Genomic DNA, 57539 nt, shown 5'->3' with positions numbered 1-57539 from the left:
TCTGTTTGACTCCAAAATTCATATTTCCACCAAAAGGCAGGTCTGCTCTCAGAGCAAATCTGGTAGTAGGGCGCCTGAGCCTATGGACTACCCGAGGAATATAAGCTGCAAATCCACATAAAGGATTCTTGGAAGGGGCTGTGTTAAGGAGGGAGGACAGGGAAGCTTGTTTTGTGGCTCCCCAGTCAGTGAACCTCTTTCCAGTTTTTGTACAACTTAGATTTCATAAGCTGCACCAAGTTTTTGAGGCAGTTGGTGGCCTCATCCCTGGGGCTATGGCTTCCCGGGACCTCTGCATCGGACTCCATCCCAACCCCCTATGGTACCGAGTGAGGCATCTATGTCCTGCCTCCAGCTTCACCCATTTCACCTACACCAGGCTCCTCAGAGGACCCCAAGCCCTTAGTCAGTGCCACATTCTCCACACAGATTCATGCCCTGTGGTGTCACCGTCCCCAGGCCTCCACTTGCACGAGGCAGCTGTCTACTGTTGGGTGCCGATCAGCTGCTGTCAGCATTGCCGGTGCTGGAAAGGACCCTGCAGCCCCACAGCAGGTCAAGAGCATTGCTCAGTGAGTGAAGGCAGGAAAGGAGAGGCTACAGAGGAGGCCAGTGTGGGGAGTGCCCAAGATGTGAATTTTACCTGGACCAGTAGAGCTGAAGTGGGGAGAAGCCCAGCTGTGAAGCACCTTGTTGCTGAGCCAGGGGACCTCATCTATTGCCTGTGATGAGAGTCCAAGGTTAGTGGCACAGTCCTCAGATCCCAAGGTGTGGGAAAGCACTGGGGTGGACTTGAGAGAGCACTGGGCGTTATGTGAGAGATGCTGTGACCTGAGGTACTGACTTCCTAAGGTGAGGAGCCATGGACTGGGCTGGATCTTGCTGACCCCACAGGCCAATTTCCCGGTTATGGAAGGTGAATGGCTTGGGCACTCTGCTTTGTCTCAGCCCAGCCCTTACCCTTGGGATTTATGATTTTGAAACATTCATGAATCAGCCAATGAGGTGGCCACCCAGATCTGCTCTCCACAGGTGGGCAGGCCCTAGACAGTGTCTCCTGGATGCCAGCCCAAGGTGGAGGCTGAGGTGACCCTGGGCACTCTCAGCCTGGGGAAGTTGGTGAGTGGAGGAGTGCATGATTGTGGGTCTCAATGTGGTAATGGAGTCCCAAAACTTTTTAGGGATCTCAAAGCTGCATTGTTCTCTGTGCTTGGCCCTCTGCCTTCTTGGCAGCCTACTCCTTAGCACTTGGGAAACGAGATTTCACTGAAACTTCTGCTTTGGGAAAAGGATTTGTACAATATATACCCTTGCGTGGGGATTCCCAAAGGTCTAGGGATAAGAGTTGTGATTGTCATAGTGTGTCATCTATTTGTGCCAATATATTCAGAGAGCCCATGATACTGTAGTAATGAGGTTGGATGGTGCATAGTTTGCAGCTGCAACTAAAATACCTGAGAAAAACAACTTAGAGAAGGAAAAACTTATTTGGGCTCACATTTTCAGAGGATCCAATTCATGGTCATCTGTTTCTGAAGCAGAAACAGGATAGCCATGGATTATGGCAGAGGCAAACTGCTAAACTACAGGCAGCCAGGAAGCAAAGGAGAGAAAGGAAGGGGCTGGAGGAAAGACAATTCCCTCTAGGGCACGCCCCCAGTGACCTACTTCCTACAACTAGGTCCCACCTCCCAGTAGTTCATTTAGCTCTTCATGGTTTAGTCCATTGATAAGGCCAGAGCCCTCATGAGCCTAAAAGTCCTGCTCCAAACCTTGCTGCATTGAGGACTATGCTTTCAATACATGAACTCTGGGGGAACATTCCAGATTCAAACCTTACTATGCCCCCCCACCCACACCCACACAAGCACTCAAAAAGTTCCCTTCAATGGAATAATCCATTGATAGTTGAATGGACTACTGGGAGGCGTGTCCTAGATGGAGGAAGTAGTCACTGGGGGCGTGCCCTGCAAGGGGTATTATCTCCCAGGTCCCTCTTCTCTCTCTCTTTCTTTCTCTCTTGCTGGTCCTCTATCAGTTTCCCGACTGCCTTGAATCCATCAGTTTTCCTCCACCACAAACTTCTGCCTTGATGTTTCTGCCCTGCAGCCAGCTGACAAAGGACTGAACCTTAAAACCGTGAGCAAAAATTAATCTTTCCTTCTCTCTTGTCAGGTATTTTGGTCACAAGATGAAAAGTTGACTCACACAGAGGGGTGGGGTCTGTATATGTCAGTGCTTATATAAGTCATTCTTTTAAATTTCAAAACAACTGTTGAAGGCTGCTGATATTTTACCCTCTCCTGCAGATGAAGACAACAGAGGCTCAGAGGTTAAGAGACATGCCCAAGGACACACTGCTAGAAATGGGAGGAACCAGGGTTTCATCAGGTGTTTCTTTTCCTGCACCTCCTCCCGGTGGTGCTGGCCTGTTTCTTTCTGGGTGATAGTAAAGACACATATTTGAACTGTCTAAGTTCCCGGGTGGCCGGGGACACTCACGTGACTTCCTCTCTCTCCTCCAGGGCTTCAAGGAAGGCGTGCATAAAGGTTTAACTGCCTCTTGTGGAAACTGAAGACACAGAAGTCTCCCCATGGCACCTCATCCCATCCGCAAATACCAGGAGAGTGACCGAAAAAGGGTCCTGGACTTGTTCTCCCAAGGGATGGTGGAGCACATCCCCGCCACCTTTCACCACACACTGAAGTTGCCACAAACAATCCTGCTCTTACTTGGGGTACCTGTCTCCCTACTCCTGGCCACTGGCTCCTGGCTCCTGGCTCTTGGATCCAATGTCACTCTCCTTGTGTTCCTATGGCTCCTGGCCAGATACCCTTGGAGGAAGTATGTGGTCACGTGTTTGCACACAGACCTTGCTGACATCACTAAATCCTACCTGAGGGCCTGTGGCTCCTGCTTCTGGGTCGCCGAGTCTGGGGGACAGGTGGCAGGCATAGTGGGTGCTCTGCCAGTGGAGGACGCCCCCTTGGGGAGGAAGCAACTGCAGCTGCTTCATCTCTCTGTGGCCTTGGAGCACCGAGGTGAGGGGCTAGGGAAAGCCCTGGTTATGACTGTCCTCCAGTTTGCACAGGCTCAGGGCTACAGTGAGGTTATCCTTGATACTAGCATAGTACAGCAGGCTGCTCTGACCCTCTACCTGCGGGGCTTCCAGAAGACAGGAGAGTACTTCTTTAACAAGAGCTTTAGACTAATGGACATTTCTACCATTCGTCTAATGTACTACCTCCCATCTGCACAGGAAGGAGACCCATGAGCTATTGTCTTGTGTATCAGTCAGGATCTGATTGACAGTCCTGTAGCACAAGAAACCTGGCATTTTGGTGTAACAAAGAATGCAAACTCATTGCTGGTGCACATCTGAGTCCACTCTGTTTGATTTCAAGGTGGTTCTCCATTCTGTGCTTCTAGGTGACAGTGACTCATTTGACTCCCACCACAATTATGTCATATAAATAAAAAGTCAAGACAATTATGCAGACACACATTGCTTATATGTCTGTGGGCCAGTAGATTCTCCTGGTCTCTGGTGGGTGGCTCTCTGGGTCTCAGGATACCTATGGAAATGTCCTGGATTGACTGCAGTGCCAGTGACACTGTACTTCATCTTGTCCCAGCAGGCCAACTGTGGCAGGTTTCAAAGTCGCTGCAGAGCAGCCAATGCAAAAGGAGAAAGGAGCAAAGATGTTTTTATGTCCATGCAAGTGTCACTTGTGGAAACATCCCAGACTCAGGGAGAAATGAAGCTGGCTCAGTAGTGAAGGAGCTGCAGAGTCACAGAGCAACGGGACAGGATGTGGGCCTATGAAAAGAAATGGTACAGTGATGTATTCAACCTAGTGTTCTGTCCCTCCACAGGAGTGGGACAGTGGCTGTCAATGGAAGGGGATGTTTTTATGGGAAAACCTGGCTATGGGGCAACCCTCATGGGCTGGCAGGACCCATTCTCAGGGGCCAACCTGACTGAAGGGAGGTTGTATGTGGAACCTTCCTGTGTGTCCTGGAGGAGGACGTGGGAGAGGGGAGTGTCCCAAAATTAACCCAGATTGGCACCCAGCCTGGTCCCATATGTTCACAGTCTCCATATCTTCATCGGTGCCTCAGGACAGATCCAGACGGGGGAGAGTTGGGACCTGGGTCAGTGCTGATGTGTGCAGGACTGTTGCCCTCTCCCAGCTGCTTAGGCTGTATCTCCGGCATGTTCATGTGTGCTTGGAGCCTAACCCAGAGGAGGAGTCCCGACCCAGATGGTCCATGTGATACTGATCCATAAACTTCTGACCCTTAGGCAGTGTTGGGAGATCTTTCTCACCTTATTTTCTATTTCTCAGCATTTAGGGGTCACTTGGGCTACAGCCTGTTCAGTATTGGCATCCAGCCTTGTCATATGCTCATTTCACCTACATGGAAACCCTTAACCTTGCTCATGGACTTGGTCCAAACTTGAGAGACTGGTTTTCTAGGACCATAGGCCTTAGTGTCCTGTCACAGTTTTCTCCTGCCCTTGGCCTTGAATACCAACCCTAACCCTTGAATAGTTCCTCCCTTTCCTTCATGTCTGTCTCATTTGTGCTTTTATGAAATCAATAATGTATATACCCATTCTTCTGACCCTCCCCACTCCCTCCACACTGCCATTCACATCAGGTGACTATTGTGTTCTCACCTTCTCACTTAAAGGTGGGCCCTCAAGACAGGCCCTGTGTGACAGGGAGGAGGCCCTGCAGGCTCTCCCTCCTCTGCTGCCACCAGCTCTCCTTTCTAACAAGGTCAGTGCCAAAAGGAGCAGTTCCTAGTGGCAAATGGCTGAGTAAGACAAAAGAGGTCCATAGTGGTCCCTGTGCTTTGAAAAGTTCATCCTATAGCAGGGAAACTGTTTTACTGTCCCAGGCAGAGATGGTCAGACCCTGTTAGGGCTCAAAGGCCAGAGGGACAGGAGACCCAGGAAGGTGCCAGGATGGAAATGTTGTCATGGTAAGATGATGGGGTAGTCCAGAGCACTGGGGAAGGCCATTCCAACAGTACTGAGAGCTCCCTCAGTGGCCAGGAAACTCAGAGCCTAGAGTGCAGATTGGCTTTCCTCTTTCCTGGATCCTGCCCTCATTTCCCAGAGTCAGCTGCTCTAGTTAGCTGCAAAAGAAGCTCTCGTTCTGCTGGAGGCCTTTGAGCACCATGTTCCCTTGGCCTGGAACATTCTTAACCCTTTACACACCCATAACTCTATTTGCTCAGTACTACTACTTTCAGGTAAGGTACAGGGGTGATTGGGTTGGAAAGATAACTTCTGACCAGGGAGGAAGCCCTTTTCCTGCTTGGGTTCTGGCCCTCATTACTCCTAATGGTGGCATCCCCAAAGCAGCCTCCACATTCCCTGGATGCCTGTAAAAACAAGGGTGGACAAAATTCTCTTATGTCCTCAGAACCTGTGTTTGTACATTGGAGAGGCTTTACTGGCTCAAGGGGTAGGCTAACAGGGAAAAGAGAGATACAGTAGAACCTCAGACTGTGGCACTCTACAAGATAAGCAGGAAATTCTGCCATGAGATCAGAGATAAATGTGCAAATTCAACAAAGGCTGTGCAGACAGTGTGTGGTGTTGCCAGCATTAGGGAGAAGCGACAACAGGAAGCAATGGTTCCTGGAGCACAGGGACTCTCTCGACAGATGGGAATGTTTGGGGATTTGGTAAAGATGTTGGTGGCAGATCGTGAATGTTAATAAATGTTGGAAACAATTACACTTTTACATGGGTTCATTTTAGTAGACTTCATCTAAAATATTAAAAGAGTTTAGACAAGTCAAAAACTCTCAAGGAGGATATAACAGTTAGAAGGAGCAATGGTGTCAAGGGGTTTTCTTAGGGAGAGAGTGGCTGTTGTGCCTAGTGGCAATGAGTATTGCCACTTTGATCCCAGATTTACAAGTCAGGAAAAGGGCTCGGAGAGGTGAAGACATAATAGACATGTAACTAGAATTTGATACCTGGTCTGTTTGACTCCTAAATCCATACTTCCATCCAGAGGCAGCCCTGCCCTCAGAGCCAATCTGGTTGTAGGGAACCCAAAGAATAGACATTTACAGCCTATCTGTAAGACAAGAAATTGCAAATTCAGAGAGGAATTCTTGGAAGGGGCTTTGCAAGGGGGGGACTTTGAACCTTAAGCCTAGTAGTTTACTCTATATATGTCTTCCCAGTACCTGTGCTACTTGGAATACACAAGCTGCCTGTCTGTTGTTGGATCATTCTGCACACATTCACTGAGTACTACTAGAGGCCAGGCTTGTTCTGGGAACTCAGGATACATCAGTGAACCAGAGAAAATAGCCCCTGCTTGGTAGCACTTACTAAATAGAAGAACAAATATGTGCCCATAGCCTATCTTCAGTGTGCTGGATGGTGATGAGCAAACTTGGAGTGTAGGAAGGGGACAGGAGTGGGCAGGTGGATAGCAGTGGATTGCAACTCTTAGTAGGGTGGTTTGAGTAGGAGTCGATGAAAAGGGGCCTGGCACACAACCAGTGCCCGCTTGTGAGTGTCAGCAGGGAAGGGATTCTGGGGAGTCTATGCAGGCAGGTGACCCACTACCTCAGCAGATTATCTAAAGACTCTAACAAGAAGATCTAGGGCAAAGGTGAGCCTCAGGATGAGCAACTGATGAGGAGATCTGGTCTCCCTCCACAGAAGGGCCACACTTCCGTGTGCCCAAAAGCCTTGACCCTGATGTGCAGCCACAGAAAGAGTTGTGCAGCCCAGGCTGGCTAAAGAGGGAAACTGCCCCAGGCAGGGTGTTCCCCAATGCTGTCTGGGTGGACACTGAGGGGTGGAGGAGATATGCTGTGGTTAAACGGGCAGAGGAGCTCAGGGGCCGGCAGGGGGCTTAGGAATGGACATCAGGGGAGGGATGTCTGGAGCTCACGGGCAGGTCAGCCCAGCCTGAGAGCCCAGACCCAGGGCCAGCTCCTCTCCAGGAGCCCACTGATGGCTCCACCTATGAGTAGTTACATGCACAAGAGCGTTGGCACAACTCAGGCCCCTCTTTCTTCAGGGGACTGAGTGGGTCCTTGGGGATGCCTGCCCAGCTGGATTTTGGAAGGGTGCATCTGGGGATCAGAGGCAGGCACAGATAGGCCAGCTGGTCTGAGTAGTGAGGCCTGACCAGTGCACGTTTTCTGGCATTACTCAGCAATGGCTTGACCCTTCTGCTATTGGTTCTTGGCCTGGCCAGTGTTCTGTCTTGTTCCTAAGCAGGGTTTAGCTGGTGAAGAGCCTGAGTGCAAGGAGAAGTGAAAAACATAACCCCAAGCATCAACCACAAGTACCTGAAGTAGTTCAGTGGCATTTACCCTGATGCAACCATTGCTTCATAGGGCCTTTCCAACCTATGACATACCTAGCCCTTCCAGTACCTAAAGGAGGACTTCATGTTTTATCTCTAGCTCTGTTCAGTTAAGACCCCACCAGGGGAAGACCCCAGGGCCAAAGTCCCACAACTCTGCAAGGGAACACAGCCCACTGGAGTTGCAGTCCCCAAGCCCACTCTCTTGGGACCCCAAACACCCAGGACTCTCTTCTGGAAAGCACCCCTGAGTAGCCTCTCCACACCTGCTATGGTTCCTTGGGTGCAGAAGGGAGCCAGCTGGTCATGAGCAAAGGGTACCTGGCACATTGCCCAGGAGAGTATGAAATGAAAGTGCTCTTTGCCTGGCGTGCACAAGGCACCTCAGGAAAAGAAAAAGAAGAAAGCAATGAAAGTGCTCTGAATTGCTCTTCCCAAATATTGTGGAGTGCCAGGAAGCCTCTAAGAGCTTCTGCTGTGGCTGAACTGGATGCCAGAGGAACAGAATGTTCCTGGCTATGGGAGCCCCCAGAGCAAGTCCTCTGGCTACAGAGAAATGGAATTGACAGTGAAATCTCCTCCCAGCACAGAGAGCCTCTCGGCAGGGGCAGGAGAGAGAGAAAACACTTTCATCACTGGAGAAGGCATTAGCCCTCCTGTGGCGCTCATTACACGGAAGACCTAGTAGGTCGCGAGAAAGAACAGCGGTCCTGTAGTACAATGAGCACACACCCACTCCACGATGACCTCACAAACACTGACCAGTCCTCCAGTAGAGGACTCCCCAGCACCACTGGTCACTCTGCATTCATCTGCATTCATCTAGGGCACCTGCTCATCTGTTCACCAAGTGGCTTTAGGCAAAGAAAAAGGGATTCCAATCTTCATGATTTGCCTCTTAGAGCCATGTTAGGCTCCTCCCTCCTCCAGAGACCAGGAGGCAGGGCCCTTTCTCCTCTGATGGTACCACTGTGAAGCAGGCACCCAGATCCCTGAGAGGAAGTCCTGTGGTTTAAAGCTGGCAAAGGCTTATTAGCTATTAAGGTTTGCACAGGTCTTAGAGGGACAGAGGAAGTTTTACAATGACATTTTCTAAAGACAATGCTCTAAGAAAAGGGAGAAAATGGAGGGATGTGTGTGTTTCTTGGGTCTTGAGGCTTGAACACATGCTCTCATGGCTGCTAAGCTGGAGCTCTAGTACTGAGCTCCCTCCAGCCTCCTTTTCTTTTCTTTTTTTTAAAAAACAAGTTAGCAGAATCCTTGTTTTCATTTTCCTTGGCTTTTACTCTGGCTCTGAGAGCAGTAGACCAAGACTCCGGGTCCAAAACCTGGTACCATGGAACCAAAGATAACAAGGGGAAGATGTCCACTCTTTATAGCACCTCCTGGGCACCAGCAACAACAGAATCCACTAGCTGAGCATTGTGTATGGTGGGTCATGTGTTCCTTTTCTAAAGGACTCTAACCTAGGTGGGAGGAAGGGAGGGGAGGCAAAGAGGAAACACTGGGGACTGAAAGGAGCAACTTACATTCCATGCATGTATGATTATGTAAAAATGAACCAGCTGATTTAGGAACTATAATGCACTAATGAAAAGATTTTTAAGGTTTTTCTCAATGGGTTTGCTGCCAGAACAAGTGTGTGAAAACCACCACTAAATCAAAGCCAAAATGGGAAAGGAAAAGACTCATATCAACATCATTGTCATTGGACACACAAGATTCATGCAAGTCTACCACTATTGGTTCATCTGATCTACAAATGTGGTGGGATCAACAAAAGAACCATTGAAAATTTTGAGAAGAAAGTGCTGAGAGGGAAAAGGGCTCATTCAAGTATGCTGGGTCTTGGATAACTGAAAGCTGAGCATGAGAAGTGGTATCACTGTTGACATCTCCCTGTGGAAATTTGAGACAGCAAGTATTATGTGCCATCACTGATTGCCCCAGGACATACAGACTTTATCAAAAACATGATTACAGGCACATCTCAGGCTGACTGTGCTGTCCTGATTGTTGCTGCTGGTGCTGGTGAATTTGAAGCTCGTATCTCCAAGAATAGGCAGATCCGTGAGCACACCCTTCTGGCTTACGCCCTGGGTGTGAAACAACTAATTGTTGGTGTTAATTGTAGGGTGGTGAGCCACCCTACAGTCAGAAGAGATACGAGGAAATCATTAAGGAAGTCAGTACCTACATTAAGAAAACTGGCTACAACCCTGACACAGTAGCATTTGTGCCAATTTCTGGTTGGAATGGTGAAACATGTTGGAGCCAAGTGCTAATATGCCTTGGTTCAAGGGATGGAAAGTCACCCGTAAAGATGGCAGTGCCAGTGGAGCCACACTGTTTGAAGCTTTAGATTGCATCCTGCACCAACTCATCCAACTGACAAGCCTTTGCATCTGCCCCTCCAGGATGTCTACAAAATTGGTGGTATTGGTACTGTCCCTGTGGGCCGAGTGGAGACTGGAGTTCTCAAGCCTGGCATGGTGGTCACCTTTGCTCCAGTTAATGTCACAACTGAAGTAAAGTCTGTTGAAATGCACCATGAAGCTCTGAGTGAAGCTCTTCCTGGAGATAATGTGGGCTCAATGTCAAGAACGTGTCTGTCAAAGATGTTCATTGTGGCAATGTTGCTGCTGACAGCAAAAACGACCCACCAATGGAAGCAGCTGGTTTCACTGCTCTGGTGATTATCCTGAACCATCCAGGTGAAATCAATGCTGGCTATGCCCCTGTACTGGATCGTCACACAGCTCACATTGCTTGCAAGTTTGCTGAGCTGAAAGAAAAGATTGATCGCCATTCTGGTAAGAAGCTGAAAGATGGTCCTAAATTCTTGAAGTCTGGTGATGCTGCCATCGTTGATATGGTTCCAGGAAAGCCCATGTGTGTTGAGAGCTTCTCTGACTCTCCTCCTCTGGGTCGTTTTGCTGTTCGTGATATGAGGCAGACAGTTGCTGTGGGTGTCATCAAAGCAGTGGACAAAGGCTGCTGGAGCTGGCAAGGTCACCAAGTCTGCCCAGAAAGCTCAGAAGGCTAAATGAATATTATCTGTAATGAATATTACACCTGCCACCCCAGTCTTAATCAGTGGGGAAGAACGGTCTCAGAACTCTTTGTCTCGATTGACCATTTAAGTTTAATAGTAAAAGACTGGTTAATGATAACAATACATTGTAAAATATTCAGGAGGAAAGGAGAATGTTTTGAGGACCATTTGTTTGTGTGAGTGTGTGTGTGTGTGTGTGTTGTGTGTGTGGGTGTGTGGTAGTTTTAAGTTATTAGATTTAAAACCATTACTTTTTAATGGAAAAAACTTGACCAAAAATCTGTCACAGAATTTGAGACCCATTAAAACAAAAGTTTAATAAGAAAAAAAAATGTTAAAAGATTCTAACTGAGGGAGTGAATATTATATTTTACAGCCCCTGGGGCTGGGTCGTTCATTTGCCCTACTTACTTACACAGGCCTCATTGGCAGCCAGTCTCTGCCACAGGCAAGTTCTGGATCATAAGAAACTTTTGTATCCAGGCCACACACATGCCCCTTATGTATTCATGCTGACATGATCTGAAGCAAATGCCCACTTCCCCAGTCAGCTTCCAAGAGGCTCTGGACTCCTCCCATAACTTAGTAATGACATGAACTGAATCATGAAGTCTTCCACTGGAAGACATTTCACAAAACATCTAGTTCAGAGTTTGGACCCTTTGACTCACAGACACATTCACAGAAGGAACATAGAAAATGGACCCACAAAGCTGGATCAGCCAAATCAGCATCTTCAGCAGAAGGGACTCTACCTTGAAGTTAGCTGGCCCTCAGCTTCCTTAAAGCATCAACCATGGAAGTCTGAGGACACAGGAGAATCTGCCCCCCTGTATTGTTCTCTGAGGCTGCCCTCTGTTTCAAGTGCAGGACCTTTGCAAAAACCTACTGCACAGGGGAACCCCCAACTGCTAATGGCTTCCCCACCTCCACCCCACACCTCTGCCTATCTTCATCTCCCATGTCTCCTCAACTAGATGAGAAAGGATTGTCTCCTTATGGCAGCAGGGAAGCAAGGTCAGCAAAGTCTGACCAGACATGCTGCTTGTGCCACTTTGGGGGCCCTAGGGAGCTCCCAATCCTGTAATTCGGTCCTGGAGTTTCCCTTGGATTTGGGCTGTAACCTCCCACCAGGAGCCCTGAGACTCAGGTTTGCACAGAAAGGAGGAAAGAAGGACAAACACTGTGATCCGTTTCTCCTTGCACAGCATGTGAATGCGCTTAATGTCTCTGAATTGGGCAATTAAAATGCCACCAATGGCAATGCTCTCTAAATTCTATACTGATGAACAAGGAATGATTCTCACAGGTTAATGTGACTCCCACATCTTACTGAGGCTGCTCTTGTCACAGTTTAAGCTCTGAACTGGAAATGACGATGATTGTGGGGGAGACCGGGGAACATGGACAGTGCATAAACCTGTTGCCTTTCACCTTGACTTAGGTTTCTGGCTGGTTACTATCACAGAATCTCACTAGAAGCACTCACCTGCATGCTCGACTGAGTTCACACTAGTCACAATCAAAGGCTATGTGATTTTGTGAGCAATATGCACACCTGTACCTGGGGGCCTCTTTCCACCTCAGAGGCTGCACTTGATTCTTGGGGAAATGGCTACCATTTCTACCTCCCTGGATATATTTTCCACATTACGACCCAAGAGAAGCACACACCATAACACACACAAGGTGCATGCGGACTGATCTTTTTGCTCCCAAGCTAAAAGCATACGTATGGCTCAATCCTCCTGCAGTAGAGTCCATGCTATATAACCTGGTTGTGACCTGCATGACCAGGCCCCTGTTGCCCTCAGCCACTCTCTCCCTGGGCAGGCATGTCTCCATGCTTCTCTAACACACGTGCTTTTGTTTGGCCTCAGGACTGCAGGCCTCTGGACCCTCAGTTTGAGAAGCTCCGATCTTGGCCTGTGGAGGCCCACTCACTTTGGGTCATGGACCAAGATTCTTCCTCAAGAAGCTGCATTTTCCTCTCCTCCCACTGGACCACCCATCTGTCTCCACTTCCCCAGCCCTTGTCACAGCTGTGAGGCCATTCACCTGTCCCCGAGACACCCATGCTCTTGAGGTGCTCCTTCAATGTAAGTGCCCTCAATGGCCACGTCTCTGCTCATCTCAGGTCCCCAGTGGCCCCTGGCCCACAATAAACATGAGTGAAATACCAGTAACCAATGCTGGCTTCTGGTGTCATCCTGCTCAGGCAAGCCATGAGAGGAGAAAGTCAGGGATGGGAAGTGGTCTGCAAGGATAGGGCGCATGGCACAGTTTGAGCTCAGTTTCGATATTTCCCTTCCAGAGAGGAGAGAGAAAGTTGCACAGAGAAAGAATTTTGTTCTTCTGATTTGCACTTGCATGTCTTAGTGAGGTACATCCTCGGCTAAAATATGCAGGAAGTCTGCTGACTCCAGCCTGAGCAATCACCAGAGTATTTGCCCATGGTCAGCGGCCTGTCAGCTGAATGTCACCTGTACTGCTGGCCGCTCTGCAGGGACACCTGAAGCCAGCAAGCTGCAGCAGGAGCTCTTGTGGAATGAAAGAAGGAAGAAGAGGAGAGACCGAGGAGGTGAGCGTGGGAACTGCCAAGGATGGATTTTACCTGGACTAGGAAAGCTTGGGTGGGGAGAAATCCAGCTGTGAAGCACCTTGTTGCTGAGCCAGAGGACCTCGACTGCTATGGGAGACCCCAGGGTGAGAGGCACAGAATCTAGGATATTAGCAGATATGAGCAAGGATCAGAATTAGCCTCAGAGTGGGTCAAGGATGCGGATGAGATGCAGTGTGGCTTTAAGCAAATAGGAAGTGGGTGGCAGGACTCCCACAAGAGGCAGATCACTCAGCCATTCCAGATCCTTCTTTCCTGGCAGATTTTTTACCTAGGGCTAACAAAGGTGTGTGGAACTGGACTCCCTTCTCCATCACAAGCCAGATCCAACACCCTGGAGTTTATGATTAACAAGTATCCCAAAAGCCAGGTGACGTGGGCAACCAGGTCTCTCCCCAGAAGTAGGGAGGGTGCTGGACAGTCTCTCCTGGATGCCAGTCCTAGGCTGAGGCCTGAGGCCAACCTGGACCCCCGTGTCTCTGTGGTAGTATGCGAAAGAAAATGGGTGCAAGGTCAGGGGTCTAAGCAGGCCTAGAGTCTCGTACTTGGTAGAAATCTCAAGGCCAGGATGATATGAGTGCTTAGTCGTTTGCCGTCTCCAGCAGTCAAACCTCTAATCAGGCAGGAGGCTTTGCTGAACCTTGTGCTTAGGAACACGGATTCCTCCAGTATGAATCCTGGATAGAATCCAAAGGGCTGGGGAAAATGTGGTTTGACTGCCACAGGGGACCATCCTCATGTACCACGAGTTTAGAGAGCCCACAATGGGTTAATGAGGGGGAAGGGGAAGGGACTGCATTCATCACAGCTTTATTGGAGTTATCTATGAAATCTTCAGAATAAATCTAGGATGGCAGCTATTATTTTTCCCTGTTCTGCTGATGAAGACACACAGGCTCAGAGAGCTTTAGCGGACATACCCGATTCCCCACAGCTAGAGAGGGAGAATCCACGGTTCAGATCAGGTGTTGTGAGGCACACCATTCAGCAGGGTCTCTGTGGTTTCCGGAGGCCTAGGTGACAGAGGGACATTCACATGGCTTCCATCTCTTTTCCAGGGTTGCCTGGAAGGTCTTCAGGCAGGCCTAGCTGCCTCTGCTGGACCTTGAGTCTGCACCACACAGAAGTCTCCCCATGGCTCCTGATCACATCTTGCAAGTACCAGGAGAGTGACCACAAAGTGTCCTGGCCCTCTTCTCCAGTGGGGAGACTGAGCACATCCCTGCCATGTTCTGCTACATGCTGATGCTGCCCCAAACCTTCCTGCTCTTACTTGGGATGCCTCTCACCCAACTCCTGGTCACTGGGCTCCTGGCTCCTGCCATCTTGTCTACTGTTGTCCTCCTCATTTTCCAGGGGCACCTTTCTATATACTCCTGGAAGTCTCACGTGGCCCTGTGTTTGCACACAGACCTGGCTGACATCACAAATCCCACATGAGTGTGTGTGGCTCTGCTACTGGGTGGCTGGAGTCAAAGGGGGCAGGTATGGGCACAGGTGAGTGCTCTCCTGGTGGCAGGAAGTAACTGCCAGCTGCTTCACCTCTCAGTGGTCATGGAACACTGAGATACAGGATCGCAAAAGGCCTATCAGGACTCTCTTCCACTTTGCCCAAGCCCAGAGCTACGATAAAATTGTTCTTTAGGCTACCATGGTATGATATAGTGCTGTGGTCATTACCAGAATATGGGCTTCCCGAAGACAGGCCAGTCTTCCTTTGGACGGGTTGGAATTATCAGCCATTACTAAGTTTCATTTAGGTACCGTCTCCATCTGTTCCAGAAGAGGGACTAGGACCTATTTTTTGTGTATCCAGTCAGGATCTGATCATCTCTACTCTAGTAACAAGCAAACCCTGACATTTCGGTGGTATAAACAATAAAAGCCCATTGCTCTTGCACAATTGAGTCCAATGTGTTGGATAGGTCTCTGCTTCAGTCTTTTTGGATTGTCCCCTTTTGAGTTATCTATTCACAAAACAATGTTGCATAAAACCAACAGAAACAATAATACACATACATTATGCTTTAGTGCCTGCGGGGGAAAGCAGGTTCTGCTAGGCTTGGCTGGGCAGCACATGGGCCTCAGGTGGCCTTTTCTAATGTCCTGGGTTGAATGAAGTGCCAAGGATACTGGGCTGCATCCAGTTCCACCTTAAGCAGGGTTCAAGGTCACTGCAGACCAGCAAAGCCTATAGCAGAATGGAGAAATAGCTTTTCTGAGTTCCTGAAAGTGTCACCTGTGAAAACTTCCAGGCTAGGAGGGAGAAATGGAGTTGGCTCTGTAGTAGAGCAGCTGCAGAGTCACAGAGCACAAGGGGTGGCATGAAGCCCCCTACTGTGTGGGTTGAACTGGGACAGTGACTTGCTCTACCTCCACTCCTTCCTGGTCCCTGGCTCGTGGGAAGAAGTTGGGTGAGAATGGAGGGAGGCAGGTTTTCATGGGAAGAACTGGATATGGAACAACCCTCAAGGTGCTGCCTGAACCCAGTCACAAGGGCCTACACAACTGAGGGGAGGTCAGTCATGACACTTCCTGTTTGTCTAGAAGACCACATGGGATTGGCAAGTAGACCAGATCTGCTATGCTTAGGAATCAGTCAGAACCAGACTCTCTAAATGCTGAGGGAGTTTAGAATTCCATAGGTGCCTCAGGCCTGATTTGTCATCCTAGAAGCTTCCGACACAGGGTGAGTTGTGTGGTGGTTCGGTGCTGATGTTAGCAGGGCTGTCCCTCTGAAGCTCTCACAGGTTTCCCTCGACCCAGAGGCTGAGCTCCTGCTGCTCCAGGGAGTCCAGGTACCCCTTCGTCAGGTCTTGTGACCCTGGAGCAGTTTGGAGGTCATTTCCCTCCGTGGTAGCGACTTCTGCTCATAGCCCATTTCCACTGAGACAGGCAGGTCATATCCTGCCCCATCCTGCCAACAGTCCCCATGTCACAGGCCCTTTTTCATGTAGGTGGAGATCTTTGCCATGCCATGGGATCGTACCAAACATAAATAACTGGTTATCCACAACCCATCTGAAATCTGCCCCCTCAATGCAACTCTAAGCGCTGCTGGCATTGATGGCCAGCTGCAACACTCTATGATAGCACACCCCCACCTTCAGGTCTGCCTCCCTTCGTGCTTCTCAAATCCTCAACTATCCACACAGGTGTTGGCCTCCCCTGCTATTCACATCAGGTGTCTTTTGTCCCCTGACCTGTGATGTAGCTTCTTAATGTTGGGCCCTCAGGACAGTCCCTGTGAGTTGGAGAGAAGGAGGCCATGTGGTCCCTCCCTTTCTCTGCTGCCAGCAACTCTCCTTGCCCAGCAAGAAGTGCCTCCAGGACAATTCCCAGTGGGCACAGAGCTGGCACAGACATGAAGAAAGTCCACAGTGGTGCCTGTGCTTTGAGAGTTCATTCAATAGCAGGGAATGAGTTTTACTCCTCCAGATGTACATGGTCAGAGGACAGGGGGACAAGGAGGTCAAGGAAGGGCCCAGAATGGAAAGGGTGTCATGGTAAAGGGACAGGGGAGTTCTGGGCCACTGGGGATGGCCATCCAAAGACACCACCCCAACAATGGTAAGGCTCCCTGCAGGGACCAGATTCTCTACCTCTGGAAACTCACAGAAAGAAACTTCATCTTGGCCTTATGCTCTAACTCCTGTCCTCACTCCCCAAACACAGTCATCTGCTCTAGTTGACTCAGTAAGGAAGCTCCATTCTGCTGGAGGCCTATGAACACCATGGAACAGTCTGTCTTTCTCACCATCCCTACCTTGGTGCGCTGAGTACCACTGCTTTCAGGGGAGGGATGACTCCTTTGGAAAGTTCACTTCTGACCATGGAGGAAGCCTTGACTTGCCTGCATTGTGACCTCCTTGGGATTTAGTCTGTTGCTCCTCACAGTTGGGTTCCCAAAACTGTTGCTGCATTCCCTGAATACCTGTTGAAAACATGGGTGGACAGAAAGCCTTTAATGTTCCCAAGACCTGTGTTTGTGCATTTGGGGGGGGGGGGTATTTCTGGGTCAAGGAGTGGGCTAAGGGGAAAAGGGAGATGCATGTTGTAGAGTACTGCAGTCTGAGGTACTCTACAAGATAAACAAGGCATTTTTCTGATAGGAAGTGTGCAAATCCAAAGGTGATTATGCAGACAGTTTGGGGCGTTGCTAGATTTGGGAGAGAAGTCAATGGGGAGGGATGGCCCCAGTAGTACAAGGTCCCTCTTCAGCTGAGGTGGATGTTTTGGGATTTGATGTAGGTGGTGGTGGCACAACAGTGTGAATATACCAATGTCACAGATTTTACACTTTGTCGGCTCACTTCATGTCACATTGTTATCATCTAAAAAATTAGAAGCAAAGTGTTTGAATGTCTCTGAATCCATAAGGAGCATCTAAAGATTAGAGAGAGCCATGATGTTGAAGTTTTCTAAGAGGTGACTGTTGTGCACAGAACCAGTGGACGCTGCCCTTTGGCCCCAGATTCCCAAATCAGGGACAGGAGTCAGACAGGAGAAGACACATATTGGAGTGGAGTTGTATTTGAACCCAAGTCTGTTTGACTCCAAAATTCATATTTCCACCAAAAGGCAGGTCTGCTCTCAGAGCAAATCTGGTAGTAGGGGCCTGAGCCTATGGACTACCGAGGAATATAAAGCTGCAAATCCACCTAAAGGATTCTTGGAAGGGGCTGTGTTAAGGAGGGAGGGGACAGGGAAGCTGTTTGTGGCTCCCCAGTCAGTGAACCTCTTCCAGTTTTTGTACAACTTAGATTTCATAAGCTGCACCAAGTTTTGAGGCAGTTTGGTGGCCTCATCCCTGGGGCTATGGCTTCCCGGGACCTCTGCATCGGACTCCATCCCAACCCCTATGGTACCGAGTGAGGCATCTATGTCCTGCCTCCAGCTTCACCCATTTCACCTACACCAGGCTCCTCAGAGGACCCCAAGCCCTTAGTCAGTGCCACATTCTCCCCACAGATTCATGCCCTGTGGTGTCACCGTCCCCAGGCCTCCACTTGCACGAGGCAGCTGTCTACTGTTGGGTGCCGATCAGCTGCTGTCAGCATTGCCGGTGCTGGAAAGGACCCTGCAGCCCCACAGCAGGGTCAAGAGCATTGCTCAGTGAGTGAAGGCAGGAAAGGAGAGGCTACAGAGGAGGCCAGTGTGGGGAGTGCCAAGAGTGAATTTTCCCTGGACCAGTAGAGCTGAAGTGGGGAGAAGCCCAGCTGTGAAGCACCTTGTTGCTGAGCCAGGGGACCTCATCTATTGCCTGTGATGAGAGTCCAAGGTTAGTGGCACAGGTCCTCAGATCCCAAGGTGTGGGAAAGCATGGGGTGGACTTGAGAGAGCACTGGGCGTTATGTGAGAGATGCTGTGACCTGAGGTACTGGACTTCCTAAGGTGAGGAGCCATGGACTGGGCTGGATCTTGCTGACCCCACAGGCCAATTTCCCGGTTAGGAAGGTGAATGGCTTGGGCACTCTGCTTTGTCTCAGCCCAGCCCTTACCCTTGGGATTTATGATTTTGAAACATTCATGAATCAGCCAATGAGGTGGCCACCCAGATCTGCTCTCCACAGGTGGGCAGGCCCTAGACAGTGTCTCCCTGGATGCCAGCCCAAGGTGGAGGCTGAGGTGACCCTGGGCACTCTCAGCCTGGGGAAGTTGGTGAGTGGAGGAGTGCATGATTGTGGGTCTCAATGTGGTAATGGAGTCCCAAAACTTTTTAGGGATCTCAAAGCTGCATTGTTCTCTGTGCTTGGCCCTCTGCCTTCTTGGCAGCCTACTCCTTAGCACTTGGGAAACGAGATTTCACTGAAACTTCTGCTTTGGGAAAAGGATTTGTACAATATATACCCTTGCGTGGGGATTCCCAAAGGTCTAGGGATAAGAGTTGTGATGTCATAGTGTGTCATCTATTTTGTGCCAATATATTCAGAGAGCCCATGATACTGTAGTAATGAGGTTGGATGGTGCATAGTTTGCAGCTGCAACTAAAATACCTGAGGAAAACAACTTAGAGAAGGAAAAACTTATTTGGGCTCACATTTTCAGAGGATCCAATTCATGGTCATCTGTTTCTGAAGCAGAAACAGGATAGCCATGGATTATGGCAGAGGCAAACTGCTAAACTACAGGCAGCCAGGAAGCAAAGGAGAGAAAGGAAGGGGCTGGAGGAAAGACAATTCCCTCTAGGGCACGCCCCCAGTGACCTACTTCCTACAACTAGGTCCCACCTCCCAGTAGTTCATTTAGCTCTTCATGGTTTAGTCCATTGATAAGGCCAGAGCCCTCATGAGCCTAAAAGTCCTGCTCCAAACCTTGCTGCATTGAGGACTATGCTTTCAATACATGAACTCTGGGGGAACATTCCAGATTCAAACCTTACTATGCCCCCCCACCCACACCCACACAAGCACTCAAAAAGTTCCCTTCAATGGAATAATCCATTGATAGTTGAATGGACTACTGGGAGGCGTGTCCTAGATGGAGGAAGTAGTCACTGGGGGCGTGCCCTGCAAGGGGTATTATCTCCCAGGTCCCTCTTCTCTCTCTCTTTCTTTCTCTCTTGCTGGTCCTCTATCAGTTTCCCGACTGCCTTGAATCCATCAGTTTTCCTCCACCACAAACTTCTGCCTTGATGTTTCTGCCCTGCAGCCAGCTGACAAAGGACTGAACCTTAAAACCGTGAGCAAAAATTAATCTTTCCTTCTCTCTTGTCAGGTATTTTGGTCACAAGATGAAAAGTTGACTCACACAGAGGGGTGGGGTCTGTATATGTCAGTGCTTATATAAGTCATTCTTTTAAATTTCAAAACAACTGTTGAAGGCTGCTGATATTTTACCCTCTCCTGCAGATGAAGACAACAGAGGCTCAGAGGTTAAGAGACATGCCCAAGGACACACTGCTAGAAATGGGAGGAACCCAGGGTTTCATCAGGTGTTTCTTTTCCTGCACCTCCTCCCGGTGGTGCTGGCCTGTTTCTTTTCTGGGTGATAGTAAAGACACATATTTGAACTGTCTAAGTTCCCGGGTGGCCGGGGACACTTCACGTGACTTCCTCTCTCTCCTCCAGGGCTTCAAGGAAGGCGTGCATAAAGGTTTAACTGCCTCTTGTGGAAACTGAAGACACAGAAGTCTCCCCATGGCACCTCATCCCATCCGCAAATACCAGGAGAGTGACCCGAAAAAGGGTCCTGGACTTGTTCTCCCAAGGGATGGTGGAGCACATCCCCGCCACCTTTCACCACACACTGAAGTTGCCACAAACAATCCTGCTCTTACTTGGGGTACCTGTCTCCCTACTCCTGGCCACTGGCTCCTGGCTCCCTGGCTCTTGGATCCAATGTCACTCTCCTTGTGTTCCTATGGCTCCTGGCCAGATACCCTTGGAGGAAGTATGTGGTCACGTGTTTGCACACAGACCTTGCTGACATCACTAAATCCTACCTGAGGGCCTGTGGCTCCTGCTTCTGGGTCGCCGAGTCTGGGGGACAGGTGGCAGGCATAGTGGGTGCTCTGCCAGTGGAGGACGCCCCCTTGGGGAGGAAGCAACTGCAGCTGCTTCATCTCTCTGTGGCCTTGGAGCACCGAGGTGAGGGGCTAGGGAAAGCCCTGGTTATGACTGTCCTCCAGTTTGCACAGGCTCAGGGCTACAGTGAGGTTATCCTTGATACTAGCATAGTACAGCAGGCTGCTCTGACCCTCTACCTGCGCATGGGCTTCCAGAAGACAGGAGAGTACTTCTTTAACAAGAGCTTTAGACTAATGGACATTTCTACCATTCGTCTAATGTACTACCTCCATCTGCACAGGAAGGAGACCCATGAGCTATTGTCTTGTGTATCAGTCAGGATCTGATTGACAGTCCTGTAGCACAAAGAAACCTGGCATTTTGTGTAACAAAGAATGCAAACTCATTGCTGGTGCACATCTGAGTCCACTCTGTTTGATTTCAAGGTGGTTCTCCATTCTGTGCTTCTAGGTGACAGTGACTCATTTGACTCCCACCACAATATGTCATATAAATAAAAAGTCAAGACAATTATGCAGACACACATTGCTTATATGTCTGTGGGCCAGTAGATTCTCCTGGTCTCTGGTGGGTGGCTCTCTGGGTCTCAGGATACCTATGGAAATGTCCTGGATTGACTGCAGTGCCAGTGACACTGTACTTCATCTTGTCCCAGCAGGCCAACTGTGGCAGGTTTCAAAGTCGCTGCAGAGCAGCCAATGCAAAAGGAGAAAGGAGCAAAGATGTTTTTTATGTCCATGCAAGTGTCACTTGTGGAAACATCCCAGACTCAGGGAGAAATGAAGCTGGCTCAGTAGTGAAGGAGCTGCAGAGTCACAGAGCAACGGGACAGGATGTGGGCCTATGAAAAGAAATGGTACAGTGATGTATTCAACCTAGTGTTCTGTCCCTCCACAGGAGTGGGACAGTGGCTGTCAATGGAAGGGGATGTTTTTATGGGGAAAACCTGGCTATGGGGCAACCCTCATGGGCTGGCAGGACCCATTCTCAGGGGCCAACCTGACTGAAGGGAGGTTGTATGTGGAACCTTCCTGTGTGTCCTGGAGGAGGACGTGGGAGAGGGGAGTGTCCCAAAATTAACCCAGATTGGCACCCAGCCTGGTCCCATATGTTCACAGTCTCCATATCTTCATCGGTGCCTCAGGACAGATCCAGACGGGGGAGAGTTGGGACCTGGGTCAGTGCTGATGTGTGCAGGACTGTTGCCCTCTCCCAGCTGCTTAGGCTGTATCTCCGGCATGTTCATGTGTGCTTGGAGCCTAACCAGAGGAGGAGTCCCGACCCAGATGGTCCATGTGATACTGATCCATAAACTTCTGACCCTTAGGCAGTGTTGGGAGATCTTTCTCACCTATTTTCTATTTCTCAGCATTTAGGGGTCACTTGGGCTACAGCCTGTTCAGTATTGGCATCCAGCCTTGTCATATGCTCATTCACCTACATGGAAACCCTTAACCTTGCTCATGGACTTGGTCCAAACTTGAGAGACTGGTTTTCTAGGACCATAGGCCTTAGTGTCCTGTCACAGTTTTTCTCCTGCCCTTGGCCTTGAATACCAACCCTAACCCTTGAATAGTTCCTCCCTTTCCTTCATGTCTGTCTCATTTGTGCTTTTATGAAATCAATAATGTATATACCCATTCTTCTGACCCTCCCCACTCCCTCCACACTGCCATTCACATCAGGTGACAATTGTGTTCTCACCTTCTCACTTAAAGGTGGGCCCTCAAGACAGGCCCTGTGTGACAGGGAGGAGGCCCTGCAGGCTCTCCCTCCTCTGCTGCCACCAGCTCTCCTTTCTAACAAGGTCAGTGCCAAAAGGAGCAGTTCCTAGTGGCAAATGGCTGAGTAAGACAAAAGAGGTCCATAGTGGTCCCTGTGCTTTGAAAAGTTCATCCTATAGCAGGGAAACTGTTTTACTGTCCCAGGCAGAGATGGTCAGACCCTGTTAGGGCTCAAAGGCCAGAGGGACAGGAGACCCAGGAAGGTGCCAGGATGGAAATGTTGTCATGGTAAGATGATGGGGTAGTCCAGAGCTCTGGGAAGGCCATTCCAACAGTACTGAGAGCTCCCTCAGTGGCCAGGAAACTCAGAGCCTAGAGTGCAGATTGGCTTTCCTCTTTCCTGGATCCTGCCCTCATTTCCCAGAGTCAGCTGCTCTAGTTAGCTGCAAAAGAAGCTCTCGTTCTGCTGGAGGCCTTTGAGCACCATGTTCCCTTGGCCTGGAACATTCTTAACCCTTTACACACCCATAACTCTATTTGCTCAGTACTACTACTTTCAGGTAAGGTACAGGGGTGATTGGGTTGGAAAGATAACTTCTGACCAGGGAGGAAGCCCTTTTCCTGCTTGGGTTCTGGCCCTCATTACTCCTAATGGTGGCATCCCCAAAGCAGCCTCCACATTCCCTGGATGCCTGTAAAAACAAGGGTGGACAAAATTCTCTTATGTCCTCAGAACCTGTGTTTGTACATTGGAGAGGCTTTACTGGCTCAAGGGGTAGGCTAACAGGGAAAAGAGAGATACAGTAGAACCTCAGACTGTGGCACTCTACAAGATAAGCAGGAAATTCTGCCATGAGATCAGAGATAAATGTGCAAATTCAACAAAGGCTGTGCAGACAGTGTGTGGTGTTGCCAGCATTAGGGAGAAGCGACAACAGGAAGCAATGGTTCCTGGAGCACAGGGACTCTCTCGACAGATGGGAATGTTTGGGGATTTGGTAAAGATGTTGGTGGCAGATCGTGAATGTTAATAAATGTTGGAAACAATTACACTTTTACATGGGTTCATTTTAGTAGACTTCATCTAAAATATTAAAAGAGTTTAGACAAGTCAAAAACTCTCAAGGAGGATATAACAGTTAGAAGGAGCAATGGTGTCAAGGGGTTTTCTTAGGGAGAGAGTGGCTGTTGTGCCTAGTGGCAATGAGTATTGCCACTTTGATCCCAGATTTACAAGTCAGGAAAAGGGCTCGGAGAGGTGAAGACATAATAGACATGTAACTAGAATTTGATACCTGGTCTGTTTGACTCCTAAATCCATACTTCCATCCAGAGGCAGCCCTGCCCTCAGAGCCAATCTGGTTGTAGGGAACCCAAAGAATAGACATTTACAGCCTATCTGTAAGACAAGAAATTGCAAATTCAGAGAGGAATTCTTGGAAGGGGCTTTGCAAGGGGGGGACTTTGAACCTTAAGCCTAGTAGTTTACTCTATATATGTCTTCCCAGTACCTGTGCTACTTGGAATACACAAGCTGCCTGTCTGTTGTTGGATCATTCTGCACACATTCACTGAGTACTACTAGAGGCCAGGCTTGTTCTGGGAACTCAGGATACATCAGTGAACCAGAGAAAATAGCCCCTGCTTGGTAGCACTTACTAAATAGAAGAACAAATATGTACCCATAGCCTATCTTCAGTGTGCTGGATGGTGATGAGCAAACTTGGAGTGTAGGAAGGGGACAGGAGTGGGCAGGTGGATAGCAGTGGATTGCAACTCTTAGTAGGGTGGTTTGAGTAGGAGTCGATGAAAAGGGGCCTGGCACACAACCAGTGCCCGCTTGTGAGTGTCAGCAGGGAAGGGATTCTGGGGAGTCTATGCAGGCAGGTGACCCACTACCTCAGCAGATTATCTAAAGACTCTAACAAGAAGATCTAGGGCAAAGGTGAGCCTCAGGATGAGCAACTGATGAGGAGATCTGGTCTCCCTCCACAGAAGGGCCACACTTCCGTGTGCCCAAAAGCCTTGACCCTGATGTGCAGCCACAGAAAGAGTTGTGCAGCCCAGGCTGGCTAAAGAGGGAAACTGCCCCAGGCAGGGTGTTCCCCAATGCTGTCTGGGTGGACACTGAGGGGTGGAGGAGATATGCTGTGGTTAAACGGGCAGAGGAGCTCAGGGGCCGGCAGGGGGCTTAGGAATGGACATCAGGGGAGGGATGTCTGGAGCTCACGGGCAGGTCAGCCCAGCCTGAGAGCCCAGACCCAGGGCCAGCTCCTCTCCAGGAGCCCACTGATGGCTCCACCTATGAGTAGTTACATGCACAAGAGCGTTGGCACAACTCAGGCCCCTCTTTCTTCAGGGGACTGAGTGGGTCCTTGGGGATGCCTGCCCAGCTGGATTTTGGAAGGGTGCATCTGGGGATCAGAGGCAGGCACAGATAGGCCAGCTGGTCTGAGTAGTGAGGCCTGACCAGTGCACGTTTTCTGGCATTACTCAGCAATGGCTTGACCCTTCTGCTATTGGTTCTTGGCCTGGCCAGTGTTCTGTCTTGTTCCTAAGCAGGGTTTAGCTGGTGAAGAGCCTGAGTGCAAGGAGAAGTGAAAAACATAACCCCAAGCATCAACCACAAGTACCTGAAGTAGTTCAGTGGCATTTACCCTGATGCAACCATTGCTTCATAGGGCCTTTCCAACCTATGACATACCTAGCCCTTCCAGTACCTAAAGGAGGACTTCATGTTTTATCTCTAGCTCTGTTCAGTTAAGACCCCACCAGGGGAAGACCCCAGGGCCAAAGTCCCACAACTCTGCAAGGGAACACAGCCCACTGGAGTTGCAGTCCCCAAGCCCACTCTCTTGGGACCCCAAACACCCAGGACTCTCTTCTGGAAAGCACCCCTGAGTAGCCTCTCCACACCTGCTATGGTTCCTTGGGTGCAGAAGGGAGCCAGCTGGTCATGAGCAAAGGGTACCTGGCACATTGCCCAGGAGAGTATGAAATGAAAGTGCTCTTTGCCTGGCGTGCACAAGGCACCTCAGGAAAAGAAAAAGAAGAAAGCAATGAAAGTGCTCTGAATTGCTCTTCCCAAATATTGTGGAGTGCCAGGAAGCCTCTAAGAGCTTCTGCTGTGGCTGAACTGGATGCCAGAGGAACAGAATGTTCCTGGCTATGGGAGCCCCCAGAGCAAGTCCTCTGGCTACAGAGAAATGGAATTGACAGTGAAATCTCCTCCCAGCACAGAGAGCCTCTCTGCAGGGGCAGGAGAGAGAGAAAACACTTTCATCACTGGAGAAGCATTAGCCCTCCTGTGGCGCTCATTACACGGAAGACCTAGTAGGTCGCGAGAAAGAACAGCGGTCCTGTAGTACAATGAGCACACACCCACTCCACGATGACCTCACAAACACTGACCAGTCCTCCAGTAGAGGACTCCCCAGCACCACTGGTCACTCTGCATTCATCTGCATTCATCTAGGGCACCTGCTCATCTGTTCACCAAGTGGCTTTAGGCAAAGAAAAAGGGATTCCAATCTTCATGATTTGCCTCTTAGAGCCATGTTAGGCTCCTCCCTCCTCCAGAGACCAGGAGGCAGGGCCCTTTCTCCTCTGATGGTACCACTGTGAAGCAGGCACCCAGATCCCTGAGAGGAAGTCCTGTGGTTAAAGCTGGCAAAAGGCTTATTAGCTATTAAGGTTTGCACAGGTCTTAGAGGGACAGAGGAAGTTTTACAATGACATTTTCTAAAGACAATGCTCTAAGAAAAGGGAGAAAATGGAGGGATGTGTGTGTTTCTTGGGTCTTGAGGCTTGAACACATGCTCTCATGGATGCTAAGCTGGAGCTCTAGTACTGAGCTCCCTCCAGCCTCCTTTTCTTTTCTTTTTTTTAAAAAACAAGTTAGCAGAATCCTTGTTTTCATTTTCCTTGGCTTTTACTCTGGCTCTGAGAGCAGTAGACCAAGACTCCGGGGTCCAAAACCTGGTACCATGGAACCAAAGATAACAAGGGGAAGATGTCACTCTTTCATAGCACCTCCTGGCACCAGCAACAACAGAATCCACTAGCTGAGCATTGTGTATGGTGGGTCCATGTGTTCCTTTCTAAAGGACTCTAACCTAGGTGGGAGGAAGGGAGGGAGGCAAAGAGGAAACACTGGGGACTGAAATGGAGCAACTACATTCCATGCATGTATGATTATGTAAAAATGAACCCAGCTGATTTATGGAACTATAATGCACTAATGAAAAGATTTTTAAGGTTTTTCTCAATGGGTTTGCTGCCAGAACACAAGTGTTGTGAAAACCACCACTAAATCAAAGCCAAAATGGGAAAGGAAAAGACTCATATCAACATCATTGTCATTGGACACACAGATTCATGCAAGTCTACCACTATTGGTCATCTGATCTACAAATGTGGTGGGATCAACAAAAGAACCATTGAAAATTTTGAGAAGAAAGTTGCTGAGATGGGAAAGGGCTCATTCAAGTATGCCTGGGTCTTGGATAAACTGAAAGCTGAGCATGAGAAGTGGTATCACTGTTGACATCTCCCTGTGGAAATTTGAGACCAGCAAGTATTATGTGACTATCACTGATGCCCCAGGACATACAGACTTTATCAAAAACATGATTACAGGCACATCTCAGGCTGACTGTGCTGTCCTGATTGTTGCTGCTGGTGCTGGTGAATTTGAAGCTCGTATCTCCAAGAATAGGCAGATCCGTGAGCACACCCTTCTGGCTTACGCCCTGGGTGTGAAACAACTAATTGTTGGTGTTAATTGTAGGGTGGTGAGCCACCCTACAGTCAGAAGAGATACGAGGAAATCATTAAGGAAGTCAGTACCTACATTAAGAAAACTGGCTACAACCCTGACACAGTAGCATTTGTGCCAATTTCTGGTTGGAATGGTGACAACATGTTGGAGCCAAGTGCTAATATGCCTTGGTTCAAGGGATGGAAAGTCACCCGTAAAGATGGCAGTGCCAGTGGAGCCACACTGTTTGAAGCTTTAGATTGCATCCTGCACCAACTCATCCAACTGACAAGCCTTTGCATCTGCCCCTCCAGGATGTCTACAAAATTGGTGGTATTGGTACTGTCCCTGTGGGCCGAGTGGAGACTGGAGTTCTCAAGCCTGGCATGGTGGTCACCTTTGCTCCAGTTAATGTCACAACTGAAGTAAAGTCTGTTGAAATGCACCATGAAGCTCTGAGTGAAGCTCTTCCTGGAGATAATGTGGGCTCAATGTCAAGAACGTGTCTGTCAAAGATGTTCATTGTGGCAATGTTGCTGCTGACAGCAAAAACGACCCACCAATGGAAGCAGCTGGTTTCACTGCTCTGGTGATTATCCTGAACCATCCAGGTGAAATCAATGCTGGCTATGCCCCTGTACTGGATCGTCACACAGCTCACATTGCTTGCAAGTTTGCTGAGCTGAAAGAAAAGATTGATCGCCATTCTGGTAAGAAGCTGAAAGATGGTCCTAAATTCTTGAAGTCTGGTGATGCTGCCATCGTTGATATGGTTCCAGGAAAGCCCATGTGTGTTGAGAGCTTCTCTGACTCTCCTCCTCTGGGTCGTTTTGCTGTTCGTGATATGAGGCAGACAGTTGCTGTGGGTGTCATCAAAGCAGTGGACAAAGGCTGCTGGAGCTGGCAAGGTCACCAAGTCTGCCCAGAAAGCTCAGAAGGCTAAATGAATATTATCTGTAATGAATATTACACCTGCCACCCCAGTCTTAATCAGTGGTGGAAGAACGGTCTCAGAACTCTTTGTCTCGATTGACCATTTAAGTTTAATAGTAAAAGACTGGTTAATGATAACAATACATTGTAAAATATTCAGGAGGAAAGGAGAATGTTTTGAGGACCATTTGTTTGTGTGAGTGTGTGTGTGTGTGTGTGTGTGTGTGTGTGTGTGTGTGTGTGGTAGTTTTAAGTTATTAGATTTTAAAACCATTACTTTTTAATGGAAAAAACTTGACCAAAAATCTGTCACAGAATTTTGAGACCCATTAAAACAAAAGTTTAATAAGAAAAAAAAAATGTTAAAAGATTCTAACTGAGGGAGTGAATATTATATTTTACAGCCCCTGGGGCTGGGTCGTTCATTTGCCCTACTTACTTACACAGGCCTCATTGGCAGCCAGTCTCTGCCACAGGCAAGTTCTGGATCATAAGAACTTTTGTATCCAGGCCACACACATGCCCCTTATGTATTCATGCTGACATGATCTGAAGCAAATGCCCACTTCCAGTCAGCTTCCCAAGAGGCTCTGGGACTCCTCCCATAACTTAGTAATGACAATGAACTTGAATCATGAAGTCTTCCAACTGGAAGACATTTCACAAAACATCTAGTTTCAGAGTTTGGACCTTTGACTCACAGACACATTCACAGAAGGAACATAGAAAATGGACCCACAAAGCTGGATCAGCCAAATCAGCATCTTCAGCAGAAGGGACTCTACCTTGAAGTTAGCTGGCCCTCAGCTTCCTTAAAGCATCAACCATGAAGCTGAGGACACAGGAGAATCTGCCCCTGTATTGTTCTCTGAGGCTGCCCTCTGTTCAAGTGCAGGACCTTTGCAAAAACCTACTGCACAGGGGAACCCCCAACTGCTAATGGCTTCCCCACCTCCACCCCACACCTCTGCCTATCTTCATCTCCATGTCTCCATCAACTAGCTGAGAAAGGATTTGTCTCCTTATGGCAGCAGGGAAGCAAGGTCAGCAAAGTCTGACCAGACATGCTGCTTGTGCCACTTTGGGGGCCCTAGGGAGCTCCCAATCCTGTAATTCGGTCCTGGAGTTTCCCTTGGATTTGGGCTGTAACCTCCCACCAGGAGCCCTGAGACTCAGGTTTGCACAGAAAGGAGGAAAGAAGGACAAACACTGTGATCCGTTCTCCTTGCACAGCATGTGAATGCGCTTAATGTCTCTGAATTGGGCAATTAAAATGCCACCAATGGCAATGCTCTCTAAATTCTATACTGATGAACAAAGGAAATGATTCTCACAGGTTAATGTGACTCCCACATCTTACTGAGGCTGCTCTTGTCACAGTTTAAGCTCTGAACTGGAAATGACGATGATTGTGGGGAGACCGGGAACATGGACAGTGCATAAACCTGTTGCCTTTCACCTTGACTTAGGTTTCTGGCTGGTTACTATCACAGAATCTCACTAGAAGCACTCACCTGCATGCTCGACTGAGTTCACACTAGTCACAATCAAAGGCTATGTGATTTTGTGAGCAATATGCACACCTGTACCTGGGGGCCTCTTTCCACCTCAGAGGCTGCACTTGATTCTTGGGGAAATGTGCTACCATTTCTACCTCCCTGGATATATTTTCCACATACGACCCAAGAGAAGCACACACCATAACACACACAAGGTGCATGCGGACTGATCTTTTTGCTCCCAAGCTAAAAGCATACGTATGGCTCAATCCTCCTGCAGTAGAGTCCATGCTATATAACCTGGTTGTGGACCTGCATGACCAGGCCCCTGTTGCCCTCAGCCACTCTCTCCCTGGGCAGGCATGTCTCCATGCTTCTCTAACACACGTGCTTTTGTTTGGCCTCAGGACTGCAGGCCTCTGGACCCTCAGTTTGAGAAGCTCCGATCTTGGCCTGTGGAGGCCCACTCACTTTGGGTCATGACCCAAGATTCTTCCTCAAGAAGCTGCATTTTCCTCTCTCCCACTGGACCACCCATCTGTCTCCACTTCCCAGCCCTTGTCACAGCTGTGAGGCCATTCACCTGTCCCCGAGACACCCATGCTCTTGAGGTGCTCCTTCAATGTAAGTGCCCTCAATGGCCACGTCTCTGCTCATCTCAGGTCCCCAGTGGCCCCTGGCCCACAATAAACATGAGTGAAATACCAGTAACCAATGCTGGCTTCTGGTGTCATCCTGCTCAGGCAGCCATGAGAGGAGAAAGTCAGGGATGGGAGTGGTCTGCAAGGATAGGGCGCATGGCACAGTTTGAGCTCAGTTTCGATATTTCCCTTCCAGAGAGGAGAGAAAGTTGCACAGAGAAAGAATTTTGTTCTTCTGATTTGCACTTGCATGTCTTAGTGAGGTACATCCTCGGCTAAAATATGCAGGAAGTCTGCTGACTCCAGCCCTGAGCAATCACCAGAGTATTTGCCCATGGTCAGCGGCCTGTCAGCTGAATGTCACCTGTACTGCTGGCCGCTCTGCAGGGACACCTGAAGACCAGCAGCTGCAGCAGGAGCTTTGTGGAATGAAAGAAGGAAGAAGAGGAGAGACCGAGGAGGTGAGCGTGGGAACTGCCAAGGATGGATTTTACCTGGACTAGGAAAGCTTGGGTGGGGAGAAATCCAGCTGTGAAGCACCTTGTTGCTGAGCCAGAGGACCTCGACTGCTATGGGAGACCCCAGGGTGAGAGGCACAGAATCTAGGATATTAGCAGATATGAGCAAGGATCAGAATTAGCCTCAGAGTGGGTCAAGGATGCCGGATGAGATGCAGTGTGGCTTTAAGCAAATAGGAAGTGGGTGGCAGGACTCCCACAAGAGGCAGATCACTCAGCCATTCCAGATCCTTCTTTCCTGGCAGATTTTTTACCTAGGGCTAACAAAGGTGTGTGGAACTTGGACTCCCTTCTCCATCACAAGCCAGATCCAACACCCTGGAGTTTATGATTAACAAGTATCCAAAAGCCAGGTGACGTGGGCAACCAGGTCTCTCCCCAGAAGTAGGGAGGGTGCTGGACAGTCTCTCCTGGATGCCAGTCCTAGGCTGAGGCCTGAGGCCAACCTGGACCCCCGTGTCTCTGTGGTAGTATGCGAAAGAAAATGGGTGCAAGGTCAGGGGTCTAAGCAGGCCTAGAGTCTCGTACTTGGTAGAAATCTCAAGGCCAGGATGATATGAGTGCTTAGTCGTTTGCCGTCTCAGCAGTCAAACCTCTAATCAGGCAGGAGGCTTTGCTGAACCTTGTGCTTAGGAACACGGATTCCTCCAGTATGAATCCTGGATAGAATCCAAAGGGCTGGGAAAATGTGGTTTGACTGCCACAGGGGACCATCCTCATGTACCACGAGTTTAGAGAGCCCACAATGGGTTAATGAGGGGGAAGGGGAAGGGACTGCATTCATCACAGCTTTATTGGAGTTATCTATGAAATCTTCAGAATAAATCTAGGAGGCAGCTATTATTTTTCCCTGTTCTGCTGATGAAGACACACAGGCTCAGAGAGCTTTAGCGACATACCCGATTCCCCACAGCTAGAGAGGGAGAATCCACGGTTCAGATCAGGTGTTGTGAGGCACACCATTCAGCAGGGTCTCTGTGGTTTCCGGAGGCCTGGTGACAGAGGGACATTCACATGGCTTCCATCTCTTTTCCAGGGTTGCCTGGAAGGTCTTCAGGCAGGCCTAGCTGCCTCTGCTGGACCTTGAGTCTGCACACACAGAAGTCTCCCCATGGCTCCTGATCACATCTGCAAGTACCAGGAGAGTGACCACAAAGTGTCCTGGCCCTCTTCTCCAGTGGGGAGACTGAGCACATCCCTGCCATGTTCTGCTACATGCTGATGCTGCCCCAAACCTTCCTGCTCTTACTTGGGATGCCTCTCACCCAACTCCTGGTCACTGGCTCCTGGCTCCTGCCATCTTGTCTACTGTTGTCCTCCTCATTTTCCAGGGGCACCTTTCTATATACTCCTGGAAGTCTCACGTGGCCCTGTGTTTGCACACAGACCTGGCTGACATCACCAAATCCCACATGAGTGTGTGTGGCTCTGCTACTGGGTGGCTGAGTCAAAGGGGCAGGTATGGGCACAGTGAGTGCTCTCCTGGTGGCAGGAAGTAACTGCAGCTGCTTCACCTCTCAGTGGTCATGGAACACTGAGATACAGGATCGCAAAAGGCCTATCAGGACTCTCTTCCACTTTGCCCAAGCCCAGAGCTACGATAAAATTGTTCTTTAGGCTACCATGGTATGATATAGTGCTGTGGTCATTACCAGAATATGGGCTTCCCGAAGACAGGCCAGTCTTCCTTTGGACGGGTTGGAATTTATCAGCCATTACTAAGTTTCATTTAAGGTACCGTCTCCCATCTGTTCCAGAAGAGGGACTAGGACCTATTTTCTTGTGTATCAGTCAGGATCTGATCATCTCTACTCTAGTAACAAGCAAACCCTGACATTTCGGTGGTATAAACAATAAAAGCCCATTGCTCTTGCACAATTGAGTCCAATGTGTTGGATAGGTCTCTGCTTCAGTCTTTTTGGATTGTCCCCTTTTGAGTTATCTATTCACAAAACAATGTTGCATAAAACCAACAGAAAACAATAATACACATACATTATGCTTTAGTGCCTGCGGGAAAGCAGGTTCTGCTAGGCTTGGCTGGGCAGCACATGGGCCTCAGGTGGCCTTTTCTAATGTCCTGGGTTGAATGAAGTGCCAAGGATACTGGGCTGCATCCAGTTCCACCTTAAGCAGGGTTCAAGGTCACTGCAGAACAGCAAAGCCTATAGCAGAATGGAGAAATAGCTTTTCTGAGTTCCTGAAAGTGTCACCTGTGAAAACTTCCAGGCTAGGAGGGAGAAATGGAGTTGGCTCTGTAGTAGAGCAGCTGCAGAGTCACAGAGCACAGGGGTGGCATGAAGCCCCCTACTGTGTGGGTTGAACTGGGACAGTGACTTGCTCTACCTCCACTCCTTCCTGGTCCCTGGCTCGTGGGAAGAAGTTGGGTGAGAATGGAGGGAGGCAGGTTTTCATGGGAAGAACTGGATATGGAACAACCCTCAAGGTGCTGCCTGAACCCAGTCACAAGGGCCTACACAACTGAGGGGAGGTCAGTCATGACACTTCCTGTTTGTCTAGAAGACCACATGGGATTGGCAAGTAGACCAGATCTGCTATGCTTAGGAATCAGTCAGAACCAGACTCTCTAAATGCTGAGGGAGTTTAGAATTCCATAGGTGCCTCAGGCCTGATTTTGTCATCCTAGAAGCTTCCGACACAGGGTGAGTTGTGTGGTGGTTCGGTGCTGATGTTAGCAGGGCTGTCCCTCTGAAGCTCTCACAGGTTTCCCTCGACCCAGAGGCTGAGCTCCTGCTGCTCCAGGGAGTCCAGGTACCCCTTCGTCAGGTCTTGTGACCCTGGAGCAGTTTGGAGGTCATTTCCCTCCGTGGTAGCGACTTCTGCTCATAGCCCATTTCCACTGAGACAGGCAGGTCATATCCTGCCCCATCCTGCCAACAGTCCCATGTCACAGGCCCTTTTCATGTAGGTGGAGATCTTTGCCATGCCATGGGATCGTACCAAACATAAATAACTGGTTATCCACAACCCATCTGAAATCTGCCCCCTCAATGCAACTCTAAGCGCTGCTGGCATTGATGGCCAGCTGCAACACTCTATGATAGCACACCCCCACCTTCAGGTCTGCCTCCTTCGTGCTTCTCAAATCCTCAACTATCCACACAGGTGTTGGCCTCCCCTGCTATTCACATCAGGTGTCTTTTGTCCCCTGACCTGTGATGTAGCTTCTTAATGTTGGGCCCTCAGGACAGTCCCTGTGAGTTGGAGAGAAGGAGGCCATGTGGTCCCTCCCTTTCTCTGCTGCCAGCAACTCTCCTTGCCCAGCAAGAAGTGCCTCCAGGACAATTCCCAGTGGGCACAGAGCTGGCACAGACATGAAGAAAGTCCACAGTGGTGCCTGTGCTTTGAGAGTTCATTCAATAGCAGGGAATGAGTTTTACTCCTCCCAGATGTACATGGTCAGAGGACAGGGGGACAAGGAGGTCAAGGAAGGGCCCAGAATGGAAAGGGTGTCATGGTAAAGGGACAGGGGAGTTCTGGGCACTGGGGATGGCCATCCAAAGACACCACCCCAACAATGGTTAAGGCTCCCTGCAGGGACCAGATTCTCTACCTCTGGAAACTCACAGAAAGAACTTCATCTTGGCCTTATGCTCTAACTCCTGTCCTCACTCCCCAAACACAGTCATCTGCTCTAGTTTGCTCAGTAAGGAAGCTCCATTCTGCTGGAGGCCTATGAACACCATGGAACAGTCTGTCTTTCTCACCATCCCTACCTTGGTGCGCTGAGTACCACTGCTTTCAGGGGAGGGATGACTCCTTTGGAAAGTTCACTTCTGACCATGGAGGAAGCCTTGACTTGCCTGCATTGTGACCTCCTTGGGATTTAGTCTGTTGCTCCTCACAGTTGGGTTCCCAAAACTGTTGCTGCATTCCCTGAATACCTGTTGAAAACATGGGTGGACAGAAAGCCTTTAATGTTCCCAAGACCTGTGTTTGTGCATTTGGGGGGGGGGTATTTCTGGGTCAAGGAGTGGGCTAAGGGGAAAAGGGAGATGCATGTTGTAGAGTACCTCAGACTGCAGTACTCTACAAGATAAACAAGGCATTTTTCTGATAGGAAGTGTGCAAATCCAAAGGTGATTATGCAGACAGTTTGGGGCGTTGCTAGATTTGGGAGAGAAGTCAATGGGGAGGGATGGCCCCAGTAGTACAAGGTCCCTCTTCAGCTGAGGTGGATGTTTTGGGATTTGATGTAGGTGGTGGTGGCACAACAGTGTGAATATACCAATGTCACAGATTTTACACTTTGTCGGCTCACTTCATGTCACATTGTTATCATCTAAAAAATTAGAAGCAAAGTGTTTGAATGTCTCTGAATCCATAAGGAGCATCTAAAGATTAGAGAGAGCCATGATGTTGAAGTTTTCTAAGAGGTGACTGTTGTGCACAGAACCAGTGGACGCTGCCCTTTGGCCCCAGATTCACAAATCAGGGACAGGAGTCAGACAGGAGAAGACACATATTGGAGTGGAGTTGTATTTGAACCCAAGTCTGTTTGACTCCAAAATTCATATTTCCACCAAAAGGCAGGTCTGCTCTCAGAGCAAATCTGGTAGTAGGGCGCCTGAGCCTATGGACTACCCGAGGAATATAAAGCTGCAAATCCACATAAAGGATTCTTGGAAGGGGCTGTGTTAAGGAGGGAGGGACAGGGAAGCTTGTTTTGTGGCTCCCCAGTCAGTGAACCTCTTTCCAGTTTTTGTACAACTTAGATTTCATAAGCTGCACCAAGTTTTTGAGGCAGTTTGGTGGCCTCATCCCTGGGGCTATGGCTTCCCGGGACCTCTGCATCGGACTCCATCCCAACCCCTATGGTACCGAGTGAGGCATCTATGTCCTGCCTCCAGCTTCACCCATTTCACCTACACCAGGCTCCTCAGAGGACCCCAAGCCCTTAGTCAGTGCCACATTCTCCACACAGATTCATGCCCTGTGGTGTCACCGTCCCCAGGCCTCCACTTGCACGAGGCAGCTGTCTACTGTTGGGTGCCGATCAGCTGCTGTCAGCATTGCCGGTGCTGGAAAGGACCCTGCAGCCCCACAGCAGGGTCAAGAGCATTGCTCAGTGAGTGAAGGCAGGAAAGGAGAGGCTACAGAGGAGGCCAGTGTGGGGAGTGCCAAGAGTGAATTTTACCTGGACCAGTAGAGCTGAAGTGGGGAGAAGCCCAGCTGTGAAGCACCTTGTTGCTGAGCCAGGGGACCTCATCTATTGCCTGTGATGAGAGTCCAAGGTTAGTGGCACAGTCCTCAGATCCCAAGGTGTGGGAAAGCACTGGGGTGGACTTGAGAGAGCACTGGGCGTTATGTGAGAGATGCTGTGACCTGAGGTACTGGACTTCCTAAGGTGAGGAGCCATGGACTGGGCTGGATCTTGCTGACCCCACAGGCCAATTTCCCGGTTAGGAAGGTGAATGGCTTGGGCACTCTGCTTTGTCTCAGCCCAGCCCTTACCCTTGGGATTTATGATTTTGAAACATTCATGAATCAGCCAATGAGGTGGCCACCCAGATCTGCTCTCCACAGGTGGGCAGGCCCTAGACAGTGTCTCCTGGATGCCAGCCCAAGGTGGAGGCTGAGGTGACCCTGGGCACTCTCAGCCTGGGGAAGTTGGTGAGTGGAGGAGTGCATGATTGTGGGTCTCAATGTGGTAATGGAGTCCCAAAACTTTTTAGGGATCTCAAAGCTGCATTGTTCTCTGTGCTTGGCCCTCTGCCTTCTTGGCAGCCTACTCCTTAGCACTTGGGAAACGAGATTTCACTGAAACTTCTGCTTTGGGAAAAGGATTTGTACAATATATACCCTTGCGTGGGGATTCCCAAAGGTCTAGGGATAAGAGTTGTGATTGTCATAGTGTGTCATCTATTTGTGCCAATATATTCAGAGAGCCCATGATACTGTAGTAATGAGGTTGGATGGTGCATAGTTTGCAGCTGCAACTAAAATACCTGAGAAAAACAACTTAGAGAAGGAAAAACTTATTTGGGCTCACATTTTCAGAGGATCCAATTCATGGTCATCTGTTTCTGAAGCAGAAACAGGATAGCCATGGATTATGGCAGAGGCAAACTGCTAAACTACAGGCAGCCAGGAAGCAAAGGAGAGAAAGGAAGGGGCTGGAGGAAAGACAATTCCCTCTAGGGCATGCCCCCAGTGACCTACTTCCTACAACTAGGTCCCACCTCCCAGTAGTTCATTTAGCTCTTCATGGTTTAGTCCATTGATAAGGCCAGAGCCCTCATGAGCCTAAAAGTCCTGCTCCAAACCTTGCTGCATTGAGGACTATGCTTTCAATACATGAACTCTGGGGGAACATTCCAGATTCAAACCTTACTATGCCCCCCCACCCACACCCACACAAGCACTCAAAAAGTTCCCTTCAATGGAATAATCCATTGATAGTTGAATGGACTACTGGGAGGCGTGTCCTAGATGGAGGAAGTAGTCACTGGGGGCGTGCCCTGCAAGGGGTATTATCTCCCAGGTCCCTCTTCTCTCTCTCTTTCTTTCTCTCTTGCTGGTCCTCTATCAGTTTCCCGACTGCCTTGAATCCATCAGTTTTCCTCCACCACAAACTTCTGCCTTGATGTTTCTGCCCTGCAGCCAGCTGACAAAGGACTGAACCTTAAAACCGTGAGCAAAAATTAATCTTTCCTTCTCTCTTGTCAGGTATTTTGGTCACAAGATGAAAAGTTGACTCACACAGAGGGGTGGGGTCTGTATATGTCAGTGCTTATATAAGTCATTCTTTTAAATTTCAAAACAACTGTTGAAGGCTGCTGATATTTTACCCTCTCCTGCAGATGAAGACAACAGAGGCTCAGAGGTTAAGAGACATGCCCAAGGACACACTGCTAGAAATGGGAGGAACCAGGGTTTCATCAGGTGTTTCTTTTCCTGCACCTCCTCCCGGTGGTGCTGGCCTGTTTCTTTCTGGGTGATAGTAAAGACACATATTTGAACTGTCTAAGTTCCCGGGTGGCCGGGGACACTCACGTGACTTCCTCTCTCTCCTCCAGGGCTTCAAGGAAGGCGTGCATAAAGGTTTAACTGCCTCTTGTGGAAACTGAAGACACAGAAGTCTCCCCATGGCACCTCATCCCATCCGCAAATACCAGGAGAGTGACCGAAAAAGGGTCCTGGACTTGTTCTCCCAAGGGATGGTGGAGCACATCCCCGCCACCTTTCACCACACACTGAAGTTGCCACAAACACTCCTGCTCTTACTTGGGGTACCTGTCTCTCTACTCCTGGCCACTGGCTCCTGGCTCCTGGCTCTTGGATCCAATGTCACTCTCCTTGTGTTCCTATGGCTCCTGGCCAGATACCCTTGGAGGAAGTATGTGGTCACGTGTTTGCACACAGACCTTGCTGACATCACTAAATCCTACCTGAGGGCCTGTGGCTCCTGCTTCTGGGTCGCAGAGTCTGGGGGACAGGTGGCAGGCATAGTGGGTGCTCTGCCAGTGGAGGACGCCCCCTTGGGGAGGAAGCAACTGCAGCTGCTTCATCTCTCTGTGGCCTTGGAGCACCGAGGTGAGGGGCTAGGGAAAGCCCTGGTTATGACTGTCCTCCAGTTTGCACAGGCTCAGGGCTACAGTGAGGTTATCCTTGATACTAGCATAGTACAGCAGGCTGCTCTGACCCTCTACCTGCGCATGGGCTTCCAGAAGACAGGAGAGTACTTCTTTAGCAAGAGCTTTAGACTAGTGAACCTTTCTACCATTCGTTTAATATACTACCTCCCATCTGCACAGGAAGGAGACCTATGAGCTATTGTCTTGTGTATCAGTCAGGATCTGATTGACAGTCCTGCAGCACAAGGAAACCTGGCATTTTGGTGTAACAAAGAATGCAAACGCATTGCTGGTGCACATCTGAGTCCAACATGTTTGATGGTGAGATGTGAATATGGGGGCTTCTACTCCATTTTGTGCTTCTAGGTGACAGTAATTCATTACTCTAGCACCATAGCAATGTTGTATAAATAAGAAGCCAAGAGAACAATGTGCACATACGTTGCTTATATGTCTGTGGCCAGTCATTTCTCCTGGTCTCTGCTGGGCAGGACCCTAGGCCTCAGGATACCTATGGAAATATCCTGGATTGACAGTAGTGCCAGTGACACTGTACCTCATCAAGCAGGGTTCAGAGCAGCCAATGGAAAAGGAGAAAGGAACAAAGACTTTTCCATGTCCACACGTGTCACTTTTGAAAATATCCCAGACTATGTGGAAAATCGAGCTGGCTCAGAAGTGGAGAAGCTGCAGAGTCACAGAGCAAAGGGGCAGGACGTGGCCCTATGAGAAGAAATGGGGTAGCGATGCACTCAAACTAGTGTCCTGTCCCCCCAGAGGGGTGGGAAGGTAACTGTCAATGGAGGGGGATGTTTTCATGCGGAGGCCTGGGTATGGGGCAACCCTCATGGTGTTGGTGGGACCCATTCTCAGGGGCCAGCCTGACTGAAGGGAGGCTGTGTGTGGAACCTTCCTGTGTGTCCTGGAGGAGGAAGTAGGAGAGGTGAGTGTCCCAATATTAACCCGGATTGGCACCCAGCCTGGTCCCAGACTCTGTGCCCATAGGTTCACAGTCCCCATATCTTCATAGGTGCCTCAGGACAGATCCTCCTAGACGGGGGAGAGTTGGGACCTGGGTCAGTGCCGATGTGTGCAGGACTGTCATCCTCTCCCAGCTGCTTAGACTGTATCTCTGGCATGTTCGTGGGTGCCTGGAGCCTTGTTCTCTCCAACCCAGAGGCATAATTCCAGAAGAGCTGAATCCTAGTGCTCTCACTTAACTTTTGATATTTGGGCAGCATTGGAGATATTCTCCTTCTCTGACATGTCTCCTCTCCCCCTGGACTACAGTTTGTCCAATCCTGGCATCCAGCCTTGTCATATGCCCATTTCACCTACACAGAAACCCTTACCCACTCTCATGGACTAGTTCCAAACTGGACTGACTAGTTGTCCAGGAATATGGGCCTCAACTTCCCACTGTCCCATACTTGTCTCCTGCCCCTGGCCTTGAGGATCAAGCATAGTGCCCTCTCTCAGCCCATCCCTCTCCTTCAGTCTTGTCTTCCAGGTTCTATTATGAAATAAAAAAATCTACAAACCTGGCCCCTAACCCTCCCCACTCCCACTAACCCACAACTCACATCGGGTGTCTGCGGCCTCCTGAGCTGTGCGAGGGTCCTCAGGTTCGCCCCTGTGAGACCGAGAGGAGCAGGTTCTGCAGGCTCTCACTGCTCTACTGCCAACTCTCCCTCCCCAGTAAGGACAGGGCCTAATGGGCAGTCCCAGAGGGTAAGATTCCGAGGGAGGTTTACAGTGGTCCCAGTGTTTTGATAACTCTCAGGGAAATGGTTTTACTCACCAATATGTACTTGGTATCAGGCCATGTGTGGGCTAAGAGGCCTGAAGGGCAGAGGAGAAAGGATGGGCCCAGGATGGAAACATTGTCATGCTGAATTGGTGGGATTCCTGGGTACTGAGTACAACCCCATCACTGGTGGAGGGCTCCTTCAGGGAAACTCAGAGCCAGCACTGCAGTTTGGCTTTCCCCTACCCCAGCACTTCCACTCACATGCCAAACACAGCCAGCTGCTCTAGTCAGCTGCAAAAGGAAGATCTCTTTTTGCTGGAGGTCTTTGAACACGATGTTCCCTTGACCTGGAACATTCTCTTCACCTCTTCCCAACACATACCTTTGTTCAGCAACCATGCTTCCAAGAAAGGGACAGTATTGACTGGGTAGGAAAATTACTTTTCAGCAGGGAGGAAGCTTTTCGTCCTGCTTGCATTCTGGCCTCCATTGAAATTTCATCTGTGGCTATTCACAATAGGGTCCCCATGTCAGCTGCCAAGTTGCCTGGATGCCTGCACAAACAAGGGTGGATACAAATCCTATTATGCCCACAAAAACTAACATAAGCTTCTGAGTGTTCATCCTGGACTGTTTCCTTCTTCCTGCACATGGTAGCCAAGTTCCCAGTGGGAGAGGGCAGGAGTGTCCTGTGCTTCCTGAGGCTCCCAGACCTGGTCACCACTCTCTCAGACAGGAGCATTACTGAGTCAAGGAAACAGGGAGAAAACAGGAACCTGAGACTGTGGTGCTCTACACAATAAGCAAGAAGTTTGACCATGAGATCTGAATTGAAACGTGCAAATCCAAAGGAGGTTGCTCGGAAAGCTGGGGGTGTTACTGGAGTTGGGGAGAAGGGGCAGTGGTGAACAATGCCTGCTGGAGTATAAGAGTCCTCCTGGGTAGGTGGCAATGTTTGAGGACTTGATAAAGATGGTGGTAGCACAACATTAAGAATGAACCGAATGGCACAGATTTTATACCTCAACTAGGTTAATTTTCTGTAGATTCCATCTAAAAATGTAGAAGAAAAGAGTTTAGATGGTTCTAAATCCACAGAGAGCACTGAACAGGTTAGTGAGACAATCAATGTCAAAGGGTCTTCTTAGGGAGAGAGTGGCTGCTGTGAGCAGGGCCAGTGGGGGCTGCCACTTTGACCCAAGCTTCACAAATTAGGGGCAGGGTTGAGAGCATTTCTGAGGAAAATGCTCACAAAAGAATTAGAGTTTGTGTCTGTGTCCTCTATTCTGTACCATTGATCTACCTGTCTATTTTGGTACCAATACCATGCCGTTTTTGTTACTATTGCTTGGTAGTATAGTTGAAGTTCTGGTATTGCGATACCCCCTGCTTCGCTCTTTCTACTGAGGATTGCTTTAGCTATTCTGGGTTTTTTATTCTTCCAGATGAATTTCATAATTGCTTGCTCTATTTCTGTAAGGTACATCATTGGGATTTTAATTGGAATTGCATTGAATCTGTATAGCACTTTAGGTAGTATGGCCATTTTGACAATATTAATTCTGCCTATCCAAGAACATGGGAGATCTTTCCATCTTCTAAGGTTTTCTTTAATTTCTCTCTTTAGTGTTCTGTAGTTCTCATTGTAGAGGTCTTTCACCTCTTTTGTGAAATTGATTCCCAAGTATTTTATTTTTTTCGATGCTATTGTGAATGGGGTAGTTAAGTGAGATAAGCCAATCTCAAAAAACTAAAGGACGAATGATCTCGCTGATAAGCGGATGAGGACATATAATGGGGGGTAGGAGGGGTTAGCGTTAGGGTTAGGGTTAGGTTTAGGGTTAGGGATAAGGAGGGTGGTAAGAATGGAGGAAGGAAGGACTGTATAAAGGGAAAAGAGGGGTGGGAGGGGTGGGGGGGAAGGGTAAAAAATAACAGAATGAATCAAACAACATTGCCCTATGTAAATTTATGATTACACAAATGGTATGCCTTGACTCCATGTACAAATAGAGAAACAACATGGATCCCATTTGTTCAAATAATTAAAAAAAAGAAATAATTAAAGAAAGCATTTAGTGTACTTGGCATACAGTAAAAACTCAACAAATGATAGCTGTGAATGCCATTACTATGCTATATAAATGTCTAGTCCTAGCCAGGTGTGGTGGCACACACCTGTAATTCCAGCAGCTCAGGAAGCTAAGGCAGGAGGATCACAACTTCAAAGCCAGCCTCAGTAACTTAGTGAGGCCCTAAGCAACTCAGTGAAACCCTGTCTCTAAATAAAATATAAAAAAAGGCTGGGCATGTGGCTCAGTGGTTAAGCACCCCTGGGTTCAATCCCCTGTACCAAAATAAATAAATAAATAAATAAATAAATAGAATTAGAGGATCTCTCTCTCTCTCTCTCTCTCTCTCCTCTCTCTCTCTCTCTCTCTCTCTCTCTGTGTGTGTGTGTGTGTGTGTGTGTGTGTGTGTGTGTGTGTGTGTGTGTGTGGTTTCTTTGATTATGTGGTTCTGGGTATGGAACTCAATGCCTTGTTCATACTAAGCTGAAGTTCTAGTAATGAATTACGCCCCAGACTTCCCAAACCCCCTTTTTGTTGCCTAAGCATGCAGAACACAGCCTTTTCAATTTCATTTTCCTTGGTCATTAACCTGGTTCAGAGAACAGTGGCCTGAGACTCCTGGGTCAGGCCACCTGGTCTTTGGAGCTAAATACAAACTGTATGGACGTAAAATTTCTCTCTTTCTCAAGACTTAGCAGAAACTACACAACAACACTATGAACATGCTGTGTATTATGTATCAATGTTCTGCATGTTCCTTTCTAGAAGATTTTGAGGAAGTGAAATGAATGTTATACTAGATAGCTCCCTGGGTTGGGTTGTTCATTTGCCCTGTTCCCTTACCTAGGCCTCATTGGCAGCCACTCAATACTAAAAGCAAGATCTGGATCATAAGAGCTTTTGTATCCAGGCCACACACATGCCCCTTATGTATTCATGCTGACATGTTCTGAAGCAAATGCCCACTTCCAGCCAGCTTCCCAGGAGGCTCTGGGACTCCTCCCATAACTTAGTAAATGACAATGAACTTGAATTGTGAAGTCTTCCAACTGGAAGACCTTCTCAAATGATCTAGTTTTAGAGTTTGGACCTTTTGGCTCACAGACACATTTGAAGAGGTGGCCAAGAAAATGGACCCACAAAGTTGGTTCAGCCAAATCAGCATCTTCACCACCAAGAGAAGGGACTCTGCCTTAAAGTGAGCTGGCCCTCATCTTCCTTAAAGCATCAACCATGAAGCTGAGGGCATAGGAGAATCTACCCCTGTACTGTTCTCTGAGACTGCCCTCTGTTCAAGTGCAGGACCTTTGCAAACCCCTACTGCACCTGGGAATCCCCACACTGCTAACAACTGCCTCACCTCCACCCAAAACCTGTGCCTATCTTCAATTCCAAATGGTAGCAGGGAAGCAATGTCAGCCAAGGTCTGAACTGACATGCTGTTTGTGTCAGTTGGGGGGCTCTGGGAAGCTCCAGATCCTATAATTCAGTCCTAGGCATTCCCTTGGGTTTTGGCTGCAACCTCCTACCCAGCAGCCCCGAGAATCAGGTTTGGACCAAAAGGAGGAAAGAAGGATAAACACTGCAATCTGTTCTCATTGCACAACATGTGAATGTGCTTAGTGTCTCTGAGTTGGGCAATTAAAATGCTACCAGTTGTAAATTGAATGCTCTCTAAATTATATATTAATGACAAAAGGACACAGTTTTCACATGTTAATGACCTCACATCTTATTTATGATAGCTGCTGCTATCATAGTTTAAGCTCCAAAGAGGATGACTACATGTTAAGAACAAGACAGTACCCTAAGAAAGTGAAGTCAGTGCTCATCGACCAAATGTGTGGCACTGTGGAGGACAGAGGTGGCAATGACCACCAGTACCAGGCCTGTCAGTGAGCTGTGGCCTCCATGAAGTCAGGGCACCTTCATAGAGATCAAGGTCCAATTTGGCTCATTATCATGGAAAATATATTTGCTTCTGGAAACCAATGAGAAAAGGCTGAAAAATCTACTCAATGTTTAGAGAGCCTAGACTTACAACATGCTCCCTGGTTTCCTCCTCATTCATTCCCCATCACCCCTCATCAACACTATCCACCTCTTCCTCTTGCCTATCCCATAATAATCACAACCAGAGATAGTACAGAGTGAGTCTCAGAATATGCATAAATTCAGAATATTGGGACTTCTCTACTTCACAGGTCACATCACTTATGCACAATGTTGAGGATTCATTCTTCAGGACACCCAGTTTGGTGCCTATGTTTATAGGCAGTATTCAGTGACTCAAACCCTCAGGCCCTGTTCTTACAGGGTTCCTGCATCTGCATGGAAGTTTTGATTCTGTGAGCTCAGAGGGCTGCCAAGGATGGATTTTTCCTGAACCAGGGAAGTTGGATAGGGAGAAGTCCAACTGTGAAGTACCTTGATATTGAGCCAGGGAATCTGAACTGCTGCTCAGGGAGAGAGACCCCACAGTGCCCAGGTTGCTAGCCTGTATGTGCAGTGATTAGAGTTGGCCTCAGAAATGGTCAAGTGCACTGGATGAGAGTGGGTGGCAGGACTCCCACAAGAAGCAGGACACTCAGCCATTCCAGATCCTGCTTCCCCTGCAAGTCTTTTACCTGGGATTTAAAAAGTTGAGTGGACCTGAGCTCTCTTCTCCTTACCATCCAGTTGTGACCTTGGGGTTAATGATTAACAAGCATCCAGAAGCCAGCCAATGACGTGGGCAACTGTTAGGTCTCTCCCCAGAAATAGGGAGACAGTCTCTCCTGGGTGTCAATTGCAGGCTGAGGACTGAGGAACTCTGGATCCTCGTGTCTCTGCGGAAGCAGGTAAGAGGATGCAGGTACAAGATCAGGGCTCTCAGTACAGATCTAGAGTCAGGACCATGGTGGGGATCTGAAGGCCAGGCTATCTTTGATGCTTGGTCCTGTGCTTTCTCAGCAGCCTAAACCTTCACAATCAGGTAGGAGGCTTTGTTGAGCTTGTGCCTGGCAACACAGGATTCCTCCAATATGAATCCTGGAGAGAGTCCAAAGCACTTTGGGAGCCATCCTAATGAAGCAAGGCTCAGAGAGCCCATACTGGGGCAATGAGAGCAGCGGGGAAGGGACTGCATACATCACGGCTTTAGCTAAGATATTCTACTGAATCCTCAGGACAATCCTAGAAGGCAGGTATGACTTTCTCCTGTTATGCTGATGAAGACACACAAACCCAGAGAGCTTTAGGGGCATACCCAATGCCCCACAGCTAGAGAGGGAGAACCCAAGGTTCCAATTAGATATTATGAGACATACTCTTGGGCAGGGTCTCCATAGTCCCTGGGAGGCCTGGTGCCCTGGAGACACTCAAGATTGCTTCCTGTTTCTTTTCCAGGATTGCCAGGAAACTGTTCAGGCAGGTCTAATGGCTTCTCCTGGATTTAGAGATTGCAGACACAGAAGTCTCCCCATGGCTCCTTATCACATCCGCAAATACCAGGAGAGTGACAATGAAAGTGTCCTGGCCCTGTTCTCCAGTGGGTTGGCTGAGCACATTCCTGCCACCTTCCGCCATATGCTGATGCTGCCCCGAATCCTCCTGTTCTTACTTGGAGTGCCCCTCACTCTACTCCTGGTCACTGGCTCCTGGCTCCTGACCATCATGTCCACCTTTACCCTACTTGTTTTCCTGAGGCTGCTTGCTAATTTTCCCTGGAAGATTCATGAGGCCTTGTGTTTGCGCACAGACCTGGCTGACATCACCAAATCCTACATGAGTACATGTGGCTCCTGCTACTGGGTGGCTGAGTCTGAAGGGAAGGTGGTGGGCACAGTAAGTGCTCTCCCAGTTGCAGACCCTCCTTTGGGGAAGAAGCAACTACAGCTGCTTCACCTCTCGGTGGCCGTGGAACACCGAGGTAAGGGGATTGCAAAAGCCCTTGTCAGGACCCTCCTCCAATTTGCCCGGGATCAGGGCTACAATGAAATTTTCATTGAGACTACCAAGATGCATTATAGTGCCCTGGCACTCTACCAAGGTATGGGCTTCCAGAAGACAGGTCAGTCTTTCTACAGTATGATTTGGAAGATATTGGCTATTCCTAAAATTGATTTAACATACCCCCTCCCTTCTGCTCAGAAAGAGGGATTGTGATCTATTTCCCTGTGTATCAGACAGGATCTGATCATCTACTCTAGAACCAAGCAACCCCTGACATTTCAGTTGTATAAACAATAAAAGTTTATTGCTCTTGTACATCTGAATCCAACAGGTTGGACAGTGGGTATGGACACCGGGATTTTTCTTCCAGTCATTTTAGATTTTTCCCTTTTCATTTATCTAGTCACATAATAATGTTGCATAAAACCAACAGGAAACAATAATATACATGTTTTGCTTCAATGCCTGTGGGCCAGCAGGTTCTGCTAGGCTTGGCTGGGCAGTGCTTTGGGCCTCAGGTGGCCTTTTCTAATGTCCTGGGTTGAATGAAGTGCCAAGGATACTGGGCTGCATCCAGTTCCACCTTAAGCAGGGTTCAAGGTCACTGCAGAACAGCAAAGCCTATAGCAGAATGGAGAAATAGCTTTTCTGAGTTCCTGAAAGTGTCACCTATGGAAACTTCCAGGCTAGGAGGGAGAAATTGAGTTGGCTCTGTAGTAGAGGAACTACAGAGTCACAGAGCACAGGGGTGGCATGAAGCCCCCTACTGTGTGGGTTGAACTGGGACAGTGACTTGCTCTACTTCCACTACTTCCTGGTCCCTGGCTCGTGGGAAGAAGTTGGGTGAGAATGGAGGGAGGCAGGTTTTCATGGGAAGAACTGGATATGGGACAACCCTCAAGGCACTGGCCGAACCCAGTCACAAGGGCCTACACAACTGAGGGGAGGTCAGTCATGACCCTTCCTGTTTGTCTAGAAGACCACATGGGATTGGCAAGTAGACCAGATCTGCTATGCTTGGGAATCAGTCAGGACCAGCCTCTCTCTCAAATGCTGAGGGAGTTTAGAATTCCATAGGTGCCTCAGGCCTGATTATGTCATCCGAGAAGCTTCTGACACAGGATGAGTTGGGTGGTGGTTCAGTGCTGATGTTAGCAGGGCTGTCCCTCCCAGGTACTTCATTTTCAACTCTAACGTGCCCATGTGGGTCTGGAACTCTCTCTGTCCCTCAACATTCCTCCTGCTGCTCCAGGGAATTCATGTACCCCTTAGTCAGGTCTTATGACTCTGGAGCAGTTTGGAGGTCATTTCCCACCATGGCAGCGTCTTCCGCTTACAGCTTACCTCCACTGAGAGGTCAGGTGGGCCAAACCCTGCCCAATTCTTCCAACTGGACTTGTTTCAGAGCCATTTCAACTACATTGAGATTCATTCTCAGGATCATGGGGTGGTTCCAAACATGATTGACAAGTTCTCCGGGACCACAGGCACCAACTTTCACCCTAACCACCATTCACCCCCATACCATTCTATGTATTGCTGACCTTGATGGCTACCACAGTGTCCTTTGTATCTCTTCCTCCTCCTTCAGGCCTTGTGATTCTCTTAAACTTCAATAAGGAACACAGGGGTTTCCTTTCTTGTTCACAACCCCTACTGTTTGCCTCAGAAATCTGTTGCCTCCTGATTTGTGGTTATGTTTCTAGCTTTTAATTTAATGGCCGCCCTTGGGACGGCCCCTGTGAGGAGGGGAGGAGGAGGGCATGCAGTTCCCCTGCTCTCCTGCCACCAGCTCCACTCTCCCAGCAAGGCCAGTGCTTCCTGGAGCAGTTCCCAGTGGGTAAGAGGTAGGATGGTCTCAGTGCTTTGAAAGTTTCATTCAATCTCAGGGAAATGGTTTTACTCATCCAAATGTACATGGTATCAGACCATTCTGGGGCTCAGAGGCCTGAGGGGAAGAGAGGGAAAGGATGGTCCTAAGATAGAAACACTATCATAGTGAGGTGATGGGAATCCTGGGCACTGTTGAAGGCTATCTAAAGACTCCCACCCCATCATTGGAGGGTTCCCTCAGGAAACTCAGAGTCGAGATAGTAGCTTGGCCTTCCCCTTTCCCAGAGCTTCCACTTACCCCGCAAACACATCTAGCTGCTCTAGTTAGTTCCAAAAGGAAGCTCTCATTCTTTTGGACATCTTTGAACATGTTGGTCCCTTGGCCTGGATCATTCTCTTCCACTCTCCCCAACACATACCTTTGTTCAGCGACCATGCTTTCAAGAGTTGGACAGGGTTGATTGGGTAGGAAAGATAACTTCTGAGCAGGGAGGAAGCCTTTCATTCTGCTTTCATTCTGGTCTATGCCTCCTCACAATAGGGTGCCCACACCAGCTGCCAAGTTGCCTGGTTGCCTGTACAAACAAGGGTGAATACAAAGCCTATTATGTCCACAAGACTCACATTAGCTTGTGAGTGTTCATTCTGGACAGTTTGCTTCTGCTTAAACATGGTGGCCAGGTTCCCAGGAGGCAGAGGGCAGAAGTGTCCTGTGCCTGCCTAGGCTCCCAGGCCTGGTTACTACTCTCCCAGCCAGGGAGCATTACTGGGTCAAGGAGTGAGCTAAAGGGAATAGGGAGACAAAGCAGAACTCCAGACTGTGGCACTCTAAAATATAAGCATGATGTTCCACCATGAGATCTGATAAATTTGCAAATCCAAAGCAGGTTATGCAGACAGCTTGGGGTATTACTAGAACTGGGGAGGGTAATGGCTGCTGGAGTACAAGTGATAGGAATGTTTGGGGACTTGATAAAGATGGTGGTGGTACAACATTGTGAATATTGAGAAATGTCAGAAACTTTTACCTGATTTCATTTTATTTTGCAGTGCTGGATTTGAACTTAGGCCCTAGCTCATGATAGGCAAGTGCTCTACAGCCTGAGCTACATCCTCAAACCCTACACTTTTAAATAAGTCAGTTTATTAGGTTTCATCTAAAATATTAGAAGAGTTTAGATGACTCAAAACTCACAAGGAGGATCTAAAGGTTGGAGAGAGCAATAATGTTGAAATATTTTCTTAGGAAGAAAGTGGCTACTGTACCAAGTAGCAGTGGGCATTGCCACTTTGATCCCAGCTTCACAAATTAGGGACAGGGATCAGAGAGATTAAGATATACTGAAAGAGGAACTAGGCTTGAATCTTGCTTGACTCCCAATTTCATATTTCCTCTGAAAGGCAGCCTTGCCCCAGAGTAAATCTTGTTGTATAGAGCCTAGGCATAGCCACTTTGGGGCCTACCCTCAGAATGTAAAATCGAAAATTCAAATAGGACTTAGGAATGGGACCATGCAAGTGAGGGAGGGACTTGGAAGCTTAGCTTTGAAGTTTCTCTGTGAATTTGTCTCTTCCTAGTCCCTGTGCGACTTGGAATATACACGCTGTCTGTCCATTGCTTAGTCAGTCAACAGGCATTCATTGAGCCCCAACTAGGTGCCAGATTTGTTCTTGGAATTTTAAGATACATTAGTACACCAAACAGACAAAAATTCCTGCTTTATGGGGTCACTAAATAGAAATTAAAAACCAATATATATCTACAGCATTATGGATATTCTTGAAGGTAATGAGAAAATGTGGCCCAGGTAGGGTGAAGAGGTGGGCAGGTGACTAGGTGTGAATTGCAGTTGTTAATAGGTGCTGTGGGTAGGGATAAATGAGAAGGGACCTGGCATAAGGGCCTCTCTTGAGAAGGCTGCCAGGGAGGGGATACTGGAGAATCTATACAGGCAGGTGATCTACTGCTCAGTAAACTGGCCTAAAGACCCTGGGCAAGAAGATCCAGGACAAAGATGAATCTCAGGATGTGCAGCTTCTGGGGAGGTCTGGTCTTCCCTCCATGGTAGAGTCACACTTCTCTGCACCAAGAAGACTTGGCTATAGAAAGGGCTGCTCAGCCTATGGCTGGTTGCTCCCCAATGCTGTCTGGATGGACATTGAGGAGTGAAGATGCTGCAATGTTAGTGATATGTTGGTAGAGGAGCTGAGTGTGTGGTAGGGAGACTACCTAGGCAGGGAGTTCAGGTAGGGGTGACAATGGAACCCAGGTGCAGGTCACGCAGGCCTGGTGGACCAGGCCCAAAGCCAGTTCCTTTCCATGGGCCCACTGATGACTCCAGCTGCACCTGGGCACATGGACCAGAGACTTGTCAGAAATCAATCCCTTCTTCCTCACAGAGGCCCAAGAGGTTTCCTATGGAAGTCTGAACATGTGAACCTGGGAAGGAGGAATCTGATGCAGTTGTAAACTGAGTTGTAAAATATGTGACACCTGCCCAGAAAGCCATCTTGTGGTCTTCTGAAGTGACCCCTTGGCTCTGCCATTGGTTCTAGGTCTGGCTAGTGTCCTTGTCTTGTTTCTAAACAGGGCTTGGCTGAGTGAAAAACATGTGTGTGAGAGTAGTAAGAAACCCAAACACAAAGCATCAGCCCTGAGTATTTGAGTCAGATCAGTGGCCACAACCCTGAGGACATGACCCCCTGGGATACCAGCAACCCTGCCCCCACTCATCTGGTACCCATGTGAAGACTGCATTCATTTTTCCCTTCACCAGGGGAAAAACTCAGGCCTAGTTCCACAACCTTTCTGCAAAGCGAAAGTGCCCTCTGGTGGTACAATCCCCTGGTTTGCTCTCTTGGGATTGCCTTCTGATAAGCCAGGCTTGCTATGGTCCCCTGTGGTGTAGGAGGGTGCAGGCTGACCCTGAGCAAAAGGTACCTGGCACATGCCCAGAAGAGTCGGAAATGAAAGTGCTGTGAATTCCTCTTTTCAACTGTTGTGGATCCCATGAAGCCTCCAAGAGCTACTGTAATGGTTGGACTTGATGTCAGAAGGGAACAGAAGGAGTGAATATTTGCTCTAATCTTGTTTCCTGCTGTGAGAGGCCCCAGATAAAGTCCTCTGGCCATGAAGAAATAGAAATATGGGTCTGGGGTTGTGGCTCAGTGGTAGAGAACTTGCCTAGCATGTGTGAGGCACTGGTTTGAGTCTCAGCACCATGTATAAATAAATGAAATAAAGGTCCATCGACAACTACAAAAATATTAAAAAAAAAAAAAGAAATAGAAATAAGAACAAATTTTCCTCTAGGCACAGCAGTGCACATGGTTGGTCCCAGCATCTTGGGAGGCTGAGGCAGGTGGATCCCAAGTTAGAAGCCAGCCTCAGCAACATAGTGAGATCCTGCCTCAAAATAAAAAAAAAAGAGCTGGGGTTGTGACTCAGTCGTAGAGGACCCCAGAACCATAACCACAAAAAAACAAAAGACAAGGACAACAACAAAACCCTTACATCTCCTCCCAGTTCAGAAAGTCTCTCTGCAGGACAAGAGAAAAAGGAAACACTTTCATCACAGGAGAAGCATTAGACCCCTGTGATGCTCATCACAGGGAAGCCGTAGGAGGTCATGAGAGAGAAAGAGCAATTGTCCTGTAACACACCCAGCAGATACACCCATTCCACACTGTGCCCGTAAACACTAACCAGTCTTCAAGTAGAGGACTCACCAGCACTATTGGTCACTCAGCATTCATCTAGGGCACCTGCTCATCTCTGTTTGCTAAGTGACTTTAGGCAAAGGAAAAAGTGATTCCAATCTTCATGAAGGGGTAGATTTGCCACTTAGAACCAAATTAGGCTCCTCCTTCCCCCAAAGATTGGGAGGAAGGGCCCTGTCTCCCTTGATGGTTCCACTGTGAAGAGGGTGCCCAGTCCCTGAGAGGATGACCTGTGTTTAAGCTGGCAAGAAGCTTATTAGTTGTTAAGATTTGAGCACATCTCAGAAGGACAGAGGAAGCTGTACCTTTTCTAAAGAAACCAGAGAGGGGATATTTCTTCCCTTTTCAAATTATTTTATTACATTACTACAGATTGCCCAGGGCTTGCACAGGCTAAGTAAGTGCTCTACCACTGAGCTATATCCTTGCCTTTGTTTTTATTTTGAGACAGGTTCTGACTCACTTGCCCACATTCATCTCAAACTTGGAATTCTCCTGCCTGCATCATCCAAGGAGCTGAGATTATACACATGTGCCACCACTCCTGGCTTTCTTACCTCTCCCCACCCCCAAACAGGGAAAATTCACTATTAGTTTTTATTTTTATTTACCCTTGCCCTGCTTCTAGAAACAGTGCTCTGGGACTCCTTTGTCAGACTACCAGGACTTCCAAATTGTATTATTTAGCTTCACTGTGACAAAATACCTTACAAGGAGAGAAGATTTATTGCAGCTCACAGTTCAGAGATTTCAGCCCACTGTCATTTGACCCTGTCACTTGGGCCTATAATAATGCATAATGTCATGGTGTGGAGTATGTGGTAGTTAAGCTGCTCACCTCGTGGAAGACAGGAAACAGAGTGCAAGGGGTTGTGTTCCAATATCCCCTTCAAGGGCACGCCCCAGTGACCTGCTTCTTCCACTATGCCACCTACTAAAGTTTTCACTGTCTCCCAATATACCACCAGAGGGGACCAAGACTTCAAGATGTGAACCTTTGGGGGTCATTTAAGATCCAAATTATAATATAAGTCCAACATAAAGACTGGAGGAAAATTTTCCCTTAATTCCAATTAATGAAAAAAAAAATTTTTAAACTTGCTTAGTGTTTTGAATATATCTGTGTGTTCCTCTGGAGAAAAATCATATCGTGGGAATGAAATGAACTTTAGCTATGACAGTTCAAGGTGCTGGGTTATTCATTTGCCCTGTTTCCTTTCATAGGCCTCATTGACAACCACTCAGCATCATCAGCAAGATCTGGATCACAAAAGCTTTGGCATCCAGGCCACATGCACAGCCCTTATTTATTTACTTTGGCACAATCTGCAGCAAATGCCCAATTCCAGAACTGCTTCCTGTGGGGCTCTGAGACCCTCTCCCATTATTTAGTAATCAACAATGAACTGGAAGTACTGCCTCTTCAAATGAAGAGATTACAGAAATGATCTACTTTAAAAGGGCTCAACCTTTTGGTATCACTTGAGGATTTGATGTAGAAAATGAACCCCCAAATTTGGCTCAGACAAACCAGCACCTTCACCAGGAAAGTAGAATCTTGTCAGAAGGAGGCTGGGCCACAGCTCCCTGAAACCATCAACCCTGAACTTCAGCAGTCAGAAGGGCGGGCCAGTGAGGCTGCCTTCAGGCTCAAGTGCAGGACTTAGGCACCTCCTGTGCTCTGCTTGGGAATCCTGAGCTTGGAGGGCTCTACCTCTGCCCCACCCAACACCTGTCTTCTTCTCCATGTCGCCAGCAACTCAGGCCAGAAAGGACTTATCTCCTCCCCAGAAGCAGGGAAGCCTCATTAGCCAGTGTCTTCCCAGCCATGCCTTTGTGTCAGGTCTTGGGCCCTGGGAGGATGTGTACTATAGGAGTGAGACCTGGGGTTGCCCTTGGATTTTTACTGCAGGCTCCTACCCTGGGACACTGAGGTTCAGGGCTGGACTGAAGGGAGCTGAGGACAGACACTAAAACTGCACAGCATCATGAGGTCCTTCATGTCTCTTTAGTTGTGCACTTAAAAATGGTCGTATTAGTAAATTTCAGATTCTGTATATTGTGGAAGTCATCAGAATCAAACTATAGTTACTAACCAAAGGAGGCTCCCAGAGGTCATACATCTCTACTGGGGTGCTTATGTCCTTGGGCTAATAGTAGTTTGTCCTCTCTCTCAGGATTCCAGTAACCTTGGATCACACTGATTCTGTATCTTGACGTAGGTATAGTTATCTTGGGCTCCCCGTGGTCCTCCATCTCCATTAAGTGCTGGTGTCCTTGGGCTCCTAGTGGTGCATCTGAAGTGGAGTGCATGCACACTTGAGAACACAGATGGCCTCCCTTCCTATGGGTCTTAGCATCCTTTAGCACACAAGGTCCTCCATGTCTACTGGAGTTTCAGTTTCCTGGGATCACAACTGGCCTTCAGTCTCCATTAGGGTTCCAATGTCCTTAAGAAAGGAACCCTTTTAAGATAACCCCAGGCTGGTCTATGCTGTTCAATGTACACAACAAGTTCCCTGAAAATGTGAGTGAACTTGAGACTAACCATTTGAAATCCACTGACTTTGGAAATGCTGAGGTATAATTCCTCACCTTTCAGCTAGTGGCAAATGAGGAAGTCTACAGATTCAATCACAACTGGAGAGTATTCTACACCCAAATGCATCAAGTCTTGGAAGGATGCTGACCCTACAACCAGAGTAGAAGAAAAACCACAAGGTCAAATCCATCTTCATGTCACCCTGTCTTCATTCTGGTCTTGCCAATTTCAGGAGCTATTCCATCACCTCTATTCCTTCAGGCAAGTGTAGGTGACTTTTCCACACTTGCAACATAAAAGTCTTATCAAGTTCAACATTCTACCAAAGTAATTCTGTATTTAGATATTTCCGCCATGCACTGTGTCCTGAGTCCCTCAGGTGTGTCATGCTGGGGAGGCAGCGATGTATCTAACATTTAATTTAAAAAATGAGTCATTCCTGTCAGAGGGGGTTCTCAAAAATGCAGATGCTGTTTCCATAACTTGCTGTTGTGACTTGTGCTGCTATATACATTGATATATCTGTATCACTATAGGATGGTGATTCTAGTTCTTTTGGATAAATTCCATGAATAAAGAACATATACACAATGAAATTTTACTCAGTCAAAAAGAAGAATGAAATTTGCTGGTAAATGGATGGAACTGGAGAACGTCGTGCTAATGAAATAAACCACAATCTAAAAATCAAAGGTCGAATGTTTTCTTGCATATGCAGAAGCTAGAGAGAAATAAGGAAATAAAATGGCAGGGGAGCCTATGACAATAGAAAGGAGATCAGTGGACTAGAGGAAGGGGATTGTGGATGAGGGAAGAGGGACAGGAAATGGGAAAAAAACTGCAGAATGAAATTAACCAAATTATGCTATGTACATACATGAAAATGTCACAGTAAATTCCACATTTAATATCTATAAAGCACCAATTAAAAAAACCAATAAATAAATAGAAAGACCAGTAGAGTAGAGGAAGGGGAGAAGAGGGAGAGACGAGGAGAGGAAAAGTAGAAGTACTGGGGGTTGAAATGGAGAAAATTATATTCCATGCAGGTATAAATACATCAATATGAACCCCATTGTTATGTATAACTATATAATATACTAATAAAATTTTTAAAAGCATATAATGTTTCTGATATTCTGGCATATAATAAATGCTCAATTATTAGTTGTTAAATGAGTCAGGACATTTAAATGTGTGGACATTTCATATGTGACAAAGCTGCATTTTCAACTTAAAGTAGAAAAACTTTAGATTGTGGAATAAAACTTTACATAAAGGACAAAAAAAAAAAAAAAAAAAAAAAAAAAAAAAGCAGATGCTACCTGGAAGCCTGGGAAAGATGAAAAGCCTGAATGTAAACCAAGTTTGGGGAGGTCACAAAAACCTTGGGGGAGATAAAGGACAGGGACAGTCCACAGTCTTTTCCCCTTCTCCTTGACTTGTTATGACTGGTTAATATTACACAGACTTTCATTAGGAGCATTCACCTGTACCCTAAAAACCTCTGCTCCCCTCTTAAGATCAACTTCTTCTTAACAGTCAAGTCTTTAAAGACAACAATATTTAAATGTACTGAGAACAATGTAACAAATATTCATAGACTCACCAGTCAGAAGTGATGCTAAAAGTTAAACTTGAGCTCTGATCTAACATCCTTAATTTCAGCAGACTCCACCAGGGGCCCTGGGTTCCAGCTACCAGGTCCCAGTTTCTGTTTTCCTACAGCACAACTTACAGGCAAGTTCTAATCTTTCCAAATCTTCCCTCTCCCTAATGTCCTTGAAGATGCTTTTGCTACAATTCTAGTCCTCATTTCTGACTCCTTCCTTATATTCATCCCCATGTGAATGATTCTAATTCCTGCTATTTCTGTCCCAAAATGCACCTCCAGATGGTCCAGGTTTCACCATCTTGATCACCTCCCTCTGGTCCAAGTCACCATTATGTCTCCTGGGTCTCTGGTCAACCAGATGGCTCTTTTGTGAATACTGACTAAGGCTCCTACTTCAGGTCATGCAGACGATGGGATGCAGGGTAGTGGGCAAAAAATGCCTTTAAGCAAATTAGAAATCAAGGCCTTTTCTTTTGGCCAACTCAGCTCTGAGCCAGGCCTCTTGCCTTGGCAAATGATACAGGTTCCATTTTGTTTTTACTAACCCTCTGAGGCCAGGTGCTCTTGTAGCAAACAACTTACACACCTATACCTGGGGCCTGTCTCTCACTCCATTTCTGCACTTACCTCTTAGGGGTATCTGCTTCTACTACTGTCTCCTCGTTACCATTCTCCATGTGCAGTCACAGTGATACACACACACACACACACACACATACACACACACATCAGATCCTTGTCTCTGCCCCCCATACTCTGGTCAAGTCCATTTTCAGTTAAAAATGTACCTATGGCCTCCTGTACTCTGGGAATAGGGTCCATGCTGCAGGCCCTGCATGGTCAGATCCCAGTCAGGCCATTTCCTTCTCAGGCCATTTCCTAAAAGCCGTGCCTTCATCCTTCCTTAGGGTTGATAGCTGCCTCTGTACCCTCTGAAAAGCTCCTCCCTCTGCCTGTAGAAGCCAATCTCTCTTTGATCATAGCCCAAGATTCCTCCCTGGGAAGACTCATTATCTTCTCTCCCAGTAGCGTATGAATCTGCCTCCACCTTCTGGCCTTTGTCACAACTGTGAAGGTGTCCACTGGTCTCCCAGACACCCAATGTTCCTGAGGAGCTCCTTTGATGTAACAGCCCCCCTGGACCACATCTCTGCTCAACCCCAGTGCCCACTGGCCCCTGGCTCACAATAAGCTTGAGTAAAATACTACAAACCAATGCCAGATTCTATGTCATCCTGCTCAGAAAGTCATGAAAGGAGAGAAAGCCACGATCTTGACTGGTCTGTAAGGTTAGGGCATATGGCAGAGGTTGAGTTCAGTTTTAGAAGGGAAGCATCCCTTCCATAGAGAAGAGTTCATTCCATGAGAAGGAATTTTGTGCTTTTGTTTTGCACTTGTCTATTTCAGGTATATCCTCAGCTAAAATATGTAACAAGTGTGCTGGTGCTGGTTCTGAGCTACTACAGAGCACCCACCATCCGACCATGTCGGGAGCCCATCAGCACTGCTGGCTGCTGAAAAGGACACCTGTGGCCCAGGAGGTACAACAAAAGCTTAGCTGAATGAAGAAGAGGCTAAGGAGGCGAGTATGGGGACTTCCAAGGATAGATTTTTCTTAGAACAGTAAAACTTGGGCAGGGAGAAGCCTGAGTGTGATGCACCTTGTTGAGCCAGGGACCTGGATTTTGGCCTGTAACAAGAGGGTCCAGGGAGAATGGCACAGACCTCAAGCTTCTATCAAGTATATGCAGGGACCAGAGTGGGCCTCAGACAGAGCCTGGTATGCTGGATAAGAGATGCTGGAGGCTGAGGAAAAGGGATGGCAGGCCTCCCACAAGGGTG

At 48.3% G+C, this 57539-nt stretch overlaps 3 protein-coding genes, 1 long non-coding RNA gene and 2 pseudogenes across 14 annotated transcripts; 5 read left to right on the top strand and 1 right to left on the bottom strand.

Moving 5' to 3' along the window:
• Nucleotides 1-982: 982 nt before the first annotated feature.
• Nucleotides 983-3491, top strand: LOC306644469 (putative N-acetyltransferase CML1). Of its 2 annotated transcripts, none has more exons than XM_079111489.1 (2): nucleotides 983-2139; nucleotides 2526-3491. In XM_079111489.1, the coding sequence occupies exon 2, from the start codon at nucleotides 2595-2597 to the stop codon at nucleotides 3273-3275; it is 681 nt and encodes a 226-aa protein (XP_078967615.1). In that variant the 5' UTR covers nucleotides 983-2139; nucleotides 2526-2594; the 3' UTR covers nucleotides 3276-3491. The 2 variants fall into 2 exon arrangements, with proteins under 2 accessions (XP_078967615.1, XP_078967616.1); XM_079111490.1 differs by lacking the exon at nucleotides 983-2139 and adding an exon at nucleotides 2187-2391.
• Nucleotides 3492-19073: 15582 nt separating this feature from the next.
• LOC306644467 (putative N-acetyltransferase CML1) lies at nucleotides 19074-20870 on the top strand (annotated as a pseudogene). Its single transcript, XR_013766879.1, has 2 exons — nucleotides 19074-19712; nucleotides 20102-20870. The product of XR_013766879.1 is annotated as a putative N-acetyltransferase CML1 (transcript).
• Nucleotides 20871-26593: 5723 nt separating this feature from the next.
• LOC306644443 (elongation factor 1-alpha 1-like) lies at nucleotides 26594-28005 on the top strand (annotated as a pseudogene). Its single transcript has one exon. The product of its transcript is annotated as an elongation factor 1-alpha 1-like (transcript).
• Nucleotides 28006-28790: 785 nt separating this feature from the next.
• LOC306644463 (putative N-acetyltransferase CML1) lies at nucleotides 28791-39225 on the top strand. Of its 4 annotated transcripts, XM_079111479.1 has the most exons (3): nucleotides 37138-37288; nucleotides 37675-38191; nucleotides 38801-39225. In XM_079111479.1, the coding sequence occupies exons 2-3, from the start codon at nucleotides 37744-37746 to the stop codon at nucleotides 38959-38961; spliced, it is 609 nt and encodes a 202-aa protein (XP_078967605.1). In that variant the 5' UTR covers nucleotides 37138-37288; nucleotides 37675-37743; the 3' UTR covers nucleotides 38962-39225. The 4 variants fall into 4 exon arrangements, with proteins under 4 accessions (XP_078967603.1, XP_078967602.1, XP_078967605.1 ...); XM_079111477.1 differs by lacking the exons at nucleotides 37138-37288; nucleotides 38801-39225 and adding an exon at nucleotides 28791-30577 and having other exon boundaries at nucleotides 37675-38777; XM_079111476.1 differs by lacking the exon at nucleotides 38801-39225 and having other exon boundaries at nucleotides 36846-37288; nucleotides 37675-38774.
• Nucleotides 39226-40413: 1188 nt separating this feature from the next.
• LOC306644474 lies at nucleotides 40414-57098 on the bottom strand. 4 transcript variants are annotated; one of them, XR_013759396.1, is made up of 4 exons: nucleotides 56486-57098; nucleotides 54136-54231; nucleotides 48240-53837; nucleotides 40414-40536 (listed from the first exon to the last, which is right to left on the bottom strand). It is a non-coding gene; the product is annotated as an uncharacterized lncRNA (long non-coding RNA). The 4 variants fall into 4 exon arrangements; XR_013759395.1 differs by having other exon boundaries at nucleotides 48240-54231; XR_013759397.1 differs by lacking the exon at nucleotides 56486-57098 and having other exon boundaries at nucleotides 48240-48395; nucleotides 53637-55817.
• LOC306644462 (putative N-acetyltransferase CML1) lies at nucleotides 44782-46302 on the top strand. 2 transcript variants are annotated; one of them, XM_079111475.1, is made up of 3 exons: nucleotides 44809-44894; nucleotides 45010-45239; nucleotides 45442-46302. In XM_079111475.1, the coding sequence occupies exon 3, from the start codon at nucleotides 45472-45474 to the stop codon at nucleotides 46198-46200; it is 729 nt and encodes a 242-aa protein (XP_078967601.1). In that variant the 5' UTR covers nucleotides 44809-44894; nucleotides 45010-45239; nucleotides 45442-45471; the 3' UTR covers nucleotides 46201-46302. The 2 variants fall into 2 exon arrangements, with proteins under 2 accessions (XP_078967600.1, XP_078967601.1); XM_079111474.1 differs by lacking the exon at nucleotides 45010-45239 and having other exon boundaries at nucleotides 44782-44894.
• Nucleotides 57099-57539: the final 441 nt, after the last annotated feature.

This window comes from Sciurus vulgaris, assembly GCF_902686455.1.
Source record: "Sciurus vulgaris genome assembly, chromosome: 14".
Classification (NCBI taxonomy): Eukaryota; Metazoa; Chordata; class Mammalia; order Rodentia; family Sciuridae; genus Sciurus; species Sciurus vulgaris.
The sequence above is the reverse complement of the archived record's forward strand: the minus strand, read 5'-3'. Positions and strand labels throughout refer to the sequence as shown.

Bases quoted from the DNA above. Each gene is read 5' to 3' on its own strand.
- LOC306644469 (XM_079111489.1), top strand. From the start codon at position 2,595: ATGGCACCTCATCCCATCCGCAAATACCAGGAGAGTGACCGAAAAAGG.
- LOC306644463 (XM_079111477.1), top strand. From the start codon at position 37,744: ATGGCACCTCATCCCATCCGCAAATACCAGGAGAGTGACCGAAAAAGG.
- LOC306644462 (XM_079111474.1), top strand. From the start codon at position 45,472: ATGGCTTCTCCTGGATTTAGAGATTGCAGACACAGAAGTCTCCCCATG.